Raw genomic sequence first — 59,412 nt, 5'->3', positions numbered from 1 at the left:
AGGAGATGGTGAACTCTCCTTCCTTGGAGGCTTTTAAACAGAGGCTAGATGACCATCTGACAACAATGGTGATTCTGTGAACTTATAAGGAGGAGGGAAGGAAGGGTTGCATCAGTGCTTAGTTTTCATGACCCTATTTTTACATGCCTAGTTAAATGCTGTTCAACACTTTGGGGTCAGGCAGCAATTTTTCTCCAGGCCAGTTTAGCCAGGGATCCTAGAAGGGTTTTTTTTTGCTGTCTTCTGGGAATGAAGCAGGGGTCACTGGAGGTGAGTGTGTAGGGGAGGCATTTGTGAATTTCCTGCATTCTGCAGGACACTGGACTATATGACCCTGAAGGACCCTTCCAACTTTATGATTCTGCTTCTTTAAATCACCTGCAACCTCTGTGGGGCATGGAAACTTCAAGCCCAATAATGTCACATGCTCCTTCCTGTAAAAATGTCTGGGGAAATGTACAGCAGAGAGGCAAAGTTTCCAATCATCAGCCATGACAGCCTCTAGTCTAAGAAAGAGCAGCACCTGTTAAGTACTATGAGGCAGCAGGAATGCTGATGGCACAAGCCTCAGCTTCTGTTTCCTCATGAGTAGCCTCCCTCCCACACAGCACACCCTAGATTGGGCAGTTTTCATCACAGAGCTTGACACTCAAATGGCCCTCTAAGCAGCCCAGATGCCAACCAAAACACCAGCTGAGTCCAATAACACTGACCACCTGCCATTTTGTGAAACTGAAAGAGCTGAGGTGACTGATCTCAACCCATACAGGCTTGTTTGGCAAGTAAAACCAGCTCTGCTTCAGCACCAGAATTCTGCCAGAACTTTCTAGAGATACACAGCCAGGTCGTAACACTGACAACCACCACCCCTGCTGTTTGGGGGCATGGTTTTCTGTCCATGGGTTTGGGTTTATCTATAGTTTTCCATTTACAAACAGATGGAAATCTGTGATCATAATCATGTGTTGTGGTCCTGAGCCAGAAGGGACACTTTCTTTACTTGCTACCCAGATCCATCCCACCATCTGGAGAGTAATGAGAGAGAGGGACCCACTTACCTCTGCATGGTGCTTTGGATATCCTAAAGAAGGGAAAAGAAGGAAAAGCCAGTCACTGACTTGGGCCAAATTGGGAAGACTCCTCCCCCCGCCCAGATCCTGGAGGACAATACATTCGAACTTTAATTGTATGCCCAACTCAAGGATGGGAGCTGGATCTTGATAAAATGGGAGAACTTCATGAGGGAAGAACATGAGCAAACAATGTAACGCCATTAAAGAAGTGTCTGACGAAGAAGGCTACAGAATATCTTGCACAATTTCTGGTTGTCCTGAAGAGTTACCCATGAATCACAAAAACATACACATACAAATACAAACACTTCAAAAATTCCTCCATCCTGTAGTTGACCACTCAAATAACAGCCATCCCTCCTTCTCCGCTTGAATCATCCAAGAACTTCCTCTAGACCAGGGGTGGGGAACCTTTTTTCTGCCAAGGGCCATATGGATATTTATAACATAATTTGCAGGCCATAAAAATTATCAATTTAAAAAACAGTGCTCTGCCAAGGGAGAATAATTCAGGCCAGCAAAATTAATGCAAGTAATTGTTTTTCTATTTTAAGTCATGAGGGAAGAGCCTAATCTGGCACACACACACGGCCCACCGCCCTAGGCAAATGATAGGTCCAGGGCTTTTTTGTAGAAAAAGCCCAGCAGGAACTCAGTAACATATTAGACCACATCCCCTAATATTAGCATATTAGGTTACACACTCATTAGCATATTAGGCGACACCATCTGGGAAATCAAGTGCAAACTGAACTGTGACAGTAACTTTTCTAGGTCCTGCAGCAATTCTGGTCGGCCAGCCAGGCCCCAGGAAGGCTGCCACATAGCTCAGTTCGGCCCAGCAATCCCCAAGGGCCGCACCAAGTGACCTCGAGGGCCGTATACGGCCCTCGGGACAGAGGTTTCCCACCCCTGCTCTAGACCTTCAGTCACTCACCAAGTGACTAAAATGGTGCCACTTTTCCTATTGAATGAGGGTCACACCAAATAAGGTACTTTGATGTCTTTCTGGAACACAGGCATTAGCAAACTCAACCCTCCCCCCTACCACCAACATTATGAGTCATGGCCTCTTGATTCTCAGCCTGAGCAAAGGACGGCACAAGAGAACAGCAGAAGCTGGAAAAGGATTTGGAGTCAACCTTCTCCCAAGGGGAGCTTGTCTGTTCCTGCCACATTCTCACCTGCAGGAGATCAGTTGATGGCTGCTGACTCTTCTCCTCCATCTCCTGCATGAGGCTTTCAAGAGAGGAGAGTTCCTCAGAGAGTCTTGCAAGTTGCTGGTCCCTGTTTCTTGCTATCTCCTTCTCCACCTCTTCCATCTGGGTCAGCAGGTGCTTCTCTTGTTCCTCCAGAAACACATGCAGCTGCCTGAACTTGGCTAATGTTTTTTGCTTCTCTTCTGTGGTTTGCTTCTGAGATGGGAAAAGAAGACAATCAGGCCAGCATCAGGAACAGCTGGTCTCTGCAGTAGGAAGAGGCTCATTAGGAGACCCCTATCGGAAGGGCATTTTAGCCTTTTAAAGAGATCACAATGAACATGGGAAGGAGATCTGCTAAATACTGATCACCTGTGAATCAATGTCCAATTTGGAAGGGGTGAGGGTTTTGTGTGGGTTTATTTTTCTGCCCTTATGAACTTTGTCACCCCGCCCCCCCATACTAGTTCCAAAGACTCTTCACTTCTCACCCATGGTGACACTTACAAGCAGGTCCTGGCTTTCCTTCTCTGCAGAATCTCTATATCCTGCAATTCTCTCTCTCTTCTTCTTCAGAATCTCCAGACAGCTGCAGAACTGATCCTGGGGGAACAGAAAGTGGGGGGGACGGGGGACTGAGGTTTTTTTCCCATTTTAGACGTTTACTATAAAACATATGAGAAACAAGACTATCAAGGGCCAAATTAGGTAGAACTGCCCCATGTCTGCAACAAGACCCTCAAAAACATTTTCCCATGGGGGGGGGGGAAGGAGGAACATCACACCTGAGATTCCATCTCCTCCCCATTTTAGACATCTACTGGTCAGATGTTAACCCAGCCAGAGAAGAAGGAATTCCATCTTCCTCTATCACACTGCTTTAGCCTCAGCAGGTGGGAACGAGACAATACCTGAGGGAGCCACCTAGCCAGGAAGGAGGCAGCAAAGAGACCAAGAAGAGGGAAAGGGTTCATGGCTCTTCCTCACCATCCTCCATATTGATTTCCTACCTTGTACTCTTGGGAGGCCTCCTCAAGCGGAAGGGTTTCGTGATCTCTATGCTCCTTGGATCGGTCACAGACCACACAGATGAGGGCTTCATCGTCCTTGCAGAAGAGCTTCAGGGGCTCCTGGTGCTTCTGGCAAACTCTCCCTTTTCTGGCTACCACCACTGCCTGATGCCCAAAACAAAGACACAGGATTCATTTTTCCTCACAGAACTGTACTGGTTGTAACCAAGTGTACCCCTCTGGGTTTGCGCTCTGTTGGAGCTGGAGGAGGGAGTTATTTGATCTGTGTGAGTGAGCTGTAGGAGAGGTACTGAAGAAGAGAGTTCTGAGGGAAAGGAAGGAGAAGCCATCTAGGCTGTGGTGCAGGGAACAGGGAAGCCTCAAGAGAGCTGCAGTCTCTGAAGATCTGCAGCTGTACCAAAAGCCCCAAGAGGAGCAGCAGCACTACAGTCATCCAAGCCGTAGCAGACAAAGAGTGAGAGACTTGGGAAAGATTCTCATCCCCTCTTGGGTTCACACTTTCAGTTGCATTGCCTACAATGGAGTTTGCTATACATGTGTCTTGCTTTCATTCCTCACCCTTCCATTTTGGACTAAACTCTACTTGTATTTTAAGTTCTACTTATAAATGGTTGCCAGTGACTGACGGGTCTGAGAGCTGTTTTTTTAAGTGTTCATTTTTTGCCTGCTAGCCATCCTACCTCTTAGAAAGTGGAGACCAGTGGGCTGCAGACACTACTGCCTTCTCTTTTTGTAATCCCTCTTTTCATTAACAAACTCAGGTCCTCCCTCAGCTGGGGATGTTGGGAGAAACAGGATTACAGAACTTATATAAAACCTCCAATTCTTTTGGAGGTCAATGAACAAATCAGAACTCCCTTTTCCTAGTAAACCACATTCTCCCTGCACGTGCTTTGAGCTGCCATTTGCATTGTGCCAGAGGAACTTCCATATACCACACTATTCATTTCTTTCACATTCCTGGGAGCCTATGACGACAAGCCTCCAAAAGTGGATCCAAATCTGTTAGGTAGTGAAGCTGGAACTGCATGAACGTGATGGACTCTGATAGGTTTTTAAGACAAATTTTAGATTTAAATCCCAACCAGAATGTCCTGTCCCTCACAGACAACATCTCCTAGGTGGCCCTCCAGACAAATGCATGACAATTCTGGATTTTGATACAGCCACGACGAGCCGATACCAATCCTGAAGTGAGTTAAGTTTGATGCCCAAAACAAAGACACAGGATTCATTTTTAAGTTAAGTGAGTTAAGTTAACTCACTTCAGGATGAGTATCGGCTCATCGTGTTTGCTTTGGAATTTTGTCTTCCTTGGATCTTAAATCTTCTGTATTTTAAAATACAACAAAACAAGACATTCCTTCACATCCTGGATCCAGAAGGATTCAGTATGGAGGGCACCTGTGGGTTCCTTGTGGAGAACTCTTAGCTCCCCTTTCCAAATTCTCTATTTAAGGACTTCTGCCTTCAACCTGGCTCTGAGAACAGGCTCTGAGTCCTCACTATGAGACTTGGCACAAAGTTAGCCCTGACCATGCCAGCTATGTAGTGCTTGGTTTCTGGAAACAAGATAGACTCTTCTTGCCTTCTGCTTCTTCCTTCATATTAACAATCACAGATCCACAATGTTGGAAATCCCACTTCATCAAAGACCAACATTTGGAGGCCTTTTACAGAGATCTCTTTGGGCAGCAAAGCCTCTTGGACTGGCCACACACCTCAGTCTCAGTATGGGAGGGCCCAGGGGAGGGCCACTGAAAAGAATGGAAAGGCCACACCCTAAGTGGGGAGAAATGGGATTCTGTGGCACAGGTTCCGCACCTAATGGCCACTTCTCAGCGAAGGCTGGGTGGGGCACCAGTTTGGAGAGGGCTATGAACAAAGGGTGATCTTCTGGTGGGATGGGGTGAGGAAGAGAGGAGGCAGTCAGCCCCTACAATCACGATGAAAACCCTCCCCTCAAACACCTTTTTGATCCCTTTATTACTAGTTGCTGCATTGCAAGCCATTTTGTGGCTGACAGGGGAAGAAATAATATATTAATATCACATTAATTTGGTGTAGTGGTTAAGTGTGCGGACTCTTATCTGGGAGAACCCGGTTTGATTCCCTACTCCTCCACTTACAGCTGCTGGAATGGCCTTGGGTCAGCCATAGCTTTTGCAGGAGTTATCCTCGAAAGGCCAGCTGCTGTGATAGCCCTCTCAGCCCCACCCACCTCACAGGGTATCAGTTGTGGGAGGAATAAGACAGAGGAGATTGTAAGCAGGTCCGAGTCTCTGATTCAGAGAGAAAGGCGGGGTATAAATCTGCAATTCTTCTTTTATTAAACGTTACAAGCCAATATGCAGCAAAGAACCCTAAGCTTGAGAGACCACTGCACCCAAGTGAAGTTTTGAGCCGCACATTGGGAGAAAGGAGCCTTCCTCCAGAGATTTCTCACCGTGTTTTCTTTGATCGCCTCCTCCAGAGGAAGTACCTGGTGATCTTTGTGCGCCTGGGATACCCCGCAGATCAGGCAAAGGGGGGCTTCGTCTTCCTTGCAGAAATACTCCAAGGGCTCCTGGTGCTTCTCGCAGACTCTCCCCGTCTCTTTCGAAGAACGGAGTTTCTTAATGATCTCCACAAAGTTGGCCAGCAGCTGGTTCGGCCGGAGCTTCCTCTTCTGAGCCCTTCCTCTGCATTGGGGGCAGGAAGGCTGGGCCCCCGCCTCCCCCCAGCTGCGGGTCAAGCAGGCTTGGCAGAAATTGTGGCCGCACTCGGCGATGGTCACCGGGTCGCTGAAGAAGTCCAGGCAGATGGAGCAAGAGGCTTCCTCCCGGAGCTCCTGCACGGGATCCTCAGCTGCCATGGTCGCCTCCAGAAGGAGAAATGAGTTACTTTCCGTTTCTCTTTCCCGCTCTCCCAGCAGCAAGAGGGCGTTTCCCGCCCTGGAAACAAGGTCTCTCTGCTAGCGCCCAGTCAAAGACTCGGGAAGAAAGAGCTGCCCGAAGAAGAAACAGCTAGAAAAAGGAGGGGAGGAGGAAGAGGAAAACGCTTCCCAACGCCTCGGAGAGTGGAGACCCTTCCCTTTGCCTTCCTGGGGACTAGCAGCTGGGCTGCTTTTGGGACTAAGGAGAGGCTTCTCTGTTTCCAGCAGCTCCTCCCTCCCAAAGAAGAAATTGGATTTATACCCCGCCCTTCACTCTGACTCTCAGGGCGGTTTACAATCTCCTTTACTTTCCTGCCCTACAACAGGCACCGTGTGAGGTGGGCGGGGCTCTATAAGTCTGGAAGGGAAAAAAAAGGACTGCAAAGTTATTTAAATAAAATGAAATCTGGGAACTAGTACATTGCTGATGTATAAATATTTTAATAAATGAAACTATCTTGATCTAGAGGCTTGGGCGTCCCGTTTTGAATTGTTTTTCCTCGTTTGGAAGAAAAATCACTGTTTTCAGAGGATATGGCTCCGTTGAACCTCGCAGCCGGAGACCAAGACGTATGAAACCAGAATTGTATTGAACACCGGTCAGATGGATCGGAGTGCTCTAATTCCTCTCAGTAGTAGCGCTTCTTTATGAAGTTACCAGTTGCAGTTACATATGGTTTTCAAGATTGATGAGAGCAAATTTTTGGATGGAGTGTATGAATGCTTATATGTACTTAAATTGTTGATATATCATTTGTATAACTTTTGCATATTCAGTGTTACAATTTGTATGAATCAGAACAAAGCAGGAGTCAAGTGGCAGCTTTAAGACTAAGAAAGTTTTATTCAGAATGTAAGCTTTCGTATGCATGCGTACTTCTTCAGATGAGGGGATAAAGGACAGTGGGTTGAAATACATGTAGCTGGTGGGTTAAAAGTTTAAACTGATACCAAGGATCAAATGCAAATAGTATAATAAACTGGAAGACCATTTGGTCTGAATAGCAATAAAAGGTACCTGTTAATTGCTGGTGCTGAAAGTCTAGGTAAAACAAAAGGACATGCATTTCCTAGTTCTTGTCCACCTAGTTTTCATGCATACGAAAGCTTACATTCTGAATAAAACTTTCTTAGTCTTAAAGGTGCACTTGACTCCTGCTTTGTTCTACTGCTTCAGAGCAACACGGCTGCCACTTGGATCTATTAATTAGAACGTTTACATTGTTTAACTGTTTGGTTATTTATGGGGGTAGCTGTTCGTTGGTAGTATTTGAACCCCCGGAGTCCTGTGGTGTTGTCAGCAGAAGTTGTGGGCGCACTCGGCAATGGTCACCCACGGGTCCCTGCAAAAGTCCAGGCAGCTTCCTCGCAAAGCTCCATCACGGAAGAGAAAGCGAAACACTTGCTCTCGTTTGCTCACTAAGCAGCGACGGAGAATTTCCACTTCAGGCAAATGACTCCGGGATGACGCTAAATCCCTTCCTCGAGAAAGAGAAGGGAAAGTAATACTTTCTTTTTCTCACTAAGCAGCGACGGAGAATTTCCGCTTCCGGCAACTGAACTCAAGCCCTGGATGCTGGAGCCACAGAGCCTAGATTGGAGAAAGCGCCTTGGGATGGAGATTCTTCCTCCTTTGCATCCCAGGCGTTTGCAAGGAGGCTGTCTCTAGGCGGGGTAACAGATCACCAGTCTGCCGCTGGATGCCTCCCCCCCTCCCTCCCGGACTGAAGAGAAAGGAGCCGGTAAAGGTAGTCCCCTGTGCAAGCACCAGTCGTTTTCGATTCCGGGGTGACGTTTCATGGCAGACTTTTTTACTGGGTGGTTTGCCATTGCCTTCCCCAGTCATCTACAATTTCCCCCCAGCAAGCTGCGGACTCATTTTACCAACCTTGGAGGGCTGGAAGGCTGAGTCAACCTGGAGCTGGCTACCTGAACCCAGCTTCCACCACGATCAAACAATTCATGAGCGGAGAGTTCAGACTGCAGTACTGCAGCTTTACCACTCTGCGCCACAGGGCTAGTGGAGGTCCCCAAAAGGGGAATTGCTCAGGAAAAGTTCGGAGGAAGTGGCTGCAGACGGGAGCAGCAGAGCCAAATGGCAACGGGGAGGGGCCAGGCATTTATTTATTCGTTTTTATATTAGACCCTGCCTTTCTGTCCTGCTCAGAACAGCAGGAGGGAGTAACAGGCACCCACCTCCGCCTGCCCCTTTCCAAGCAAGACCCAGCAGGCAGGTTTCAGACAGCAGGTGCGTATCAATGCAAGGGTTGCCACGTCCCTCCTGGCTACTGGCAAAGGATGGGGGAGGGAGGGTTGACACTCCTGGAGATTTTAAGATGGAGTCTGGGGAGCCCAGGGACCTCAGTGGGGTACAGTGTCACAGAGCCCACCCTCCAAAGCTTGGAGGGGCAAAACAGGCATGTCCAGCGAATCTTATCACTGGAGAAACATCAAGTAGAGGAACTTAGATCTTGAGGGGAAGCTTTTTAGTTAAGAAATAATTGATTTGTGCATGAAATGTACCTTTCTGCAGGTGAAGTTCAGAATAGATTGTCTTAGAAAGTACTATTTGTTGACTTTCATTTTTAAAAGGAAAAATGTGCAGCCAACACCCTTCCCAGAGGAAAACAGCAGCTGTCTTGGTCTGAGGAACTGTTACCTTGTCTGCTGGAACAGACACTGATGCCTTCTTTCCCCTTAACTTGTAGAGACTCAATTTTATTTATCAGTTTTGCTGATCGAGACCCTGGAGAAGACCTTTTGCAGAACTACAAAACAGGAGTCTTTTTAAAAATATAATTTGTGTAATTTTTACAAACAGAAAAAAATTATAATATTTCTATGAAAGAAAATAATTATACATAACAGAACATAATTACGTAACAGAAAATAATCTTACATAAACATTGGCATAAGTGTAAATAAATGTCCGAATTGTTTTGTTAATGGCCCTGGTACAAAATGACTGTCTTAACAAAGTTGGAGGTGGCCTTTCAAATGCACCCTAAAGGAGGCCAAGAGGGTCTCTCCAGTGAAGGTGACTCCAGAGAACTCATAGATTAGGGCTGCTCGGTCAGCATCAAAAAAAGCCACTCGCCCCCCAAGGTAGTTCAGGCACACTCGGATCCTCTTGAGCTCTCCATTCAGGGTCAGGTTACTATCTTCTACTGCAGCCCTAAAGTGGCCCTCATATTTCCCCACCTCCCAGAATCCTTCCTCAGGACCAAAGAGGAACACTCCCTTCCTCCTCGCAGACATTCTGGTCACCCCCACATCCCATTCTTCCTCACTTCCCACAAGGACTTCCCAGAAATGGTGGCCTGCTCTGAATCCCTCACGGCCCAGTACATAGGAATATTCATCAAATCTCTTGAGGATTGTTGGGTAGAGGTTGAGCCTTTTCTCCTTTTCTTACACTTTTCCGATCCTCAGTGAGGATGCGTTTGAGATGGGCTGTGTCAGGATCCAGAGTCACATTTGCTGTTGGGAGGAGAAGAAAACAGAAGTGAAGCCGGTTCATCTGAGAGACAAATGGCAGAGTTGTTTCCCACACACACCTGAATCTATTATTAGTATCCCAGGTGTGTCTGTTCCCCATGGCTCTCCCTGACCTGGTTGGTTGCTTAGACAAAAGCAAAAATCACATGTGGGAGAGCATTTACACAAACAACTTGATCACATGAAAATGAACTGATGAAAGAATGGATTAAACATGCAAAGTGGATCTAGTCCTGATCAGTGTTCCCTATAAGCTAGTTAGTATGAGCTAGCTCACAGATTTTTAGCTTCCAGCTCACACATTTTTGTCTTCACTCAGGACGGATGACCCCAGAGCACAATAATTTATGCAGGAGCTCACAACTTTAATGCCAGTAGTTCACAAAGTCGAATTTTTACTCACAAGACTCTGCAGCTTAGAGGGAGCATTGGTCCTGATCCTAGATGTATCCCAAGAATTAGATTCTTGCTCAGATCATTAGGATTTCATTCAGGATTTGGAGGTTTTCCTCCTTTGGCCAGAATTTCTCTATCTCTGATTGGAATGGGTCTGAAATCTCAGCTAAAGGTTAGCGGAGGACTTACAAAAATATCCTCCAAACGTGTAATTATTTGTTTTAATAGGTATATATCCTTGCTTGCCTGTCATTTCAGCTGTCCCCCTTAAAACAAAACCTAAAACAAAACCAAAAACACTCCCATAATAGTTTCTCTGCTTCACAGTCCAGGAAACTTGGGGAATGGAAGAAGAGCGAGATCTATATTCTGTTGAAACTCCGTGTGTGAAGCAGATACCTGTGACTTCTATTTTTTTTTAGTAGTTTACTAATAAAATTCTGCATTCTGGGTGTGAACCAGATACCTGTGACTTCTAGAGAGAACCAGGACCATGCTACAATTGATAGGACAAAAGGAAGCAATTCTTTCCTCAACCAGTGAAAAAAACCATGGAACTTGCTCCAGAGGAATAGTGATGGCTTTAAAAGAATGATTAGACAGATTCATGGAGGAGATGCCTGCCAAGGGCTACTAGCCATGATCATTGAAAGGAACCTCCACATTCAGAGGTTTGGAGGGACAAAACAAGCGTGTCCAGGGAATCTTGTCACTGGAGAAACACCAAGTAAAACAACACAGTTTGTGAGGAGAAGCTTTTTAGTTAAGAAATAATTGATTTGTGCACAAAGTGTACCTTTTTGCAAATGAAGTCCAGAATCCAGATTGTCTAAGGAAGTGAATGGAACAGAAAATAAGCAGATGATCAGTTAGCAACATTTTGTCTGTTTTAGCTGAAGGATTAAGGAGCAGCCACTTCAAGGATGAAGTCTCTCCAAATTTTTACTGGTGTGCAGATATTTACATTTGTTTACACTTAATATGAATTTTTTCTCGGTTCCTAATTAAGGCTGAAGCTTGACTGAGACCACAAAGGAAAAATTGGTCACATTTGGCAACCTGACACTTTACTACTAATGGAGACCCAACAGTGATCCTGAACAAGGTTATCTAGAAGTTATCTGCTTTGAGTTACTTTAGACATGCTTCACAGAAAGTATGCTAAGGCCAGAGGTGTCAAAGTCATTCGTGAGAAGGGCCAGATGTGACACAAATGGGACGTTGTGGGGCCAGGCCATGTGTGACATAAACTGTAATGTGAGGTAGCAGAGATATAAACTTTATAAAGGACAAAGGCAAACACAATTAAAATATAATGTCTTAACTAAAAATACAAACATGCTTAAAACTCTTGCGGCATTTTGTTAATAATGGAAAGGTGGGGGAATAGTGGGATTCAGCAATGCAATTTTTAAAATAAAACTGGTATGCCATTAAACGTTACTGGAACTGGAACTAAAACAAAGAAAAAGCACAAGGATCACAGAAACTAAAGAAATATAAAATGCTCTGAGCCTGGGAAAACATGAAAGGTGGGGGAGTAGTGGGAATTAGCACTGTAAAAAAATCAAGAGAATACAGAAGTGTGCTAAAGCCACTGGAGGAATTTTGATCAGAAAACATTCCATGGAGAACTAAAATGACTTTCAGAATTGGCATATGAATCCCCTGTCCAAATGGCCCGGTGAGTGACACAAAGTGATCGGCAAGGTTCCACACTCATACCTGAACTCACCTAATGAAATCTCTAAAGCTTTTCTCTATTACCTTTCATCTGCTTCATGACACCTTCCAGCAAGTGATTGATGTCACAGAAGTCCAAGATCCTCCATTTCAATGCAAGAGGAAAAGTCACTGGATTCTCAGAGATCTCCTTTTCTTCATACCTGGAGACAAACCATGTTAAGCCACCATCTATCCAATCCAGAATTCCCATAAGCAGAGCAAAGAAATGCAGGAATACACAAAAGGCCTAGAGACGATGGTTGTGTGGCTAACAGCAGAGAAAGAGGGGAGGCCCTTTGGAGAGAAGAGAGTCTACTTCTTTGCAGTTACTCTTGAGACCCCAAAGCCATGTATCTTAAGGCTAAATCAAACATCAAAAGGAACGGATTTTTTTGCCTAACAGCAGCAGCCCTTCAGTCTTGCCTCACATCTGTCTAGGGAAAGAAGCAAGCTACTGTGAAACTATCAAACATATGATTATGGAGTGCCCTATATTTAACGAGTTGAGGGCTAATTTTGTCACCTCTTTACTTAAAAATATGGAATTGCTGAGTGTGCAAGCCATATGGTTGCTGTCAGATACTAATGATCGTGGGAGGGACGATGGCACAGTGATAGAGCATCTGCTTGGTAAGCAGAAGGTCCACTCCCAGGTTCAATCCCTGGCATCTCCAACTACAAAGGGTCCAGGCAACTGGGTGTGAAAAACCTCAGCTTAAGACCCTGGAGAGCCACTGCCAGTTTGAGTAGACAATATTAACTTTGATGGACTGTGGGTCTGATTCAGTATGAGGCAGCTTCATGTGTTCATATATATGTTCACTCTCACTCACAGCTTCATGTGTTCATATATATGTTCACTCTCAGTGGCAAAATTCATAGATGCAATAATCAAATACAAGAGAGATAATACTGTGTAAGGTCTTTTAAAATCATTTTTTATTCTAACTTCTCCTTAAGGCAACAGCACTATAAGCAGTATTGCAGAGAGCCAGTTTGGTGTCATGGTTAAGTGTGCGGACTCTTATCTGGGAGAACCAGGTTTGATTCCCCACTCCTCCACTTGCACCTGTTAGCATGGCCTTGGGTCAGTCATAGCTCTGGCAGAGGTTGTCCTTGAAAGGGCAGCTGCAGTGAGAGCCTCTCCAGCGCCACCCACCTCACAGGGTGTCTGTTGTGGGGGAGGAAGGTAAAGGAGATTGTGAACCGCTCTGAGACTCTTTGGAGTAGAGGACGGGATATAAATCCAATATCTTCTTCATAGATAGAGAAGCTGCTGTGGTGTAGTGGTTAGAAAGCTGGGCCAGGACTGGGTCCAAGCTCATTTCCCCTCTCGGCCCTGCAGCACATTACATGGCATTCAAAAGCTTCCTTTCTTCTACTCCTTTTAATAGCCTGCAGCTTGTGTGAGGCATGAAAGCTTAAAGCCCAATAATGTCACAGCATGCTCCTTCCTCTAAAAATAGGGAAAAGTTACAGCAAAGAGGCAAAGTTACAGCTAAGAGGCCAATCAGCAGCCTGGAAATCCTCTAGTTTAGTCTGAGCAAGAAAATACCTTTAAGTGCTGAGTGGTGGCGGGAATGCTCATTGCACAAGCTTCTGCTCCCTCATGAGTAGCCTCCCTCACACATGGCACACCCTAGACTGGGCAGAGCTTTCATCACAGAGCTTGATGTTCAAGTGGCCCTCTAAGTAGCCCAGATGCCAACCAAGACACCAGTTGAAACCATAACATTTACCTCCTGCCATTTTGTGGAACTGAAAGAGCTGAGATGACTGAACTCAATCTGTGCATGTCCAAAGGTGGAGTGGCTTCTCTGATAAATGAGACCACCTCCTGATGTAGCATCAGAATACTACCAGAACCTTCTAGAAGTGCATGTCCAAGTCTTAACCCCGACATCCCCCCTTGCAGTTTGGGGGCATGATTTTCTGTCCTTGGGACTGTGTTCATTGGCAGTTTGCCATTTACAACTGTATCCTAGCCACGTCTGTTGTGGTCCTGAGCCTGAAGGGCCATTTTATTCACACACCACCCAGATCTATCCCAGCATCAGGAAGGCAATGAGAGAGAAGGAGCTACCTACCTCTGCAAGGTGCTTTGGACATCCTAAAGAAGGGAAAAGAAAGAAAAGCTAACAATTGCCATGGGCCAAATTGGGAAGACACTCCCCCCCACAAACATATATATCCTGGAGAGCAATACATTTTAAATCCTTTTCTTGTATGTCCTACTCAAGGATGGGGCTGGATCTTCATAAAATGGGAGACCCTCTTCATGAGGGAATGACATCAGCAGGCAAAGTGAAGCCATTTCAGAGAAGAGCTGCATGATCTGCTACAGATCTTGCATAGTGCCCTCATTTCTGGCTGTTTTAAAGGGCTGTCTATGAATCTTGTAAGGATTTGCTTTTTGTTGCTCAAAACATACACAAACCTCAGAGATTCCTCCATCTATCTCCTGTAGCTCCCTAACCACTCAACTAACAGCCATCCCTTCTTCTCCAATAGGGTCATCCCACAGCATCCACTGGGTCTTTGGTCAGTAATAATAAATATCGTATGGGTATAGTATAGCCAGGAGATCCAAAGATAATCTGGCAGCCTGAAACTCTCATTCTTTTTTGTGGCAAGCTAGGGCTGGGGGGTATTCTCGCTGAGAGAACTGTGACTGATTCAAGGTCACCCAGCTGGCTTCAAGTGGAGGAGTGAGGAATCAAACCCTGTTTTTCAGGTTAAAGTCTGCTACTCTTAACCACTACAACAAACTGGCTCAAGAGGGGGTTAGATAAAAATATGGAGCAGAGGTCCATCAGTGGCTATTAGCCACAGTGTGTGTGTATGTGTGTGTGTGTGTATATATATATATATATATATTTGGCCAGTGTGACACAGAGTGTTGGACTGGATGGGCCATTGGCCTGATCCAACATGGCTTCTCTTATGTTCTCCCTTTGGTCAGGCACTGTTTAATATGGTGTTACATTCCTGAATGAACGAGGAATGCACTAGCAAAGGGTACATCAATGCCTTCTCAGAACAGAAGCATCAGTGAACTGCATCCTTTCCACACCACCAACAGTATGAATCATAGCCTCTTGATTCTCAGCTTGAGCAAATGAGGACTCTGAAGAATGAGGATTCTGAAGAACAGCAGAAGCTCTCTCCCCAAGACAGTCTACCTGTTCTTGCCACACTCTCACCTGCAAGAGATCACCAGCCGGCTGCTGACTCTTCTCCACTATCTCCTGCATGAGGCTTTCCAGAGAGGAAAGTTCCTCAGAAAGTCTAGCCAAGTGCTGGTCCCTGTTCCTTGCTACCTCCTTCTCCACCTCTTCCATCTAGGCCAGCAAGTGTTTCTCTTGTTCCTCCAGAAACATGTGCAGTTGTCTGAACTTGGCTAATGACTTTTGCTTCTCTCCTATGGTTTGCTTCTAAGATGGGGAGAATAGAAAAGCAGGCCAGTGTCAGGAACACAGCTGGTCTCTGAGGTGGGAAGAGGCACATTAGAAGACCCCTATTGGAAGGACACTGTGGCCTCTCACACACAACACAGTGAAGTTAGGAAAGAGAAAGTATTCCCAATGACCCATCCTTAAGGCCCAAAGTTCACATGGATCTCACTGAAACTCCTGGAGGGGTTATTTCAGCCACAGAAGATTCAGACTGAAGCAGAAGGCCCAGAGAGTAGAAGAGTCTTCTTCAGTCCATTCCCCCCCCCCCCACTAAAACACTCTTCACAAGCCAACCTCCAAACTTCCCAATGGGGGATGAGGTACAATGGCTGAGTAGAAATACCACAGGGGAGAAAAGAGCTAACCCAGTATAACTCTGCTTAGAACTGCAATGTTACGTTTACCTTTGGGGGCCTGAATATTAACCATCTTTGAAGGTTTGTCCAAATTGGAAGGGATGAGGCTCTTGTGTGGATTGGTTTTTCTGCTATTTGGACTTTGTTTACCCCCTATACTAGTTTCAGAATCTCCACTTCCCAGCCACAGGGACACTTACAAGGAGCTCTTGGCTTTTCTTCTCTACATCTTCTCTAGGTGCCACAATTTTTTCTCTCTTTTTCAAAATCTTCAGACTGCGGCAGAATTGATCCTGGGGGAACAGGGGAAGGACCAAAACTGAGGGTTTTTTCCTATTTCTGAAGTCTACTATAAAACATACAAAAAGTGAAACTGTCATTAAGGGCCAAACTAGATCTATCTGCCCCATATGCATAACGGGACCTTCAACATTTCCGACATGCTAAATGCAGCAAACTTTATCGAGGGAATAGTGCCCATCTTCAATGCAGAAATACTCCCAGAGGTCACACTGCTTCCTCGGGGGAGATTCACTCCATGCTTTCCCCACCATTCCACCCCCACCACAGGAGGGTTTGGAGGTTTTTTGCATTAAAAATATTATACATGGTCGGTATAACACTATGTTGTGTTAACACTACAAAAATATATCGACTAGTGCCAATTATAAAAAAGAAAACAGCAAAAAGTTCACTGGGGAGTGAAGGAGAATGCCAGGCGGGAGGGTAAATGGCATTGGATTGGGGGTGGTAGAGGGTGGACATGCATACTTTTTGGTCCACACTTTCCCAAACCCTCTTTGATGATCTTCCAAGAAAGAGCAGATGAAAGAAGGGGAAGCTCTGTGCGGAAGCAACCGCAGCTGTGGGAAGGAGGGGATTCCTTCCTTCCATAGTGCAGTGGAAGGGCCATGGTTGTGATAGATCACCTACTTGGCCAACAGAAGGTCCTGAGTTCAATGCCTGGCATTTCCAGCTGAAATGAATAAGTAGCAGTTCATGTGAAAGACCTCCACCTGAGTCCCTGGAGAGCCCCTGCCAGTCAGAGTGGACCCGGACAGGTCAGAATAAGGCAATTTTATGCATAGCTCTCCTGCCTCCCATGCTGTAATTCTTTTTCCCCAAAAACACTTGATTATATAATTAAACAGAATACAACAAGTCACAAAATAACATATTAAATATAGAAGTTGGTAACGTAGGTTGACGATCAATACATCCTAGTTTTCTACCATAAACAAAGTTCTTCTATCACATCAGGTATCTCTTCTTTCTTTTTCTTTATTGGATTTATATCCTGCCCTCCCTATAGGAGGGCTCAGGGTGGCTAACAGCCATTAAAACCATAAGAACATCAAAACATGAAACATAATCATCAAAATTACTATAGAATAAATAATAAGTTAAAATTACATAATCAATAAGCAATAACTTCACCAATGCAATCCAGAGATCTCATCAGATAGTGCTGAAGCAGAGTTCTTTGCCAACTTGACAGCTGCCTGTCTCCCACATTATTCGCTGAACGCAAGGTGAAATAATTCTGTCTTGCAAGCCCTGCGGAACTGCGGGAGATCCCGCAGGGCTCCGATGTTGTCTGGAAGTGCATTCCACCATGCAGGAGATGCCATGGAGAAAGCCCTGGCGGTGCTTAGCTGGGCCTCCTTTGGCATGGGGATCGCCAGATTTTGGGTCCCTGAACGCAGTACTCTCTGGGGCACATATGGGGAAAGACGGTCCTGAAGATAGGCAGATCTCAGGTCATATAGGGCTTTAAAGGTCAGCACTAGCACCTTGAAACAAATCCAGAATGTCACAGGCAGACAATGCAGTGCTTTCAGCACAGGTTGAATATGCTCCCGTGTAGGTAGCTCTAATAACAACCTGGCTGCTGCGTTCCACACCAGTTGCAGCTTCTGGATTTGAGACAAGGGCAGCCCCATGTAGAGGATGTTACAGTAGTCTAGTCTGGAACTGATCGTAGCGTGGAACACAGTTGCCAAGTTGCTGCATTCAAGGAAGGGAACCAACTGCCTTATCCGCCTAAGATGGTCAAAGGCTGATCTGACAGTGATCACCACCTGGGCCTCCATTGTCAAAATGGCTCCAGGGGTACTTGAGTATTCCAATATAGGAAGCCAAGCTGGAACAAAAAAAGTTAGTTGTGATTTTTGCCATAATGTATAAATTCCACAGTTTTTATGTCAATTTGTGGGCTCAACTGGTTTTTCCAAGTGTTTTTCTATGACACTTTTGGCCACAAATAAAAGATTAGACCCATGCTGTAATTCTGATGTAAAACTGCTACCTCATTGTGTGCAGGGGTGGGAGAGGAACCTGAACACATTCTCCCCCCCCCCGCCCCGCCCTGAGGCAAACACACTCAAGAACAGCAATTGAAATTGTAAAAGCAGTATGTGTTGGTGTGTGTGTGTTAAAACTAGGAGTTAGGTGGCTGCCCCCTCCTAGCTCAGCCATGCCATAGGCTGGCCAGATCTTAACACAGCCAGAGAGGAAGGGAATCCATTCCCCCATATCACCCTACTTTAGCCTCAGCAAGGGGGGAAGGAAGCAATGCCAATGGGAGCTACAAAACCAGGAAGGAGGCAGCAAAGAGAGAAAGAAGAAGGGGAGGATCCACAGCTCTTCCTCACCATCCTCCGTGTTGTTGACTTCCTACTTTGTACTCTTGGGAGACCTCCTCAAGAGGAAGGGTGTTGTGGTCTCTGTGCTCCTTAGATCGGTCACAGACCACACAGATGAAAGATTCATCGTTCTTGCAGAAGAGCTTCAGGGGCTCTGGCAAACTCTTCCTTTTCCAGCTCCCACCCTGATGCCCAAAACAAAGAAACAGGATTCATTCCCCATGTTCTAGAACTGTACATCTCCTTGTAATGACTGGATATAATTACTGCCTTGTTCAGTTTAAAATTTATACACACACACAAAGCTAGATGTAAGCAAGTGTACCACTATGGGTTTATTCTGTCTGTGTGAGGGAACTGTAAGAGGTGTACTGAAGAAGAAGAAAGGGAGTTCTGAGCAGGCCTGCATTATGACTTCTGTGGGCCCTAGGGCCTTCGTGGGCTCTGCCACCTTCCTCCATACAAAAATATAAAAATTCTATTTTATGACTGTATTGGTATAAAGATGAACATAACACAGCATGGATTATATATATTGCAGTAAATAACCTTTTGTGCCCAGCTGAATTTCAGGCATCTTTTGCATTTCAGGGCCCTGGGAACATTTCCCTTCAGATCCTTCTAGGGATCTATTCGAATCCTTCTAGTGATCCACTGATGTCTGCTTGCTTATATTTTCCCACCAACAATTTTCCTTATGTTCCAGCACTTGGGTATTACATTCTGGAACAAATTATGACATCATTAGCAACATTCCTCCCTAGCAATGATTACCCCTTGTCTTTCTAGCTAGCTTACCAAACTCTAGTGAGCTTTCCAAATGCAAGTAATAAAATCCCAATTAGTGTATCAACCCTCGTTTGTCTGTTTCTTACCTCCCCTCCCATCTACCCCTAGGATGGAGATTGTCCCTATCTGCCATCTCTATGGTCAGTGTGCTTGAAAAATCTGTGAATTCCGATGCCACAACAAGCCATGAGCCTCTGGAGATCTGGGCCCTGTGGGATCTACTTCAGTTCCGCAGGGCCTGTAAAGCAGAGCTCTCTCGCCAGGCTTTCAGCTGATGTAGTGGACATCACTTGTTACTGGCCTCCCCCCTTTATTCCACCCTAGTGCTATAAGACCAGCTGGACCTGGACATGTTTGTAAGGCAGAATTTGCCATTTTAGTATCTACTGTTACTTTGTAATTTTAGATTTTATATATTTTAAATTGGTTTTTTACTGTTTATTGTTTTTATGATGTAACCCACCCTGAGCCTGTTCTATGGGAAGGGCAGGCTAAAAAATCGAATAAAATAATATTTAAAAAAAACAACAACAACAAGCCTTGGTTGAAATCCAGGTTTGATGCACACCAATGAATTGCGAGGTGATGGGTCATCTGTGCCCTGATCTGGACAGCCCAGGCAAACCAAATCCTTCACATCCTGGATCCATTTTCACCTGGAAACCCTTCAACCCCCCTTTCTAAATTCTCAGAATGAAGATTAAAAAGCCCAACCCCACCCCCCGCCAATCTCCTGCAAGGCCCTTAACTCTCATGGAAACTTTTCAGCCAACAAATCTACAGTCACCATCTTGCTCTTAGTTCTGGCTATCTTGCTCATAGGAGAATGCCCTCAGGTTCTGTTTAAGGACATCAGCCTTCAGTCTGGTACTGAGAACAGCTTTTGGGTCCCAACTCTGACACTTGGCACTAAGTTAGCCCTAACTCAGCCAGCATTGCCAGTTGTGTAGCGCTTGGTTTCTAGGAACAAGATGGAGAATCTTCTTGCCTTCTGCTTCTCCCTTTATATTCACAATGACAGATCCTCAATGTTGGAAACTCCACTTCATCAGAATGGGGCGGGGGGGGGGGGGCTGGGCAGAGGCTTCCTTGGGCAGCAAAACCTCTTGGACTGGGTACACAGCTCAGTATGGGAGGGCCAAGGGGACGGCCACTGAAAATAATGGAAAGATCACATCCTAAGTGGGGAGAAATGGGATTCAATGGCACCAGTTCCTGAAAGGCTGGGTGAAGCACTAATGCTGAGTGGGCTGCCAGCAAAGGGTGATCTCCTGGTGGGATACAAGGAAGTTCTTCTTCACCCAAAAAGTAATTAACATTGTGGAATTCACTGCCACAAGAAGTTGTGGTGGCTACAAGCATAGATAGCTTCAAGAAGGAGTTGGATAAATATATGAAGCAGAAATCTATAGCTTTTGCCATGAGAGAGGTGGAGGCAGAGGTAAAGAACAGATAAAAGGAAGTGCTTGTTCACCCAAAGGGTATTTAAAATGTGGAATTCACTGCTTCAGGAAGTGGTGGCACCTATAAGCAGACAGCTTCAAGGGGGGATTGGATAAACATAGAGCAAAGGTCCTTAAGTGGCTATTGGCCATAAAGTATAAAGGGAACACTCTGTCTGGGGCAGTGATGCTCTGTACTCTTAGTGCTGGGGTGGGGAGACAGTGGGAGGGCTTCTGGAGATCTGCACCTGCTGGTGGACCTCCTGATGACCCCTGGGTTTTGGTCACTGTGTGATACTGAGTGTTGGACTAGATGGGCCACTGGCCAGATCCAACATGGCTTCTCATATTCTTCCAGGACAGGGTGAGGAAGAAGACAGGTGGTAGCCAACCCCTCCTTTTGATGAAAGAAGAAGACGACGACTGCAGATTTATACTCCATCCTTCTCTCTGCATCAGAGACTCAGAGCAGCATACAATCTCCTTTATCTCCTTCACCCACAACAGACACCCTGTGAGGTGAGTGGGGCTGAGAGAGCTTTCCCAGAAGCTGCCCTTTCAAGGACAACTCCTATGAGAGCTATGGCTAACCCAAGGCCATTCCAATAGGTGCAAGTGGAGGAGTGGGGAATCAAACCCCATTCTCCCAGATAAGTGTACACTTAACCACTACACCAAACTGGCTTTCTCCTCAAACACCTTTTTCAATCCATTTATTACTAGCTGCTGCTTTTAGTAGCAGATGATGGAGGTGGAGGGGAAGGGAAATTATATTATATTCTTATATCTCAATATTAAGAGCCCCATGGCACAGAGTGGTAAAGCTGCAGTACTGCAGTCCTAAGCTCTGCTCATGACCTGAGTTCGATCTCAGCAGAAGCTGGGTTCAGGTAGCCGGCTCGAGGTTGACTCAGCCTTCCATCCTTCCGAGGTCGGTAAAATGAGTACCCAGCTTGCTGGGGGAAAAGTGTAGATGACTGGGGAAGGCAATGGCAAACCACCTCGTAAAAAGTCTGCAGTGAAAACGTTGTGAAAGCAACGTCACCCCAGAGTCGGAAACGACTGCTGCTTGCACACCTTTACCTTTTTTTAAATATATCTCAGTATTACAGGATATATTATAATTATTTTATGTATTATATTTGATATCACATTAATTAAAAGTTACCAGCCACAAGTGGCAAGGACATTAAGCTTGAGAGAACTTTGTACCAAATTGAAAGTTTTGACCCACACACAAGGACGCAAAAGAGTCTCCAGAGATTTCTTACCCTATTTTCTCAGAAAACCTCCTCGAGAGGAACCACCTCATGACCTTTGTGCTCCTGGGATACGGCACAGATTGCACATAGGGGAGCTTCTTCCTCCTTGCAGAAGAGGTCCAGGGACTCCTTGCAGAAGAGGTCCAGGGACTCCTTGCAGAAGAGGTCCAGGTCCGAGCTTTTCTTCTGCATCGAGGGCAGGAAGGCTGGTCCCCCACCTCCCCCCAGCTGCAGGTCAGGCAGGCTCGACAGAGGTTGTGGCCGCACTCGGCGATGGTAACCAGGTCCCTGAATAACTCCAGGCAGATGGAACAAGAGGCTTCCTCCCGGAGCTCCTGCACGGGACCCTCAGCAGCCATGGCTGCCTACAGGAAAGGGAGGGAGAGATGAACAGCCTGTTTCCCTGCTTTCCCAAGCAGTGAGGGGGTGTTTCCCTTCTTGCAAATTGACTCTTACAGGATGAAGAATCAACTGCCCAGTGTTGGAGCTGCAACAACAAAAACACTCAGAGATGTCAAACATGAGGCCCTGGGGCCAAATCAGGCCCCCAGAGGGCTCCTATCAGGCCCCCGAGCAACTGACTGTCATCTGCTTCCTTCTCCCTCTCTCTTGCTTCCTTCTGCTTCACAGCTTACTTTGCCAGGCTCTCTCAAGTGCACAGCAGAGCTACTAAGCCCAAGCCTCTCTTACTTCTATTGGCTGAAGCTCTTCCCCCTCCTGGTCCCCTGGGGAAGGAAAGAAAGAGCCACAGCTTCCTTTGGCCAGTTCCCTGGATCCCATAGGAGAAATACAAAGAAAGAACCAGTTTGGTATAGTGGTTAACAGTGCACGGAATCTTATCTGGGAGAACCGGGTTTGATTCCCCACTTGCACCTGCTGAAATGGCCTTGGGTCAGCCACAGCTTTCACAGGAGTTGTCCTTGAAAGGACAGCTGCTGTAAGAATCTCTCTCATCCCCATCTAACTCACAGGGTGTCTGTTGTGGTGGGGGGGAAGGTAGAGGAGATTGTGACCACTCTGAGATTCAGAGTATAGGGTGGGATAAAAATCCAATATCATCTTAAGACCAACGAGCACTAATGTTTGCATGTTTTAAGTTTTTTTTTAAAAAAAAACTTTAATTGTGTTTGTTTGTGTCCTTTATGAAGTTTTTATCTCTGCTTACTAATCTTAAATAGGTAAATACATGGCCCAGCCTGACATGGCCCTGGCTGACAAGGTCTCATTTATGTCAGATCCGGCCCTCATAAGAAATGTGTTTGACACCCCCTGCTCTAGAGAAAGGGCCTGGGGCAGAAGGCAGAATTTGGGATGGAAAAGTCTCCTTTGGCCCCTCATTTGCAAGCGCCTCTCCTGGAAGGAACACATTTCCCTCCTCGGCATCTTAGGGGTTTGCAAAATGGGATGGCATCCCTGAGAAGGCGCAAAATGCTTCCCCAGGGTCTGCGACTGGCAGGTGTGGGGAGGACAGTGCTCACCCACCTGGGAAACCTCTGTCAGTATGCGCCTCCTGTGTGCTGCTGAGGCAGAGGCAAACTGGACACTGTAGAGTTGAAGGGCAGCAGGGGAAGATAGGGTCCAATTCAAGAGTTATCTGGGGAATTTGGGGGTGGAGCCAGGAGACATTGGGGGTGGAGCCAGGAGCAAGATTATAACAAATATAATTGAACTTCAAAGAGTTCTGGCCATCACATTTAAAGGTACCACACACCTTTTAAATGCCTTCCCTCCACTGGAAAAAATGAAGGATGGGGCACCTTCTTTGAGGGTTCATAGAATTGGACCCCCCTGTTTAAATCTTTTTGAAATTTGGAGGGTATTTTGAGGAGAGGCACTGGATGCTATGCGGCAAATTTGGTGCCTCTACCTTAAAAAACAGCCCCCCTCAGAGCCCCAGATACCCACGGATCAATTCTCCATTATACCCAGGGCTTTTTTTGAGCAGGAACTCACAGGAACGCAGTTCTGGCTGGCTTGGTGTCAGGTGTGTAACCTAATATGAAAATGAGCTCCTGCTGGGCTTTTTCTACAAAAAGCCCTGTGTGATGTCAGGGGTGTGGCCTAATATGCTAATGAGTTCCTGCTGGGCCTTTTCTACAAAAGAAGCCGATTATACCCTATGGGAATCGGTCTCCATAAGGAACAGTGGAGAGCCCAGCAGACATTTCCCTCCCCCACCTCCGCTTTCTGATGACCTTGAAGCGTGGGGAGGGCCTCCCAACCGGGGGATCCCCTGCCCCCACCTGGAGAATTGGCAGCCCTAGGGGAAGACTAGGCACTTACCAGGTGGGGGTGGGAAATGAGGCTTACAGGCGGTTCTTCGTCCCGTTCCAAAACCCCTAGCCAGGTGCAGATTTGGCCTCACACTCACACAAACCCGCTGGGGGTTTTCAGAAACTCTCCAGTTTCCCGAGGAAGCTGGCTGGAAGGACAGAAGACCCAACAGTTGGGATTCCTCCCTTCCCTCGTTGCTCTGAGCCGCTCCAACAAGCGCAGGACACCCGCTCCGGGCACAGAGAACGGAGAGTCACGCGTCTGAAAGGCCGCCTGTCCTAAAGAAAACTGCCCGGAAACAGAGAAGCAACCTGGCGAAGAAAGACACGTCCTCCCTGAGGTGCGAGTTCTCTATTTGCAAGATTCCCTCCCCGCAAAGTGTTCAGGTGGTACAGTCCAGGCTTCCTATTGTACTCATACAAACCGAGAAGGTCTCAAAGGGTCAGGTCTTCGAGGAGGAGAAGAAGAAGCAGGAAAAGCTATGCCAAAGTAGGGACCAGTCTTTATTGATCGTTGAGATAGACTTCACCCTGCCTGGTCTTGCTGTCCTCTTTAGTAGACAAGAAAAAGACTCAGTTCGACAGTGTAAGAAGAGCTTTTCCTGGACTGTACCATTTTAGTCTCTGTGGAAGCCAGTTGCTTTAGGATAACTTTCCTGAAGCTAAAACTCCTTGCATGCAGAAAAATAGCCTTTAAGGAAGGAAACCAGACCAACCTGTTTCCTCTCCACTTGTTAAAGCACGGGGGTGGCCAAACTGTAGCTCAGGAGCCACATGTGGCAATTTCACAAGTTATGTGGCTCTTGAAGCATCCACCACCCAATTAGCCAGCTTGGAGAAGGCATTTCTCTCTCTAAATCACTTCGCTTAAGCAAGCCGGTGGCTTGGAGAATGCATTTAAAATTAAAGTTGCTTTCTTTCTACCTCTCCCTCTCTCCCTCTCTGTCTTGTGGCCCTCAAACATCTGACATTTATTCTATGTGGCTCTTGCATGAAGTAAGTATGGCCACCCCTGCTAAAGCATGTTTTCTGGTCGTTTTCCTTCACAAAAAGGTCCATTCCAGACCCTCTCAAAAAGTCCAGGAAGGCCTGGGCTGCTTCCTTCTTTTAAGGTGTCTAACTCTAATAAAATATTATGACATGCTACTGTTTATTTATTTATTTATTCAATCACATTTATATCCCACCCTCCCGATGGGCTCAAGGCGGCTAAGAACAGGTAAAAATAACATAGATTTTTTTAAAAAATCCAATAAAACCATAAATACATAATTTATAGTCTGTAGAAGGTCTAAGATGTATATCGATTTTGTTATTATTCAGCGCTATGTCCATTGGTGTTATAACATTCCAACTGTCTATTGTAACAATGTACTCTTTCCCACATTTCACTTATTAAAGTAACTCTAGCCCTTTTCATGATAGAGTTACATGGGGCCTGGTGTTGGCTGAACAGTACTTGCTGGGAATTGGTATTTTCTTCTTCTGCACGACCCCCTACTCCCATTTTCTAATATAATTTGGAATGACTGCCTATTCTTTTTGCTTTCTTACATCTCCCCACCCTTACTGTAAAGTTTTAGACTAATCTTCTCAGGGAAGGAACCTGTCTTCCTATACTCTAGCCATGCATCATGGCAATACTGCAAAATCGATCAATAAAAAGTGATTGGCATTATGAGGACATGTCCAGTTGTTGGGGGGAAAGGGGGGAATCTTTTTCCCCTTCCCTTGGAAGCTCCAAAAGGCCCTTCCCAGTTTCTTGCTGAACTGGGATGGTTATTATCACATTTCCCTGCTTTCTAGAAAAATTCAACATGGTGCCTGAAAAAACTAAGAAGCTTATATTTTACTGTAATCTTCAACAGACGTATATCTTCAGGGCCGTCCCCATGGGACTGTGTATGTATAAAGTGCCATCAGGTTGCTTCCAACGTCAACCCTATGAAGCATTGTCCCCCAAAACTTATATTTAACAGGCTTGCTTAGGTCTTACAAACGGAAGGCCATGACCTACCTCCTCAACTGAGTAATTTCATCTCATGTTGGGTCTTTGTCTTTTCCCACTGCCTTCACCTTTTCCTAACAGTACTGCATTTTACAATGACTCTTAACTTTTCATAAGGTGGCCAAGCATGATAGTCTAGGGTTGCCAAGTCCCTCACGACCTCCGGCGAAGGACTTTTTTTGCATGCGCTATGTGCACGTGGCACGTCACTCACAAGTGACATCATCATGCTGGTGACGCCATGAGCTCGCCGCTCTAGGAGCTTCTGGGAAAACTCCATGGTTTTCCCAGACACTCTAGCAATCTGGGAGGAAAACTCTATGATACCATTTTGAGTGACGTCATCACGCTGGCAATGTCGGGAGGGGATCCCCCTGCCAGTCCACTATGAGCCAGTGGGTTGGGGACTGCCAAAGCAGGAGAACCCTCACCCCGCCCAGGTGCTAGCCCTATGATAGTCTTAGCCATGGGACCACCATTCCCTTTTTGTCCATGACCTTTCAAGCATGCTTAGAATGTATGTATGCATTTAATTTATTTAGGCCCAATTCAACTTATAACAAATGATCTAGCCCACATTTCTCCCCACCATGGATGCAAACCGGCTCACCTCATTCGTTTCTGCCATCTGATCCTCAAAACAACCCAGAGTTTTGAGAGAGCTTTACTGCCCAAGATAAACTACACATTTTCCATGGCAGAGTGGGGATTACAACCTGTCTCTCACACATACTAGTGCAACTCCCTGTCTCTCTGTAACAGTGATGAATGTTGTTATAGTGATATATTGCTGCAGCAGAAATTCATTTCAAGCAAGTTTCAATAGGAGAAGACATGGTTCTGGGTGATGGGGGGTGGGGACCAGAAAAAGTCTTACTTTAAAGGCATGATTTTGGGGGGGCATGACAGTGTATATCTTCCAGTCCAAAATAAGCCCTGGTAAAAATGACAGAATGGTCAATGGCGGGGGTGTGGCTGAGGTAAAAGGGGATCCTTTAAATAAAACCTTTTCTCTTTATTTAAGATAACAGTGTAATGATTACAGAATACTGTCATAAGCATAATGGTTTCCTTTGGGCACAGAAGTGTAACAGTTTGGTGTAGTGGTTAAGTGTGCGAACTCTTATCTGGGAGAACCACTTGCACCTACTAGCATGGCCTTGGGTCAGCATAGCTCTGGCAGAGGTTGTCCTTGAAAGGGCAGCTGCTGTGAGAGCCCTCTCCAGCCCCACCCACCTTACAGGGTGTCTGTTGGTGGGGGAGGAAAGTATAGGAGATTGTGAGCCACTGTGAGACTCGGAGTGGAGGGCGGGATATAAATCCAATATCTTCATCATCTTCTTATTAAATAGATCTAGCCAGACAGGCTTATTTTCTTACTTCCCACCCAGGCCAAATACTTCCACACAGCCTTATTTTTCTCTCTTGAATTCAGATTTATCTCATGCTGTACAGAACCTCTTTCCTTCACATGCACCCCACTGAACTGTCTCTCTCATACAAAGCCCCTCGGACCCATCCAGTTGTAACACACTTCAACCTCCCATCCAGCCACCCTCGTTCTTACTCTATAGGCCTGCATATTAAAGCACAGCAACATAATTTAAAACTCCCCATTAAAACAGAGAAATAAAGCACACATAGTGTTTTCATAGTGAAACACCAGAGAAGTTGGGCTATGGTTGGGGGTACCTAGATTCAAATTGTCCTCAGACACAAAGCTCAACAAATGAAGAGAGATTTTTTTTTGTAATAATTTTTATTGAGAAATTTTTAAATAACAAAAGATAAAAAACTAGCAAGAACTAATAAAGAAAGAAATTAGGGGGGGAGGGGAAGAGAAATATAAGAAGGAAATAAAGAAATATAAAGAAGCAGCTTACAATTTTCTCCATGACAAATACAAGCAAATTTGCAAACACTTACTAAAAGTACAAAAACTAAGGCTCTCTTTTTTCTGTTAACTATTCCCCCCTCTTTCTTCACAGAATTCACAAATCAGTTCATTTTTCTATCCATTCATCCATCCACTTACCCTCCCTCCCTCCAAAGACGTGTGCTTGCACACAAAAGCTTATACCTGGAATAAAGCATAGTTGGTTTTAAATCTGCCATGGACTCCAACTTTGCTTTCTCTCTCACTCCTCCCCAAAAGTGGAAAAGCAGCCTCAAAGAAGGAAGCAGAACCTCTATGTGTGTGTGAGAGAGAGAGACAGAGGCTTGTATTCGTATCTCTCCTACATGAAGCAGGATGTAGCTATGAGCTCCCTGTGTGCTGTATGTGAGAGAGAGAAAGAGAGAGAGAGCAATAGGGGAGGAGGGAGGCAAGACAAAGAAAGCCGGAAGCAAAGAGCCATTGACGGGGTCAGGGAAAATTCAGGCTATGATGTAGCTGCAGCAGCAGTCCTGGAAAAGGAAGCAGGAGAAGGAAGTTGTTTGCAGGCTGGATTTGAGCCCTGCAAGGACCAGATCTGTTCCACAGGGTGCATGTTTGACACCTGGGATGCCAATTTCTAACTGGGGAAAAATAATAGAGGACCATTGAAAAAGAAGCTAAACCAACAAACTAAATCCATGGGATATACGCTAAAACGATATAATAAAGTATACTGTATGAAATAGAAAAATGTGGTAATTTGTATAAAGTAAAAATGCTAAACAAACACTACTAAACATACATTATACAATAAACACATAACAAAGGAATTGACACTAGTTTCTAAACCAGGGGTGGCCAAACTTATTTAACGTAAGAGCCACATAGAATAAACATTAGATGTCTGAGAGCTGCAAGGCAGGAATGTCAGATATCTGACAGCCGCAAGACAAGGAAGGAAGGAAGATGATAGACAGACAGACAGATGGGGGGAGGCAGGGAGTGGTGGAAAGAAAACAAATGTAACTTTAAATGCATTCTCCAAGCAGCTGGCTGGTTTGGCTTGGAGCAGTGATTTAAAGAGAGAAATGCCTTCTTCAAGTCAGCCAATGGGGCAGTGGGGGCTTTGAGAACCACACAATGTGTGTGAAAGAGCCACATGTGACTCCCAAGCCTGTTCTAAGCCATCATAAACTCCAACCATCTGGTGATTAGACATCTGTTCTAAAGAATTCTGTTAATCATGGACAATTTTATCAGTCATAGTTCAGTTCATCCAGGCACCGACGGTAATCCACAGCTAAGATAGAAAGCAAATGTGCTGGCAAATACCAGCTCCAATGATACAAAATAGTCAGCTAAGACAATATAGATCATGAGACATCCACAGAGTGGTTGGAAGCTTTACAAACAAAGCCGTTTTGTATATATATCAGGTGTACTTTAGTTATTATTACTCCTTCCAATGGTACAAAAAGCATACTCATGGAGGAGCCAAATCAACAACGGTAATGACCTTGGTCCAAAGGATTCATTTTGTTTTTGGCAAGCCTCTCCTCTTGCCAAAATTCAAACATTTCTTCAAACATTTGTTCACCTCCTCACTATCACTTCTGTCCAAATTTCTCCCACAGTCTCTAACTGTGTCCCCGTGTGTCTAAGCAGCCTCCAATCTTTCTCACAATCAGAGAATTTATAGAGCTTTTCTGATGTAGCAATGTCAGAGAGGATGGCAGAGGTGACTCTTCTGTGATTGGCACTAGGGCCATTTATTCGGCATCTACCCCGGGTGAATTTTTTTGTGGGAAATAAGGCTTTGGCTATAAAGGAAGTCTTTCCCACTCTCCAAGCACTAATGTAGTTTCTCCCCAGTATATGGTTTCTCTGTGATGTGAATCCTTTGATGACGAGTAAGACCTGAACTCTGACTGAAGCTCTTTCCACACTCCAGGCACTTATATGGTTTCTCTCCTGTGTGAGTCCTGTTGTGAGCATTAAGCATTGATCTCTGACTGAAGCACTTCCCACATTCCAAGCATTTATATGGTTTCTCTCCTGTGTGAGTTCTGTGGTGAGTATTAAGTTGTGGTCTCCGACTGAAGCACTTCCCACATTCCAAGCATTTATATGGTTTTTCTCCTGTGTGAATCCTGTTGTGCTCGGTAAGATTTCTGTTCTGCCTGAAGCTCTTCCCACACTCCAAGCATTGATATGGCCTCTCCCCCGTGTGGATCCTCTGATGAACAGTAAGGCTCTTGCTCTGACTAAAATTCTTACCACACTTCAAACATGTATATGATTTCTCTCCAGTGTGAGTCTTTTGGTGAGAATTCAGGCCTCCACGCTGCCTGAAGCTCTTTCCACATGTCAAACACTGATATGGTTTCTCCCCTGTGTGACTCCTTTGATGAGCAGTAAGCGTTGAGCTCCGAGCAAAGCTTTTCCCACACTGCAAGCATTTATGTGGTTTGTCCCCTCTGTGACTCCTTTGGTGAGAAGTCAGGGTTGTTCTCTGCCTGAAGCTCTTCCCACACTCCAAGCATTTATGTGGTTTCTCTCCTGTGTGAGTCCTCTGGTGAACAGTAAGATGTGTGCTGTTACTGAAACACTTTCCACACTGTGTGCATTTATATGGTTTCTCACCTGTGTGAATCCTGTAATGAGAAGCAAGGCTTGTATTCCAATTAAAACTCTTTCCACACTGCAAGCATTTATATGGTTTCTCCCCTGTGTGACTCCTTTTGTGAGTAGTAAGGGTTGTGCTCCGAGAAAAGCTTTTCCCACATTGCAAACATTTATGCGGCTTGTTCCCTGTGTGACTCTTTTGGTGCGAAGAAAGATTTGTTCTCCACCTGAAACTCTTTCCACATTCCAAGCATTTATGTGGTTTTTCCCCTGTGTGATTCCTTTGGTGAGAAGAAAGTTGTGTTTTCACCCTGAAACACTTTCCACACTCCAAGCATTCATATGGTTTCTCCCCAGTGTGAATCCTTTGGTGATACATAAGTTCTGTTTTCCCACAGAACTTCTTTCCACACACCATGCAATTATATGGCTTCATCATAGTGTGAATCCTTTGATGAGTAGTAAGGCATGTGCTCTGACGGAAGCTCTTTCCACACTCCAAGCATTTATATGGTTTCTCTCCTGTGTGAATCCTCTGGTGAATAGTAAGTCCTGATCCCTGACTGAAGTTCTTTCCACACTCCAAACACTGATATGGTTTCTCTCCTGTATGAATCCTGTGGTGAGAAATAATTCCTGATTGCTGACTGAAGCTTTTCCCACACTCCAAGCAGTGATATGGTCTCTCCCCTGTGTGAATTCTTTGATGCACAGTTAAACTGAAACTCTGAGGGAAGCTCTTTCCACACTCCGAGCATTTATATGGTTTCTCCTCATTATTACTCCTTCGATGAACAACAAGGCTTTTTTTGCACCTAAAGTTTTTTCCAGAATGTGAACATTTATATGGTTTATCTCCAGTGTGAATTTGTGAATGGTTCTTAGGACCAGATTTACAACCAGATGTTTTGCCACTCATAGGGTGCTTATTCCTTCTATTTCCCTCATGTTGTTTCTCTTCAAGGAGGATTTTCTGGAGATCCTTGCCTTGAAAGGAAAATGATTTCTTCTGCTTCTTTGCTCCTCTCTTTGGTCTGCCTCGATTCCCAGCTTCTTCTTCTGCTTCCATATCCTCCTCCCTTCCCCCATTCCGGGTGCTTGGTTCCCCCTCATCTCCTTCTGGAATACAGACAAAAATCTAGTAAAAGCCCATGGAACAAATACCACAAAACAGACAGGTGAAATATTCTTACTTGCATCATGGTGTACTTATTTTATTCTTCCAACAACAGCAAGAAGGAGGTTACGCTGAGGAAAAAAACTGGCCCAAGGTCAACCAACTTCACTGCAGGAGGTGGGGTTCGAGAACCTGGGTTTCCTCTGTGGAGAAACAGGCCTTGCCTCAGCTGAGTCAAGTCCCCAGCTCCTAGGCACCCAACAAGGATGCTTTCCTCCACTTTCCACTTTTTCTCAGGGCAAATCTTAAGATCCCAGTGCCTGCACTGAGAACAAACCCAGCAATCAATCTGTGAGGTTGTAAACTCTGATGCTAGACTCCTGGGGAGGAAGGCATTTCAAAACATCTCCAATCTCAGCCTGGCACCCTGAACTGCTACACAACAGTGGCTTGTTTTGCTACCTAATACAGCCTCCACCAGAAAATGCTAATGACATTTCTCCATAGCTTGCATTCTGGCTATTTCAACACCACAACCTCTCTTGCACAATTAAGAAATCTTTCTAGGTTATGGCATGTCTGTTTCTTTGACATGGCCATAAAGAAAACTTACTCTCAGCCACCTCTGTGAGCAACTTAATGTTCTCTTGAGAGACTCCCAAGGAAGACTCCACTGCATCTTCTGAAGGAAAGTCTTCTTGTGGAGAACTCTCCATTTTAATCTCTCTCCCATTCATGTCTTTTTTCAGACAAAGATGGCCAGGCTCCATGTTCCAGCAAGAAAGGTTATCTAACAAAGGAGAGAACAGTACAGTTACAATCCCAGTCACAGGTTCAGCTAAGAAAAAAGTAAATACGTCAGTCATGATGGACCTGACATTTTCCAGCCAGAATTGGAAGAACCTGGATCTATTTCAGGCTTTACACCTTGACATGAAGAAATGAAAGTAAGCTACAAAGACAGTGTGATCAAAATATTCTGGGCTGAGCCAAATATAACCACAATTGTTAGACAGTGAAGGGCCCTTCCCCCCATATGTAAAGAAGTACCTGTGGAGATCTTCACTTTGGCAGAGTCCTGGACAAAAATCTCACCCACTTCCTCCAGCCAAGAGATGAGGTCAGGTTTGCAAGTCCAAGATCCTTCTGAGAGGAACAGCGAACACAAACCAACATGTTATTTTTGAGACTTTGTAAAATTAAGATTGTGTACATTGCACACACTCATTCATTCTCCAGGAATCTTAACTGAAATTTGGGAATACAAATACGGAATAGTCAGGGATGTCTACCACAGAGTCCTCAGGACAGTCACAAAATGACTTAGGACCAGGGAGGGGGTTTTGAGCAGGAATGCACAGGAACGCAGTTGTGTGGCTTGGTGTCAGGGTTGTGGCCTAATATGCAAATAAGTTCCTGCTGAACTTTTTCTACCAAAAAAGCCCTGCTCAGGACCATTCACCCACCAGCCATCTATTTGCTTACCCACAGAGGCCATGCTCCCAAAGTTCTCCAGCATGACTTCTCTGTAAAGAGCTCTTTGGCCAGCATCTAGCAGAGCCCACTCCTCCTCTGTGAAATACACGGCAACCTCCTCAAAGAACACAGGGCCCTGAAAGAAGGCAGAATAATTCACTTACCAAGAAGAAGAGATTGGATTTATACCCTGCCCTTCACTCAGAGTCTCAGAACGGCTTACAATCTCCTTCTCTTCCTCTCCCCACAACATACACCTGTGAGGTAGGTGGGTATAAGACAGCTCTGAAAGAACTGCTCTATTGAGAACAGCTCTGAGACACCAGTGACTGACCCAAGGTCACCCAGCTGGCTGCAAAAGGAGGGGTAGGGAATCAAACCCGGTTCTCCAGATTAGAAACCGCCACAACCACTACCCCAAACTTTCCATCCGTATCCAGATGGGGGATTGTGTATTTTTATGCAGGATGCAATGCTTTATGTGAGAATTTACACCTTGCTTTGATATCTTGCACCAGCTGAAAGGCTCCTGTGACAAAGAGAAGGTGACTCAATCCATTTCTTATGGATCTCCACCATGACCTGAGGCTCACGCAGAATGTCACTTTCCATTCTTCTGCCAAGAGGTGGTGAATGGGATCCAGTCTTTCTGTTCTCTGCGAGTGAGAAAAAAGCAGTGGGAATGAACACTTCTGCTACATTCACAATTCCTATTTCAACTCCTGTGTCTGAATACTGTTTAGTCTTCTGTGATCATTTTGGAAATACGATGCTTCAGTTTACTAGATTTACTATAAATCTTACAAGTCGGAAAGAATCAGGCTTCATTCACATCCAGTTTAGGAAAGTTCTCTGTCTGGTCTTTTGGAAGCAAGTTCTCTAGAAGGATCCTTCTCCTCCCACACCCGCTTTCCCCATCTTCCTGTGACAGCAGTATGTCTGGCGGTAGAGAATCCATGCCAGGCCACATTGAGCCTAACAACAGCATTTTACTTCCTCCCCCATCTTCTTTGCACCCCCTTTTCTAATCCCAAATGACAAGACAGGAATCCTTACCCAGTGCGGCCATGTTGATGAGATTTTCCAGCTGGTAAAAACCAAATCTCAGATTCACAGATTGGCATTCAGCATTTCTTATGGCTCCTTTGTGGAATGAGCCACTTCACCTAAATCTTCCTTAGTATCTGGTCATTTTACGGCAGACGTGACAGAGAGAGCTAGCATTTGAGAGACCAAATACAAATCAGGGAGTCACCAAGCAAACCATACTTCTTCATCATCCTCAAAAGTTCTAATAATTATTAGCCCATGTTCTTAAAGTGTTTATTGAGGTACTATCCAACAACAATATAAAACCAATAATCTGAACACCCCTAAATAAAGACAGCTGATCTGTAGCAAAGCACAGCATTGATCCACCAAGGCTGGTACTGCACAACCTGAGCAGCACCAGTTTTTCAGGATCTTGACAGTCTTGCCTTCTCTCATCCCTCATATCCAAGATCCTGTCTTCATTGGAGAGACTGCCCCTTGAATCTGGGATTCTCTGAGTGCCAACAGGTGTTTTGCTGTTGGGTTGGGTGGGATGTGACAGCCTTCAGTTCCACTTTCCAGGTGTCACAGCAAATCCCTGCCTACAGGGCAGGTATGCTAATTCCCAGTGACAGCAACTATGAACATATGAAGCTGCCTTATACTGAATCAGACCCTCGGTCCATCCAAGTCAGTATTGTCTACTCAGACTGGCAGCAGCACTCCAGGGTCTCAAGCTGAGATTTTTCACACCTATTTACCTGGACCCTTTTTAGTTGGAAATGCTGGGGATTGAACCTGGACTCTTCTGCTTACCAAGCAAATGCTCTTCCACTGAGCCACCATCCCTCCTAATGTGAGGCTGTGGAACCTCAAGAGGGGAGGGGCTGTGGCTCAGCAGTAGAGCATCTGCTTGGCATGCAGAAGGCCTCAGCTTCAATCCCTGGTAACTCCAGTTAAAAGATCCGGCAATAGGTGATGGGAAAGACCTCTGTCTGAGATAGTGGAAAGCAACTGCCAGTCTGAGTAGACAATAGTAACTTTGATGGATCAAGGGTCTGATTCAGAATAAGGCAATTTCATGTATTCATGAGAAGCTAAGCATTTTGGAGGCACAGAAAGCTATCAGTGCCTCACATAGGGCTAGGTGAAAAAGCTGGTTTTGGTATAGTGACGGTATTACCAGCGGTTCACTTCTCTTCCCATCCCAGTATCTTGATACTTCAGCCTTTACTGCTTATTAATAAAGCAGACCAGTTGTTGTGGACTAGCCTCTTCCCAATGCTTGTTCAAACACAGGCTCCAGTAATTTCATCCGTCTACTGGGCTCTCATCAGCTTCCAAAGCATGCCTGAGCTGGAAAGATGTGGTTGCTACTAGGTACCTGTCCTTTGCTGACTCCAATGTATTCTTCCTGCTCGGCTCCTAGGTCTGGCCCCCTTTTTTCTCTCTCTCCAAATTTGGAACTTTTGCTGCATTTACTTCACCTTAGCTACTGGTGACAATATTTATGTGATGAACTTCTTAATACACGCCATTCTCCTAGAAGTACAGAGGATGGAATGTCAGGACAGACTCTCACTTCTGACTCTGCTTTCAAGTTCTTACAGCTAGCAGAAATTCTGGCAGCCTTCACCTAAAACACTGCACCACCTATTTCCTTAAAAATGATTCATTTATCAGGGATAATTGGAATGGGCTAAATTGATTCTGGCTTGGCCGAAGTAATTCCCCACCCCAGTCCCTACAAACAATCAGATCCTTCCATTTAACTCTATGCACTCATATTTTCTGAGGGATGGTATGCTCCCAGCTTTTACATATTTGTTTTTACTTAGTTCCTGAGGCAAAACTATGGTGGCCCATTTCCATCTCAATACACAGCAAAATCTTTTGCCAGTGAGTCAGGCTTTTTATCCTTGATGATAATCCACCCATATTCTTTAAACGCCAATCTGTACAATTGCACCAAAGCACTAAATCCTACCTGGATTTAATCTGATACCCTCCAATCAGCTATTTAGAATGCTGGCTAAACCTACACCCGATTTCACTATAGGATTCATCAGAGAGTTTTGACTTTTTAAAGCTTATACTCCTCCCCCCAATCTTTTGGTCTAAGGTGCCAATGGATGCCAATCTAGCTGTTGTACTGCAAACCAGTACAGCTATCCTCTGAAACGATAGGATTCAAATAAACACATTTGCCACAAGAGATGCCCAGGCCACTTAGAGGGGCCTTTTCCTCCCCAAAATTTATGAAAACACTAGTGTACAATAAACTATCAATGTGCAAATGGTCAGTTCTATATGCTGCTGATTATATACTGTGCTAAGGTAAACTGTAGATCGAGGAGAGGAAATCCAGGTTCCTGAGGTAAATTATTCTCCCTCCCCCCCTACAGATATCATAAGTTTCAAAAAACACAAGATAACTGTCACTTCTGAAGAAAATTATAAGTTTGGTTTAGTTGTCAAATATTATAACTCAAACATGCCCCGAATATTTACAGCTAAGTGGAATGGCAGTTTCTTTTAGAGCACTACAGCATCACAACATGCTCTCTCTGACATGCACCCAAATAACAGCCTGCTTTGTCCTGGTGAGAGAGGAATTTGCTTTTAAGGCACAATAAAATCTGTTCCTCTCACAGCCACTTTTAACCCAAGAGATGAATGCCAGAGGTGTGCTCTGTCTCTGTTCACTCCTCGCACTTCTACGAACCTATTCACCTCAGGACTTAGTCCTGGAGATCAAGTAATCTTATTTCTGGATCCTACCCTGATCCACTACCTAAAGCCTAATTTCATATCTCCCTGAGATAGTCTACCCCATTTAATCCAGGAAACCTAGACCTTTCCTTTTCCTGTTAAGCTCCATCTCTCTATCTCTTTACTTGCCAAGGCCTGTATGAGGCAATAACAGCTTTTCTCTCCCTCCAAAATTCCTCTTCTCCTTTTCCCGTCTCAGAGGCTCCACAGCCTCCCATTGCTTGATGCCACTGGGAATTACCATATCCTCCCCACCCCACCCCACCCACTCCCTGCAAGCAGGGATTTGCTGTCATGCCTGGAAGGCGGAACTGAAGGTTACACCCACCCTCTCATTCTCACCTTCAGGAAGTAGGGATGCCAGCCTCCAGGTGGGGCCTGGTGATTTCCTGCTTTTAGAACTGATCTCCAGCTGAGAGGGATCAGCTCTCCTGGAGAAAATGGCTGCTTTGAAGGTGAGCTCTATGGCATTGTACCAGGGGTGGCCAAACTTGCTTAACTTAGGAGCCACACAACAAATGTCAGATGTCTGAGAGCCGCAAGACATGAAAATTAGATGTCTGAGAGCTGCAAGACATGGCCATCAGATGTTTGAGAGTCTCAAGACAGGGAGGGAGGAAAGCAAATAGGAGGGAGGGAGAGGTGGAAAGAAAGCAACTTCAACTTTACATGCATTCTCCAAGCTGCCAGCTGGCTTGGCGAACTGATTTAAAGAGACAAATACCTTCTCTAAGCTGGCCAACAGGGCAGTGGGGGCTTCAAGAGCCACACAATATGTGTGAAAGAGCCACAGTTTGGCCACCCCTGCATTGTACCATGCTGAGGCCTCTTCCCTCCCCAAACTCCACCCTCTCCTGGATCCACCCCCAAATTCTCCAGGTATTTTCCAACACAGATCTGGCAACCCTATCAAGAAGGGACAATACAGGTGACTGCCAAACATTGTTAAGCCCGCCCCAGTGCCAGTCAAATGGGAGCAGAAAGGGTGGAGTTTGATTTGCCTTATTCCTGGAATGATTTATTTCCAATATGAGTGCCTTGCTTGTGTGTGTTAATTGGAATGGCATGCGCCAGGCTAATGGCCCATTTTGGCGATGACCAAGGTCATAATTGATCCAGCATCCCATTCCCTGCAGTAGCCAATCAGATGACTTAACGGAAGGTTCACAAGCGCTCCTCCCCCAACTCCAAGTGATATTAATGGGTGCACTGCCTCTGAACTTGGAAACTCGATTTAGCCACCCCCTGCTAAGAGCTCTTAAGAGCTCTTTTCTCCATGAAAGCACATAGTCCCCTTTTAAAGCCACCTAAGCTTGCAGAGAGCACTACATCCCGTGGCAGTGAGTCCACATCAGACTACCTAACACTGAAAGAGGCTTGTAGATAGATCCAAGCAGGCAACCATGTTGGTCTGAAGCAGTAGAACAAAGTAAGAGTCAAGTTGCCCCTTTAAGACCCACAAAGTTTTATTCAGTGTGTGCATGCAAGCTTTATTTCGTGTGTGCATGCACACTTCTTCAGCCGAGGAATCAGGTACAGTGAGCAGAGCTACATATAGCTGGTAGGCAGTGGTTTACAATGCAAAATGGTGCAGATTTAAAATCCAATGACAGAATAGTAAAATTAATAAATTGAGCGAACCTTTGATCTGGGTAGCGTGAGCGCGAGAACCGAATAAAAACAGTAACATGTCAAAATGTGAGAATGTCTGCTAATCGCTCTATTGTCATAAGCCTGGGCCAAAATGAGGGCATTTCTTTCTCAGAAATGAAAGAGGTTTGCTTCACGATTCCGCTGGGGGCGTGTGTTGGGTTCGGACCTATTCTGCAAGCCCCAAGAAGAAAACCCGACCTAGGCTCCGCCTCTCTCACCGTGCCAGCAGTTTGTCCCCCTGCCGAAGAGACCACGCCCGGTCTTGCTCCCCTTTCTCTTCCCGCAGCTTCCAAAGATCTCCCCAACCCCCCACCCCCTTCTTCACTTTCCACGTCAAAAATGCCCCAAAGGTTAAATCCAAAACAGAAAAACATGCCCCGGTTTCCTTACTCGGAGTATTTAAACCGGATTAATCCAGGATCGTGCATTGTTTGTTAATTTATTTTTAGAGGTCCAGGGGAAGGAGAAGAGAATATTCATCCCAGAAATCCATCAGTCTCAAAGCAGGTGCAACAGAATATCAACGCAAAGGTCACCTACCTCGAAATAAATGTCTTTCCGAAACGTAAGGATTACAGACGAACTCAGCCCCCTCCACCTCTTTAGTCTTTCTTCCGGTGGAGTTACCTTTGTTGTTCACTTCCTGTCTTGTGACTGAAGCACAGCAGGAGACATAGCAAAAGAAGCCCTACCCAGTTGCTGCTGGAGCACATGGCTGGCTGAGGACTACCGTGCACACCCCACCCCGAACCCACCTCCTCGGATGGCCGCGGAAAGCAGCTGCAGGATCCTAGCATCTCTCTTTGTGATTGAAGACAAGTGATCAGCAGCGTTCATTTCTGTATCTCAGTGGAGTCATGGTCGCCCCCGTCTGACCACTCTAGGGAATTCTCCTGATATGGGTCTCCTGCGCTGGTTTAGGTTAGGAAGCTAGCTTTGATTCTGGAGGGCTTATCCCCCGCCCCAAAAACCTTGTTGGTCTATATAACAAGATGGCCAAACTTGCTTAATGTAAGAGGAGGAGGAGGAGGAGGAGGAGAAGGAGAAGAAGAAGAAGAAGAAGAAGAAGAAGAAGAAGAAGAAGAAGAAGAAGAAGAAGAAGAAGAAGAAGAAGAAGAAGAAGAAGAAGAAGAAGAAGAAGAAGAAGAAGAAGAAGAAGAAGAAGAAGAAGAAGAAGAAGAAGAAGAAGAAGAAGAAGAAGAAGAAGAGAAGAAGAAGAAGAAGAAGAAGAAGAAGATGATATTGGATTTCTATCCCACCCTCCACTCCGAAGAGTCTCAGAGCGGCTCACAATCTCCTTTACCTTTCTCCCCCACAACAGACACCCTGTGAGGTGGGTGGGGCTGGAGAGGGCTCTCACAGCAGCTGCCCTCTCAAGGACAACCTCTGCCAGAGCTATGGCGGACCCAAGGCCATTCCAGCAGGTGCAAGTGGAGGAGTGGGGAATCAAACCCGGTTCTCCCAGATAAGAGTCTGCACACTTAACCATTACACCAAACTGGCTCACACATAGAATAAATGTCAGATGTTTGAGAGCCACAAGACAGGGAAGACAGGAAGGCAAATAGATGGGGGGTGAGGTGGAAAGAAAGCAACTTTAAATGCATTTTCCAAGCCGCTAGCTGGCTTGGCTTGGAGGAGTGATCTAAAGAGAGAAATGCCTTCTCCAAGCTGGCCAATGGGGCAGTGGAGGGTTCAAGAGCCACACAATATGTGCGAAAGAGCCACATGTGGCTCCTGAGCCAAGTTTGGCCTCACCTGGTCTATAAGGTGCTACTGGATTCCAAAGTAACTGGTTTATGTTGGCATTTGTGAATTCACTAACAGGTAAAACTGTTTGACCCTGCTTCTTAGCACAGGGTTGTTGTTGTTTTTTTCTTACCAATCTGGCTAGAAGAAAAGGCTTCATCAGTTCCGGCATGAACCTGGAGCTAACATCATCCTGTTGGGAACAATGTTCCCTCTAAGCTGCAGAGTCTTGTGAGCAAAAATTCTCCTTTGTGTGGGCTACTGGCATTAAACTTGTGAGCTGCTGCATAAATCAGTTTGCTCTGGGGCCATTTTTCCTGAGCTAAGACAAAAAGGTGTGAGCTGGAGGCTAAAAATCTGTGAGCTGGCTCAAACTACCTGTAACTCAGTTTAGAGGGAACACTGGTTGGGATGACACTGGTTTACCAGATTAATACTCAGCCACTCAGATGGTTTGCTTAGCACTGTCTCCCACCCTGAAGATGCTCTGGAAGAACTATCTGTGCATCTTTACATGCCACTGAGGGTTACTGGGTCCCTCATCACTGTTCAACAGAGCATGCAAGCTGTATCTTAACATTTTACGAATGCAGTGGTGAGCTCACGCTCCCTCTTGTTACTTCGCTAATGTTATGCAACACCGGACAGGGAGGAGGAAAACTGGGATATCGCAGGAGGGGAAAACTGATCTGTCCTGCATTACTGAGACCTGTCTAGAAGAAAAGGATTCGTTGTATCTCCGTAAATTCTGCCTGGTCATTAGCCCTGCACTGAAAGACACGGGGAGGAGTAGCTATCATCTTGTGCGATTCTTCCCTTTTGCAGATTCCTTGTATTGATTCTTTGTTCATGCCAGGACTGGGCATACTATTTCTTTTGCTGGCTACCTACCTCTGCATTGGAAACCGTGTCTGACCTGGTGGTTGAAATATACAGCTTGGTGCCACAGATACCCATATTGTATCTGGGTGATATGAATATGGACACAAATGACACCTTTAGGCCTGCTCAGCATGTTGTGGTCTTTTGGGCCACCATGGGCCTATCTCAGGTTGTGATGGGTGCTATGCATATTGACATAGCTTAGATGCAATTCTTTGCACTCTTTGGCAGAGAAGCACTGGTTCAACCTGTGCCACGATCTGATTACCACCTTCAAAAGCATAGTAAATGTGGCACAACCCCTCCAGTCTGGTGTAGAGCCAGTCTGGTGTAGTGGTTAAGTGCACAAACTCTTATCTGGGAGAACTGAGTTAGATTCTCCACTCTTCCACTTGCAGCTGCTGAAAATGGCCTTCGGTCAGCCATAGCTATCACAGGAGTAGTCCTTGAAAGGGCAGCTTCTGTGAACACTCTCTCAGGCCCATTCACCTCACAGGGTGTCTGTTGTGGGGGGAGAAGATATAGGAGACTGTGAGCTGCTCTGAGTCTCTGATTTAGAGAGAAGGGCGGGGTATAAATCTGCAGTCTTCTTCTTCTTCCGCAGAAAGGACTCAGTTAAAATGGTCCACCTGCAAAGATCCATGGACCCCACTGCATTCCAGAATGCCCTCAGGGATTTTAAGATCCTAACCGACACCTTTGTTGAAGAAGTACAAGGAGTCTGGAATGAGAAGCCCCTGGAAGCCATCGCCGTGCTTGCCTTCTTCAGCCTCCTGCACCTTTGAGGTACAACCTGGCACTTTTATTACGAAGCTGAAGAGGAAGGGGAGACATCTAAAACAGCATAGGCAGAAAACTCAAAATAATTCTGATAAGAGTTTGCAAACAGTCTTGCAAGCACTTCTCTACTCTTCTGCTTCGCCCCGGGGGGGTCGGAAGAACCCTGCAGCCATCCTAACTCTCTGCTTCATGATGCTGCCCCCTTCCCCTCACTCCACAAGGGTGCAAAAAATCTACAACTAAGTAGCACCAGCTGCCTTTAGCTCTGAGAACGTCTCCTGCTCTGTACAAACTGAGAGTCAGTTTGGTGTAGTGGTTAAGTGTGCAGACTCTTATCTGGGAGAACCGGGTTTGATTCCCCACTCCTCCACTTGCACCTGCTGGAATGGCCTTGGGTTAGCCATAGCTCTCCCAGAGTTATCCTTGAAAGGGCAGCTTCTGGGAGAGCTCTCTCAGCCCCACCCACCTCACAGGGTGTCTGTTGTGGGGGGAGAAGATATGGGAGATGGTAAGCTGCTCTGAGTCTCTGATTCAAAGAGAAGGGCAGGGTATAAATCTGCAATTCTTCTTCTTCCACTACTTGCATGGGTGTTTAAAGGATCCACCAAGCCGTTGTGCCTCTTGGTCTACTCCTACAAGCAAGTGTATTTGCAATCTACAGCAACTGTGCACATTGAAGCTGTTGTGGGCCAACTCTTTTCTAAACTGAAAACTCCCAAACTCTTCAGCCTTTCCTCAAAGGAAATGTGCTTCAACTCCTTTATCATCATGGTTGGCTGCTTCTATACTTTCCCCAGCTCTGCAATATCGTTTTTGAGATTTTGAGTAATCAGAAGTACACACAGTAGTCTAATGCACCATTGATCTGTACAGGGTCATCGTAATATGGAATGTTTTATTTTCAGTCCCTTTCCTAATAACTCCCAGCTCAGAGTTTGCCTTTTTCATTTCAGGGGCACGCTCAGTTCATAGTTTCATTAAGCACACTGCTATGACTCCAAGTTCCCTTTCCATTTCAGGGTCAGCAGCTACAGAACCTATTAGCATAAACTTGAAGATGGGATTTTTTGTTCTAGTTTGTATCACTTTATACTTACCTATACTGAACTTCATTTGACACACAGGTACCTAGTCACTTAATTTGCAAAGATCTTCCTGGGGAGCCTAATTCTGAGCTAATGGCTTAACTGTTTTAATTTCTTAATTTGTTTTAATTTTTCGACTGTTGTATTGTTTATTTATTGATTGTTGTATTGTTGGTTTTTAGTTGTTCTAACATGTTGGAATCCGCCCTGAGCCCATTATGGGAAAGGGTGGACTATAAGTTTACAGAAATAAATAAATAATAAATAAATTAGTTGGCCTTAGTTTTCATCATACTCAAAAAAATTGTGTAATCTGCAAATGTGGTCACTATATTGCTCATAATCTCTAATTCTTGACCATTTATTAATTAAATAACACTGGCCCCAATATCAATCCTTATGGGACTCCACTATTTACTTCCCTCCATGGCAAGAACTGTCCATTTACTCTTACTCTTTGCTTCCCAACATTTAACCAATTTTTAATCTCTTAAGAGCCCCTGTCATAAGAACATAAGAACATAAGAGAAGCCATGTTAGATCAGGCCAATGGCCCATCCAGTCCAACATTCTGTGTCACACAGCGGCCAAATATATATATATATATATATATATATATATACATACACACACACACTGTGGCTAATAGCCACTGATGGACCTCTGTTCCATATTTGTATCTAACCCCTTCTTGAAGATGGCTATGCTTGTGGACGCCACCACCTCCTGTGGCAGTGAATTCCACATGTTAATCACCCTTTGGGTGAAGAAGTACTTCCTTTTATCCGTTTTAACCTGTCTGCTCAGCAATTTCATCGAATGCCCACGAGTTCTTGTATTGTGAGAAAGGGAGAAAAGTACTTCTTTCTCTACTTTCTCCATCCCATGCATTATCTTGTAAACTTCTATCATGTCACCCCTCAGTCGACGTTTCTCCAAGCTAAAGAGCCCTAAGCGTTTCAACCTTTCTTCATAGGGAAGGTGTTCCAGCCCTTTAATCATTTTAGTTGCCCTTTTCTGAACTTTCTCCAATGCTATAATATCCTTTTTGAGGTGCGGCGACCAGAACTGCACACAGTACTCCAAATGAGACCGCACCATCGATTTATGTCCTCTTATCCCAAGCTTACTCAGAAACTTTTGGTGAGCTACAGACCTGTAATGGTTACTTTTTTCTACTACCCTTTTATGTGTAGAAGAGGAAGATGATGATATTGGATTTATATCCCACCCTATACTCTGAATCTCAGAGTCTCAGAATCTCAGAGTGGTCACAATCTCCTTTACCTCCCCCCCACCACAACAGACACCCTGTGACGTAGGTGGGGCTGAGAGAGCTCATACAACAGCTGCCCTTTCAAGGACAACTCCTATGAGAGCTATGGCTGACCCAAGGCCATTCCAGCAGCTGCAAGTGGAAGAGTGGGGAATCAAACCCCACGCCGCCACAGAGAGAAGGGACCGCCGGCCACGCCCACCCCCACGCTACCGGTATCGCGGGCGCCATCGCGGGGATCACTCGCCTCGGACCACAGAGTCCCCCGCCTCAGCGGCGGCAGGGCTGGTGGACGTTGGGACCGACCCCGACCGCGGCACCCCTGGGAGGGCGTCGTGGAGCACGGGCATCAGGATGTGGAGCCCTTCCATCCGGAGGGAAGGCGGGGCCGCACGGGGAGGGTAGGCTCAGGCCGCAGGCGTCAGCTCCCAGCACGTGCCGGGGAAGCCCGCCGTCCGCGGGTAACCGAGCGCCTCCCCGCTGCCTTTTTAATTGCATTTGCCTTTTTAGCCACTGCATCACACTGTTGACTCATGTTCAGCATATGATCCACTAAGACCCCTAGATCCTTTTCGCACATACTACTGCTAAGACAAGCCTCCCCCATCCTATAACCACGCATTGGATTTTTCCTACCTAAATGCAGAACTTTACATTTATCCCTGTTAAAATTCATTTTATTGATTTTAGCCCAGTTATCCAGCCTGTCAAAGTCATCCTGTATCCTGTTTCTGTCGTCTTCTGTTTTTGCAACCCCTCCCAATTTAGTATCATCTGCAAATTTTAGAACCATTCCCTCTATTCCTTCATCCAAATCATTGATAAAGATGTTGAACAAAACAGGTCCCAGGACAGATCGTTGAGGCACTCCACTTGTCACTTCTCTCCAAGAGGATGAGGAACCATTCACAAGCACTCTTTGGGTGCAATCTGTCAACCAGTTACAGATCCACCTAACGGTAACAGGATCCAAACCACATTTTACCAACTTGTCAACAAGAATAATACGTGGAACTTTATCAGAAGCCTTACTGAAATCAAGATAAACGACGTCTACAGCATTCCCCTGATCTAGCAAGGTAGTCACTTTCTCAAAAAATGAGATCAGGTTAATCTGACATGACTTGTTCTTGAGAAAACCATGCTGGCTCTTAGTAATTACATCCATTCTTTCTAAATGTTCCAGGACCGACTGTTTTGTTCTAAAACTTTTCCAGGTATAGATGTCAAGCTGATGGGTCGGTAGTTACCTGGATCGTCTTTTTTCCCCTTCTTGAAGATGGGGACAACATTCATCTGCCTCCAGTCTTCCAGCACCTCTCCTGTTCTCCAAGAATTCTCAAAAATAATAGCCAGAGGCTTAGAAATTACATCTGCAAGCTCTTTTAGAACACTTGTATGCAATTCATCTGGCCCCGAAGACTTAGTTTCATTTAAAGAAACTAGGTGTTTATGTACTACCCCCATGCTGATCCTAGGTTGGAACTTGATACCCTCCTTATACGTTCTGTTTTTGCCATGTTGAGCACCATTTCCCTAAGAAGAGAAGACTGAGGAAAAATAGGAATTGAGCAGTTCCACCCTCTCTTCATTACCTGTTACAATTTCACTTTCTTGTCCTTGCAATGGGCCTACCGTGTCCTTGCTCTTTTTTTTACTCTGAACATAAGAAAAGATCCCTTTTTTGTTATTTTTAGCATCTTTGGTTAGCCTAAACTCATACTGAGCTTTAGCTTTCCTAACTTTTTATCTACAAGCACTGGTGATTTGTTTATATTCATCCTTGGTTATAAGGCCCTCCTTCCTCCTTTAGGGAGTCTTTTTTTATTTCTCAAGTCTTTAGAGAGCTGTTTATGGAGCCACTTCGGCTTCTTTAGGCTTTTTCCATGTTTTCTTCTCATAGGAATCATCTGTGATTGCACTTTCAGTATTTTGCTTTTAAGAAACTCCCACCCCTCCTGAACCCCCTTCCTCCTAAGTATTTCTGACTATGGGATTTTACCCAGCATAGTTCTAAGTATCAACGTATGCCTTTCTGAAGTCCAGCCTATAAGTCTGACCATGTATAGCTTTCCCCTTCCCTAAGACTGTAAATTACAAAATCACATGGTCACTACTGCCCGGGGTGCCCACTATTTCCACTTCTTCAATCAATTCTTCCTTGCTGGTGAGAATCATATTCAAGATAGCAGATCCCCTTGTTTCCTTCTTCACTTCCTGAAAAAGGAAGTTGTCAGCAAGACAAGTCAGGAATCTATTTGACTTTTCATTTTTAGCAGAGTTGGACTTCCAACAGATGTCCAGGTAATTGAAATCTACCATGATCACGGTATCTCTTCTCTTGGAGAACTTTGCAATCTGCTGTAGAAGTATCTCATCCAAGTCCTCTGCCTGACTTGGTGGTCTATAGCAGACCCCCACAATAATATCACTGTTGTTTCTTACTCCTTTTATTTTTACCCAGAGACTCTCAACTGAGCTGCCATGCTCTGATTCACATATTTCCTCACAAGTATATACCTCCTTCACATATACTGCTACGCCTACGCCCTTTCTCATTTGCCTGTCCCTTTTAAATAAGTTGTACCCCTGAATCCTAATATTCCAGTTGTGAGTGTCATCCCACCATGTTTCAGTAAGGCCTATTATGTCATAGTCTCCTTCCTTTATTAGGACTTCCAGTTCCTCCTGTTTCCCATACTCTATGCATTAGTGTAGAGACATCGGAATCCACGTTTTTATGCATCCTGAGAGTTTGGTTTCCGTACAAGCCTGCAAGTTAACATTACCTAGCGTATGCACCACTCTCTGCAAATCTTTAATGTTCTTATCCCCAGTTTCTGGCATCATACGAAGCTTTGAATTATTGTCTTGCTCCCCCATACAATTTAGTTTTAATCCCTCCTTATTAGATAAGCAGCATCATAACTATATGATTGACACAGGCTAGACCCTCATCTGTTCCATAACCTTCAATACTTGAAAATGGACGCTTGCAATAAACCCAGATGCCAACTTTGCTGCCACACCAATTTGCATCAGGTTTGACAGAACTGCACCTACACAACAATGCTCCCACTTCAAACTGATCAGCATCCATTAGCTTCACAAAGAACTGTTTAAACAAACTCTGGGGGGCAGGATTTTATTAAAACTCAATATCAACTACACTGTCTCAGGCTTATTCACCTACTTATCTTCTAACATTGTACTTGCCATTAAATGCCAACGATGCCTTTCAGTTCTCAACATAGGACAAACAGGTCAAACCCTATGCCAAAGAAAAAATGGACACAAATCTAACATCAAGAATCACAAAACTTGAGAGACCTGTAGAATATTTCAGCCTCCAAGGACATTCAATAGGAGACCTCAAAGTAGCTGCTTTATTGCAAAGGAATTTCAGGAAACAGGCTAGAATGAGAGATTGCTGAATTACAAGTTATTACAGCACTCAGGACAATGGCGCCCCTGGGGCTCAACAGAGATATAGGCTTCTTATCTCACTACACACTAAGTCTCCCAGTTCTTACTAATACCCAGAAATTAAACTTTTTGGGTCTTAAAGCGGTCACTGGACTCAAACTGTTTCAATGTATGTGAAGCAGTGTGTACATGCTAAGTCTCGCATGTACTTAGGGTTGAGCTTGGTTTGTCTTGAGGGTGCAGCTGGACTCTGACTTCACTCTCACATCTCTTTGTTAGCTCTTGTATTTATGCTAATTTGCTGCCATTCATTGATCTTTGAAGGAATGATCACTCGACCCATGTATCTTTAGGAAGCAGAGAGATCTGACTTTTCAGCCAACCCTTACTTTATTTATACATTCTGTCTTGAAGCTACATATTTGCTCAGTACATAGTGCTTAAACAAACAACAGGAAGCATCTGTTCGCTGGAAGCAGACCATTTCTATACTGTTTACAGGATTCAATATAGTCATCAATTTGTCAATACTGCAAGGGGTCAGCATAAAGAGTGAGAATGTGGTTGAACACAGAGATGTGAGATGCCTGTGCCCTTTTGACTCTTCAGCCACAATAGGGAAACGCAGGACTCCAGGCTGGTATGCCAGACACATGGTCCTCACCCACGTTCCTGTTTGTGGTCTTTGTGAGAACCGAGCAGTTTTCTCAGGGCGTGATCTTATTGGCCACCTGCTCCAATTTCAGCTCAACTTATGCATCTTGACCCTTCCTGCCCCTCCACCCTCTTTCCTGTAAGTAGGAGATTTCTGTTGCATTGTTTGTATCTGAAGAAGTTAACTTACACATGAAAGCTTCTACTTTCAAAAGTATATTTAAAAGCTTGCACACAAAAGCTTATACATGCATCCCCTTGCCCAGCTGGTGCAGAGTTTTGGGCTGGGTTGTCATCAATATGCTGATTAACAGCCATCTGTATCTCTTGTTGGGCAGTGGGCTGGACACCGTCCCAACTTATTTGGCTGAGGAATTGGAAAGCCATGATGGGATGCCTAAAGTGGAGTCAGCTGAGACTGAACCCTTCTAAGATGGAGTATTCTATGACTGAGTCAGGCGGATGCTGATATGGGGGCCTCAACGGCTATGGACAGTGAGCCACTGAAACTGGCCCTTTCTTTTTTCTTGTAATCTGCTCTGAGACTGTGATCATACACCCTAAATAATGTACTTTCAAGCCACTTTCAGTGCACTTTCCAACTGGATTTGACTGTGTGAACTGTCAAAATCCAGTTGGAAAGTGCACTGAAAGTGGATTGAAAGTGCATTATTTAGTGTGTGGGATCGCAGCCTGAGACTCTTGATTCAGAGAGAAGAGCGAGGTATAAATCTACAGTCTTCTTCTTAATGGCGAGGGACCCACATCTTCAGGCTCACCTCTCCTGGTGCTCTGGTCATCAACATCTGCTGGTGGTCCCTGACTTGAGAGATATCTGGCTGTCCGCAGCCAGGGCGTTCTCTGCCCTGGAGATCACCAGGCCGCACCTGAACTAGAGATTTTCTTCCAGTATGGCTTTTTTTGTTTTGTTTTACCGAGCGTCCCCCAGCCCTCCTAGCCCTTGTCAGTTGTCACAAGCCAAGTAAAGATCCGCTCAGGTGACTGTTTCCGACAGGGCTCCATCCAAGAGCAGCATTCCTACAAGAAAGGGGAGAGGAAAGGGTGAAGTGAACTCCTCCCCAGCCTCGCGTCTCCCGCCCCAGCATTGGTGCGCGCCGGCAGCTGATCAGATTGCTGCCTTGTTGGTCCTCGGCGCATTCTGCGGTGTACAAAGGGTTCCCCGCGGGGATTCCATGTATTGACCGGCTTCCTTCTTGTCTCGTCTCGCCCCTCCTTTCCTTCTGAGCGCGCCTGGTTGCGGAAGGTAAAGCGCCCCCCTCCCCTTATCCCTTTACTTGTGCGGGTGGCTGTGGGGCTCGCCAGGAAATGTATTGTCTCCCTTTGGGAACCCCGGGCTTGAGACGGTCGGAGGAGGAAAGAGAAAAAAGCAGCCTTGCCTTGGGTCGCTTCCCTTAGCCCCTTCCATTAGTCCCTTCCATTCCTCCGGGATGAAACTCACCGGCAGGCTGCAGGAATTCTGCCTGGGATTGCACAGTGAATTTGCAGGACTGCGGAAGTTGGTCCTTTCCTTTCCGCCTCTTAAGGGCCTTTTGTATTTTGGCGAGCATCAGAGGGAAGATACACAAGCTATTTATTTATAGTTGCAGGGCGTCCATTTTTTTCCTTCTTCTTCCCAGAATGCTGTGGGTGAAGGCGAATTAGCCTGCCGTTTATTTTTCCCAAGGAGCAGAGAACAGGGGATTTGAGACGGTGGCTTGAAAGAGCGCCTCTGTCTGTCTGTCTGTCTGTCTGGACAACGTGATGGACCTTTCTGGAGAACTTGAAAGCTTGCGCGCCTTTCACAGTCGGTCGTCAAAATACAGCGTGAATAGGCCTTATGTCAATTTCTTTTAATGAACAAAAATAGACTATTTGCATGCCACCTTTCTGCTTTGCCTAATGCTCCCCCAAAGTGGGTCATAATTTTTTTTAAAAAATAATTTGACATTTAAAAGGCGACATTATGGACGTCCCACAGAAATGCTTAGGGAAGAAAATGAAAATAGGATTTAAATATGTAAAATAAAGGAGAGGGGGAAAATGTGGCAGGTATGCAGCTGTTTTGGGTGCTGAAAAGTAAGAAGAGGAAATACAAAAATATATGAAACCTGCACTTTCTAAGTTACCTTTTAATATTATGTTTTTACTCTAATAACAACAGTAATAACAGCTCATTGCTTATACCTCCCATGCCTTTTTAATTAAAGTGACTTGGTCAAGGTCACCAAGTGAATATCATAGCCAGGCAAAGATCCAACCTGAGATCTAGTTCAATGCAATGCAGGGAAGTATTTGAACAGGTGCAGATTCTCATGCCAGGTTTGCTAAAATACCAAGTTTTACGGAGCTCTTGAAAGCTTTGACTGCTGTAAGACCCAGACCCATAGCCAGAAAATTTTGGGTGGAGGGGCCCAGAAGGTTAAAAACATTTTTTGGGGGGTGTGTGCGTGGGTCTTGGCTGCTTCTTCCCTCCACCAGCCAGCCCGCCCGGCCCCAGCTCTCTCTCCCGCTCTCTTCTCGCTGTTGCTCTCTCACTCTCTCTTGTGCTCGCTCTCTATCTCGCTGTCGCTTACTCGCTCTTCCCCTCGCTGTTCCTCTCTCTCACTGTCCCCCTTGTTCTCTCACATACTCTTTTGTTTTCTCTCTCTCTCTCTCTTTCCCCCTGGCTGTCGCTCTCTCTCTCTCTCTTGTTGGTTTTTCTTGAGCTTGCTCCCCTCCCTCATCTTCGGGTCCTGCTGCCAAATTCGTATACGAGGCTCTCCAATAGAGGGGCCCTACAGAGAGAAGGGGGGTTGAATGGAGCTGCCTTCCCCCCACTGCCCATAGCTACGGGCCTGGTAAGACCTCACATGAACCAGTATCTTTTGGGGACATATTTGCAAGGTGATTGTGTAAGCAGCTGCCCTGCAGCATTCTGTTCCTCAGATCAGAAAAGGGAATTGAAATGGGAAAATGTGATTGTAAGTAGGTAACTTTCCTACTTCTTTTGTCCTGCTTACAGCAGAAAAGATATTTCTCGGGGGCTGTTGATCATTGCCACTTTCCAAAGGAGCAGAAACATCCGTTCTGCGTAAGAATTAGGTCATGGAAAGGAGAAAGGAATGGCTTGAGTCCCCCCTTCTTTCTGAAGTGTACCTTTCTGCTAGCACAAGATGTCAAAGCAAGGTAGGCTGTGACTTCACTCCGTTTTCTTATTTGAAGCTGTCATGAGTCTGAGGCCTAGAATGGCCTAGAATTCAGGGAGAAGCCTACATTGGAATTGCTGGTGGGCTTACATCTCTCAGGATCCCTGCAGTCCGTTTGATTGGGTGAAGAAAATTCAGAGGGAAAACTAGCCCAAGAGGGGTGGGACCAGCTGGCAGGAGAGCATAAAAGGCCAAGGCACCAACAGGGTGCGTTCTTTCTGGAAAAGCTGCAGGAGAAAAGGCAGCAGGAGAGATCCCTTACTGAACGGGTAAGTCTCTGTAGCTAAATCAAGGGAAAGTTTAGCAAGTCAGGGTAGGGCTTTTCTTTTTGTTTACACCAACCTTTACTGCAGGGGTCCTCAACCCCCAGTCCATGGACTGGTACCGGTCCGTGGACTGTTGGCAACCAGGCCACACGGGAGGCCGCTACCGCCTCCCGCCACTCCGCTGCCACCGCCACCCTCTCCCTTCCCTTCTGCTCTGCCTCTTCCTCAGCGCGATCAGTGTGCACCGCATCTCTGCCCCACTGGCTGTGACACAGCATGCATTTTATCCTTCTAAGAACGCACTAGAGGAGGCTTGGCTCCCCCTCCCTTCCAGTTCCAGAAAGGAGCTGGGGAAGCGTCCTCCAGCGCATTCTTAGAAGAAGGATAAGATGCACACAACATCGCAGCCAGTGGGGCCGAGGCGTGGCATGCTGTGATCGTGCCGGGGGGGGGGCGTGGAGGTGGAGCGGAAGGGATGGAAGGATGAAGGGGCGGCACCAAGGTGCACTCTGATGGGGGGGGGTGACGGGGGGGGTGCAGCGTTGCCGGTCCCTGGTACCAAAAAGGTTGGGGACCACTGCTTCACTGTATATATATTTCACTACCCACTTATTATTTGAGCACTGTAAACAAACTGTTGTTTAACTGCCTGGGTCCTCACGTCTCTTTGGTCACAGTTAAAAGGTTTTACTATAAGGAAGACAGGTGGTTGGGTGTTTTAGGCCCTTCCATAAAGACCCTTACCAGAGTGGTCCTAGCCAGTAGAAGGCCCGTTCTGGCCCCCTGCTGTATGGCAGAAGCATTGGAAGAATTTTTTTTTTAATCGCCATATTGGCCAACCTGTTGTTAGCCAAAGCATCTTGGTTCTTCCAGGGTCCTGTATCATTTGAGGAGGTGGCCGTGTATTTCACCGAGGAGGAGTGGGCTCTGCTGAATGCTGGTGAAAGAGCTCTTTACAGGGAAGTCATGCTGGAAAACTATAGGAGCATGGTCTCTATGGGTAAGCAAGTAGTTGGCTGGTCTGTGCATGGCCTGCTCTTTATTTCTCATTAAGTTCCATGGAGAATTAATGATAGTTAACCAAGTCTCAAAGATGTAACCAATAGGAATGGGTATAGACTGGCTCATGAGCTGAAATTTAGGCGAACTTGGGCAGTTTGGAGCTTGGGAACTGATGTCCGGAGAACTTTTCACCAGTTCGGTTCAGCTGTCCAGGGCCAGTCATTTAAACCAAACAGCTGAGCAGTGCGGGATCAGGTGTTAGGTTTAAATGGCTGCCAGCCATTTAATCCTTTGGATTTGCTTCCTGCTACTTTAAGGTGGTGGGGGTGGGGGAGTAAAACAAGATTTAAATGGCTCCCAGATGCTGGAAGAAAGGGGGAACAGAACTTTTCAGTTTGGGTGGGGCCTTTTTGGTTTGGGGGCTGTTGTCTGGGCTTCTTATCTTTTCTCTTTGTGCTCCTTATCTTTTCAAAAAGGCTCTTCAATCTGCAAACCTGACCTCATTTACTGGTTGGAAGAAAGGGATGAGATGTTCATCAAAGACTCTGAGGAAGCAAAGAACTCAACAGGTACTTCCTTAGACCTGTGGAGCAACCCTTCTGTGTTTGTAAATTGTGGTTCAAATTTGATAGCATCCAGAATATGTTCATCATTCTGCCTCTGGATTTTTCTGGCAGACATCTCTGTGGCTTCATCCCCTCATGCCTTGATTTAAAGCATGTTTCCTTCAATGCTGTTTGCCATTGAGGCCTGTTCTTTTAAAGTCATGACTGACTTGCATTCTTCTTTCTTAGATTCTCTTTCTTGCTGGAATAAGGAATTTCCTTTTGTTTCTGCCAAAGAAGACACCAGCGTGAGAGAGAAGAGGGTGAAGAGATTTTCACAGGAAGGCCTTACCTCAAAAGATACACCGGAGTCTTTCCTGGGATCAGTTCCAGAGATAATTGTCATCCTGACAGATCTGCCTGAGAGTAAGTTTTTGTTTATGGTCTTGCCAGAGAAACAGATCAGGTATAACCTGTGAGGATTTCTGCAGTGTGAGAGAGACATTATGCTGAAAGACCCACAGTGTAGCCTATGGAGAAACTAAATTACCAATATCAGAAGAATACCCTGTCAGAAAGCAAAGCAAGACAGTGTGGTGTAGTGGTTCAAGTGCTGAAATGAGATTGAAAAGACCCAAATTCAGGTCCAGTTTCGGACATAAAGCTGCCCAGGTCATTCTCCTCAGCCTGTAACCTACCTCTCATGAGAATGGTGCTTGTTGTCCTGAGCCCCTTGGAGGAATGGCAGAATGAAAATGCTATTTTTAATAGGAGTATTATAGATGCTGTTCTGCAATTCCCTGTGTTTCAGGCCCCTTAAGAAATCTCAGCATGCTCTTTTTAATTTGTAAAAACACAATTTTACACCTTCACCTACATGTTTACTAGAGCAGTGGTCTTCAGTCTTTCTTTAGGCCGGGTTCCACCTTTAGAAGAAGAAGACTGCAGATTTATACCCTGCCCTTCTCTCTGAATTAGAGACTCAGAGCGGCTTACAATCTCCCATATCTTTTCCCCCAACAACAGACACCCTGTGAGGTGGGTGGGGCTGAAAGGGCTCTCACAGCAGCTGCCCTTTAAGGGACAACTCCTGCGATAGCTATGTCTAACCCAAGGCCATTCCAGCAGCTGCAAGTGGAGAAGTGGGGAATCAAATCCAGTTCTCCCAGATAAGAGTCCGCATACTTAACCACTACACCAAACTGGCTCTTGGTAGGCAGAGTATGGCCTGTTGAGTTGCTAGTACATGCCCAAAAATGTGCTCCTGTGACAGAATGAAGAGCCTGAGTTATGACCATGCCAGGCAGGGGGTCAGACTGTGCGCTGCAAGTGCTCACAGATCATTGGAGGACTGGGTGGTGCTCTGAGGAGTTGGCCAGGTGACAGGAAGAGAGAGGAGAGCTTTTGTGAGGGAGGATTTCTGACCCCACCTGACCAAAAAAAGGCATCTTCTTGTTCCTTAGTGACTTCCTTTCACTCTCCTGCTGCTCCTTACAGCAAAGAGTGGCAGGAGATACAGTGTCCCTGTGCTCTAAACATTCCACACTTAGGTAGGAGGAGGTGCTTCTAAAAATCAGCACAAATGTTTTTTCTGCAACCCAGCCAGTGGGATTCCATGACCTGCTTGACGGTTGTGACCCATGGCTCACCACAGTAAAGCAAGAAAAAGTCTTCTGCAGATGAGTGTGGATGGGTGCTCCATTTCTACTGGCTGGATTTGTAGATCCTTGGTAGGAGGGTACAGAAGCATCTCTCATCTGCCTTCATCTGAAGGCAGGGAAGCATGGCCCTTGGAAGTGTCCTTATGGGAAAAGTGGCAGGATTGGGAAGTCACTTGAATATGACAGGAAGGAAGAAGCCAATGAAAAACAGGGCTGCTACAATGGGACTTTGAATAATTTGTCTCATAAAAGGTGTGAGATCCAAATGTAGTTAGATGTCCTTTTTCTTATTATTTACAGTGTGTAAAGAAATAAAGCAGTATATTTTGTCATCTGGCTGCTGTGAGGGATGGTCAGGGTCAGCAGGTAGAAAGGGGAACACTCTGAAATTTTGTCACCTTTACCCAGTACCTCAGGGAACCCAAATTAACCTTGTCAGAAATAATAAAGGCACTGATAGCGTTTTAAAAGTTCAAAACAAGTAACAGATTTATTATGTTAAGAAAGGCAAGGAAGGGAGGAAATAATAGCTGATGAATGTTTTATAAAATCAGTTGGCAGGCAAAAAATCAAGTAATAATAACCAAGAACACTAGAGATGTTGGCAGGCTGATATTGAAATATAAAACAAACAGTGTTTACCTCACACTGGAGAACACTCATTCAATACAGAAAGACTTTTAAAGTTAGTTCAGGCTTCTCAAATATATCTCCACACTGGACTGACTGAACTTGTGATGGATGTCCCCTTCACAGACCCTCTTCCCTAGCAATCAGGTGTCCTCTAGACAGTAGAGCTTTACCCTGGACAATAACACCCTTGAGGGCTCTTCACACTAGCACCTCATTTACTTGTGTTAAGTCCTCTCACAGCCAGGAACTCTGTCTGACTTCTAGGATTTCCACACAGCCACAAGAACCTTTTGTTCCTCTCACAGTGTGTGTGTTTTGGTGTTCTGGCTTAGAACCAGGAGTCTGCCCTTTGGTCTGATGGAACTGCTCAGCAAGGTCTTAAAGCCTCACTCTGCCTTGTGACACTGCCACAGTCTTGAGAGTTTTCCCCAGAAAGTGCTATGGTTAGCCCCTTTTCTCAAATCAACTCTCAAGCAGAAGAGCTCTAAATAAACCAGCTCTGTCTCAGGAACTGAAGTGAACTTCCTGCTCAGTCTGCTCTCAGCTCCAATCTCTACATTGATCTGAACTCTGAGGAGATTTTTACCTCCAGGCTGTCTTTTTACATTTGATACATTCGTTACTATGGAAGCGGCTCAGATAATCAGAACTTCTCAGTTCTCACTCAGGCAGACTGCTTTCAGTTCATCACAGCTGCTTTTCTTCTTGGAACCGAAATGGAATCCAGTTTGGTGTAGTGGTTATGAGTGGTGCACTCTAAACTGTAGAACCAAGTTTGATTCCCCACTCCTCCACATGCAGCTGCTGGGTGACCTTGGGTCAGCCACGGTTCTCTCAGAGTTGTTCTCTCAAGAGCAATTCTCAAAAGAGCTCTTTCAGTCACACCTCACAGGGTGCCTGTTGTGGGGAGAAGGAGGGAAGGAGACTGGTGGACCTCCTAATGGCACCTGGTTTTTGGCCACTGCATGACAGAATGTTGGACTGGGCTTCTCTTATGCTCTTATATTCTTATGAGATTGTAAACTACTCTGAGACTCTTAAGGGTAGGGTATAAATCCAATCTCCTCTTTGTTCCAGCACTGTTCCCCTTTGAAAATTTCTCAGTTAATAGAGAGTAATTAGAGGTTTCCTCAGGCATATCAGAAACTCTGAACTAATGACAGTTTTGGCTATGAGATAGTTATTGTGTGGGATGCTTACTGGGTTTTTCTTTGTTTTCCTGGAGGAGATCAGAGAAAGCAAAGTGCTGCTGACCATCTGAGAAGACACAGGAATTTGCAGGAGGAAAAAGAACCTTGGAATAAAAGAAGATTAAAGAGAAGTAAGAAGGCAGGAAACCAGAAGCAGATGACAAAATCAGTTGTCCTTCGCAAGAGAGATTGCCATAAAACCCTGGTCATAAAAAATTTACAAAAGGGAAGAAGAAGGAATAAAGGCGCTCAGAATGAGAAAGGGTCTGGCAACAAATCCAGGCCTGAGAGAGATCAAAGAATTCTCGCAGGGGAGAAATCATATGCATGCTTGGTATGTAAAAGGAGCTTTAGTCGAAAAGACAATTTAGTTTCACACCAAAGGATTCACACTGGGGAGAAACCATACAAATGCTTGGAGTGTGGAAAGAGTCTTAGCTGTAGCAAAAGACTTACTATTCACCAGAGGATTCACACAGGGGAGAAACCATATCAATGCTTGGAGTGTGAAAAGAATTTCAGTTGCTTTAGGTACCTCAAGGTTCACCAAAGGACTCACACAGGGGAGAAGCCATATCAATGCTTGGAGTGTGGGAAGAACTTTAGTCAGAGAACAGGTCTTACTTATCATCAGAGGGTGCACACAGGGGAGAAACCATATGAATGCATGGAATGTGGAAAGAGGTTCAATCGAATCCACCACCTGAATGGTCATCGAAGGATCCACACGGGGGAGAAATTGTGCAAATCGTACAAATTGTACAAATGCTTAGTATGTGGAAAGAGCCTCACTAGCAGAAGAAACCTTTCTGCTCATGAAAGAAGGCATGAAGGGGAGAAACCACATAAGAGCATGAGAAAAGCTTCAGTCTGAGAGGAAGCCTCAGTTATCACCAAAAGGGAGAAACCATACAAATGTACCAAGTGTGAAAAGAGCTTCAGACATAGCTCACGTTTTACTGTTCACTATAGAGTCCACACAAAAGAGAAACCATGTAAACAGTAGTCATTGGTTACATCTTTTTCACATTCTTGCACCAGAAAGTCCATTGTATTAGTCAGTGTGTTGTAGGGGCTGGAGTGTTGGATAAGGATCAAGGAAACCTGTGTTCCAGTCTTTGCTCTGGCGTGGAATCTTGTTGGGTGCATGGATCTTGTGCCATGCTGTCAGCCAAACATACCTCACAGGGTTGTTAGGATAAAATGGGGAAAGAGGAGAACAATTTTAAGCTGTTTTGAATCCCCATTGGGTAGGAAAGTGAAAGAAATGATTGTAAGCAAGGCTTGTTCAGTAAATCAGTGTTGAATAAGCCCATTACTGGCTGTTTGAGAACCTGAGTCAAGCCAGCGTGTATGCCTGAATACCTGTTCTGCATGTTAAAATGCAAAGAGTGTTTCTTTGGGCTTTTTGTAATTGTTTTAAATTATAACTTCTCTGTATCAGGTAGACACATTTGTGGTTGATATCCTTTCTTTGCCATTTGGAAATCTACTGTAGTAATAGGGGTTAGAATGTTGGTTGAAGACTGGAGAGCAGAGGTGTGGACAAGCCTCTGAACTTCCTGGGGAAAATTCTGTTGGGTTGCCCTCCTGAGGGGCTTGTGTTTTTCTTTCGATTTTAAGGTTTTCGTTAAGTTTATAAGAAAAGGGAGGACAAGGGGAAAGGGGAGAAATACAGTTTACAAAATAATTTTTCTGCTTAAAATAATAACTTCATCATTACATACTAATGAAAAACAGTGCAGAAAAAAACAAACAGAAAACTACTTCACAATACCTGCAAGTACTCAAACACTGGGAAAATACTGCCCTAATCTTCTATATGTTGGCATAGGAAATAATGCCAGTAAGGCATGAGGCACTGCTGCTGATCGGACAGCTACTGTCAGGTAGATGACTCAGGAAGATCTGTCAGAGGAGAACTGGTTCTAGCCAGTAGAATGATGTAATCGGGTGAGGAGTACAGAATGACTCAGCACTGCCTCCTCATTGGTACAGTAATTAGGAGCAAAAGTATATTAATGAAGCTATGCTGTGCATATTACCCTCTTACTATTCTATGATTGATTGGCGGAGCATTATGATGAGTTTGTATATATATAAAATAAAACCTTGTATATAGTTTAAGAACAGTGTGGTGTTGGCTGTGTTAAACTATTGCTCATCGGAGTGGACGGGCAGTGGCAGATAAAGGCAGTCACAAATCTGCTAACTTATACAACGACACTATAGACATTTTAAATCATTATGTTGATAATATAAAATCCTGTAGTCTTACAAAATATTTAAACACAATTTCCGGATCTCAGCTTCATCATTTTCCATTAGGAAATTTCTATATCTGGCAGCTACATGCATAGACAGCTTCAAGAGGGAATTGGATCAACATGGAGCAGAGGTCCATCAGTAGCTATTAGCCAGCAGGTATAGATGGAACATTATGTCTGGGACAGTGATGCTC

General features: G+C 45.3%; 4 protein-coding genes across 8 annotated transcripts in view; 1 reads left to right on the top strand and 3 right to left on the bottom strand.

Annotated features, from left to right (window-relative positions):
* LOC132571296 (E3 ubiquitin-protein ligase TRIM7-like) overlaps positions 1–6,579 on the bottom strand; it is a 13,555-nt gene extending 6,976 nt beyond the window's left edge. Inside the window, exons 1-5 of one of the 3 annotated variants that reach the window (XM_060238085.1) lie at positions 5,750–6,579; positions 3,283–3,447; positions 2,780–2,875; positions 2,258–2,488; positions 1,059–1,081 (exon numbers count right to left, since the gene is read on the bottom strand). In XM_060238085.1, the coding sequence (XP_060094068.1) occupies positions 1,059–1,081; positions 2,258–2,488; positions 2,780–2,875; positions 3,283–3,447; positions 5,750–6,157 (923 nt within the window). In that variant the 5' untranslated portion in view covers positions 6,158–6,579. The remainder of the gene's footprint in view (positions 1–1,058; positions 1,082–2,257; positions 2,489–2,779; positions 2,876–3,282; positions 3,448–5,749) is intronic. The other 2 variants (XM_060238088.1, XM_060238086.1) reach the window with 2 other exon arrangements.
* A 2,999-nt stretch (positions 6,580–9,578) lies between these two features.
* Positions 9,579–15,264, bottom strand: LOC132571898 (E3 ubiquitin-protein ligase TRIM11-like). The gene is made up of 4 exons (XM_060238691.1): positions 15,040–15,264; positions 13,924–13,946; positions 11,879–11,997; positions 9,579–9,697 (listed from the first exon to the last, which is right to left on the bottom strand). The coding sequence occupies exons 1-4, from the start codon at positions 15,175–15,177 to the stop codon at positions 9,579–9,581; spliced, it is 399 nt and encodes a 132-aa protein (XP_060094674.1). The 5' UTR covers positions 15,178–15,264.
* A 14,423-nt stretch (positions 15,265–29,687) lies between these two features.
* On the bottom strand, positions 29,688–34,377 carry LOC132571236 (zinc finger protein 135-like). Of its 2 annotated transcripts, XM_060237966.1 has the most exons (6): positions 34,217–34,377; positions 33,656–33,816; positions 33,170–33,296; positions 32,735–32,830; positions 32,298–32,474; positions 29,688–31,686 (listed from the first exon to the last, which is right to left on the bottom strand). In XM_060237966.1, the coding sequence occupies exons 1-6, from the start codon at positions 34,227–34,229 to the stop codon at positions 29,795–29,797; spliced, it is 2,466 nt and encodes an 821-aa protein (XP_060093949.1). In that variant the 5' UTR covers positions 34,230–34,377; the 3' UTR covers positions 29,688–29,794. The 2 variants fall into 2 exon arrangements, with proteins under 2 accessions (XP_060093949.1, XP_060093950.1); XM_060237967.1 differs by lacking the exon at positions 34,217–34,377 and having other exon boundaries at positions 32,735–32,827; positions 33,656–33,745.
* Positions 34,378–49,538: 15,161 nt separating this feature from the next.
* LOC132571315 (zinc finger protein 630-like) lies at positions 49,539–59,078 on the top strand. Of its 2 annotated transcripts, none has more exons than XM_060238119.1 (6): positions 49,539–49,733; positions 51,471–51,634; positions 52,794–52,920; positions 53,399–53,491; positions 53,717–53,893; positions 56,987–59,078. In XM_060238119.1, exons 2-6 carry the CDS (start codon positions 51,554–51,556, stop codon positions 57,823–57,825), a joined length of 1,317 nt encoding a protein of 438 aa, XP_060094102.1. In that variant the 5' UTR covers positions 49,539–49,733; positions 51,471–51,553; the 3' UTR covers positions 57,826–59,078. The 2 variants fall into 2 exon arrangements, with proteins under 2 accessions (XP_060094102.1, XP_060094103.1); XM_060238120.1 differs by having other exon boundaries at positions 49,642–49,733; positions 56,990–59,078.
* The last annotated feature ends 334 nt before the right edge of the window (positions 59,079–59,412 follow it).

Source organism: Heteronotia binoei, chromosome 5, assembly GCF_032191835.1.
Source record: "Heteronotia binoei isolate CCM8104 ecotype False Entrance Well chromosome 5, APGP_CSIRO_Hbin_v1, whole genome shotgun sequence".
NCBI lineage: Eukaryota > Metazoa > Chordata > Lepidosauria > Squamata > Gekkonidae > Heteronotia > Heteronotia binoei.
The sequence above is the reverse complement of the archived record's forward strand: the minus strand, read 5'-3'. Positions and strand labels throughout refer to the sequence as shown.

Bases quoted from the DNA above. Each gene is read 5' to 3' on its own strand.
- LOC132571315 (XM_060238119.1), top strand. From the start codon at position 51,554: ATGGAAAGGAGAAAGGAATGGCTTGAGTCCCCCCTTCTTTCTGAAGTG. The intron at 51,635-52,793 runs GTAGGCTGTGAC...TGGTTCTTCCAG, and splicing joins GCACAAGATGTCAAAGCAAG to GGTCCTGTATCATTTGAGGA. The intron at 53,492-53,716 runs GTACTTCCTTAG...CTTCTTTCTTAG, and splicing joins GGAAGCAAAGAACTCAACAG to ATTCTCTTTCTTGCTGGAAT.
- LOC132571898 (XM_060238691.1), bottom strand. From the start codon at position 15,177: ATGGAAGAGGTGGAGAAGGAGGTAGCAAGGAACAGGGACCAGCACTTG. The intron at 11,998-13,923 runs GTAGGTAGCTCC...GTTTGTCTCCAG, and splicing joins GTCCAAAGCACCTTGCAGAG to GTATGAAGAAAAGGAGATCT. The intron at 9,698-11,878 runs GTAATAGAGAAA...TCCTCCCAACAG, and splicing joins TGTCATGAAGCAGATGAAAG to CAAATGTGACTCTGGATCCT.
- LOC132571236 (XM_060237966.1), bottom strand. The intron at 32,475-32,734 runs GTACTTCTTTAC...CTCCTTTGTTAG, and splicing joins CAAAGTGAAGATCTCCACAG to ATAACCTTTCTTGCTGGAAC. The intron at 31,687-32,297 runs GTAAGTTTTCTT...TCTGTATTCCAG, and splicing joins GCTCACAGAGGTGGCTGAGA to AAGGAGATGAGGGGGAACCA.